At 42.5% G+C, this 62514-nt stretch overlaps 1 protein-coding gene across 1 annotated transcript; it reads right to left on the bottom strand.

The window, feature by feature from the left end:
* Positions 1-11401: 11401 nt before the first annotated feature.
* pla2g4ab (phospholipase A2, group IVAb (cytosolic, calcium-dependent)) lies at positions 11402-59310 on the bottom strand. Its single transcript, XM_014123555.3, has 18 exons — positions 58958-59310; positions 57283-57432; positions 53341-53422; positions 50002-50150; positions 49764-49880; positions 49335-49372; positions 38145-38289; positions 36629-36765; positions 35312-35534; positions 35106-35220; positions 32725-32862; positions 32516-32605; positions 24618-24683; positions 19507-19749; positions 18892-19076; positions 18507-18696; positions 12542-12699; positions 11402-11804 (listed from the first exon to the last, which is right to left on the bottom strand). Exons 2-18 carry the CDS (start codon positions 57313-57315, stop codon positions 11667-11669), a joined length of 2247 nt encoding a protein of 748 aa, XP_013979030.1. The 5' UTR covers positions 57316-57432; positions 58958-59310; the 3' UTR covers positions 11402-11666.
* Positions 59311-62514: the final 3204 nt, after the last annotated feature.

Here is a 62514-nt window from a genome sequence, read left to right on the forward strand (position 1 = left end):
CAGCAGGCTGTTAGCCAGCCTGCCAGCTTAGTGGAGTCTGCCACTAGCACAGTCAGTGTAGTCAGCTCAGCTATCCCCATTGAGACCGTGTCTGTGCCTCGATCTAGGTTGGGCAAAATTAAAGATGGCGGTGTTCGCTTTAGCAATCTCACTAGTATAAAGACCTCCTCCATCCCTGCCATTATTGAAAGAGATTGTGATACCTCACATCTCAAAATAGGACTACTTAATGTTAGATCCCTCACTTCAAAGGCAGTTATAGTCAATGAACTAATCACTGATCATAATCTTGATGTGATTGGCCTGACTGAAACATGGCTTAAGCCTGATGAATTTACTGTGTTAAATGAGGCCTCACCTCCTGGTTACACTAGTGACCATATCCCCCGCGTATCCCGCAAAGGCGGAGGTGTTGCTAACATTTATGATAGCAAATTTAAATTTACCCCCAAAAAAACAACAACGACGTTTTCGTCTTTTGAGCTTCTAGTCATGAAATCTATGCAGCCTACTCAATCACTTTTTATAGCTACTGTTTACAGGCCTCCTGGGCCATATGCAGCGTTCCTCATTGAGTTCCCTGAATTCCTATCGGACCTTGTAGTCATCGCAGATAATATTCTAATTTTTGGTGACTTTAATATTCACATGGAAAAGTCCACAGACCCACTCCAAAAGGCTTTCGGAGCCATCATCGACTCAGTGGGTTTTGTCCAACATGTCTCTGGACCTACTCACTGCCACAGTCATACTCTGGACCTAGTTTTGTCCCATGGAATAAATGTTGTGGATCTTAATGTTTTTCCTCATAATCCTGGACTATCGGACCACCATTTTATTACGTTCGCAATCGAAACAAATAATCTGCTCAGACCCCAACCAAGAAGCATTAAAAGTCGTGCTATAAATTCTCAGACAACCCAAAGATTCCTTGATGCCCTTCCAGACTCCCTCTGCCTACCCAAGGACGTCAGACAAAAATCAGTTAACCACCTAACCAAAGAACTCAATTTAACCTTGCGCAATACCCTAGATGCAGTTGCACCCCTAAAAACTAAAAACATTTGTCATAAGAAACTAGCTCCCTGGTATACAGAAAATACACGAGCTCTGAAGCAAGCTTCCAGAAAATTGGAACGGAAATGGCGCCACACCAAACTGGAAGTCTTCCGACTAGCTTGGAAAGACAGTACCGTGCAGTATCGAAGAGCCCTCACTGCTGCTCGATCATCCTATTTTTCCAACTTAATTGAGGAAAATAAGAACAATCTGAAATTTATTTTTGATACTGTCGCAAAGTTAACTAAAAAGCAGCATTCCCCAAGAGAGGATGGCTCTCACTTCAGCAGTGATGAATTCATGAACTTCTTTGAGGAAAAGATCATGATCATTAGAAAGCAAATTACAGACTCCTCTTTAAATCTGCGTATTCCTCCAAAGCTCCGTTGTCCTGAGTCTGCACAACCCTGCCAGGACCTAGGATCAAGGGAGACACTAAAGTGTTTTAGTACTATATCTCTTGACACAATGATACAAATAATTATGGCCTCTAAACCTTCAAGCTGCATACTGGACCCTATTCCAACTAAACTACTGAAAGAGCTGCTTTCTGTGCTTGGCCCTCCTATGTTGAACATAATAAACGGCTCTCTATCCACCGGATGTGTACCAAACTTACTAAAAGTGGCAGTAATAAAGCCTCTCTTGAAAAAGCCGAACCTTGACCCAGAAAATATAAAAAACTATCGGCCTATATCGAATCTTCCATTCCTCTCAAAAATGTTAGAAAAAGCTGTTGCGCAGCAACTCACTGCCTTCCTGAAGACAAACAATGTACACGAAACGCTTCAGTCTGGTTTTAGACCCCATCATAGCACTGAGACTGCACTTTTGAAGGTGGTAAATGACCTTTTAATGACGTCAGACCGAGGTTCTGCGTCTGTCCTCGTGCTCCTAGATCTTAGTGCTGCTTATGATACCATCGATCACCACATTCTTTTGGAGAGATTGGAAACCCAAATTGGTCTACATGGACAAGTTCTGGCCTGGTTTAGGTCTTATCTGTCGGAAAGATATCAGTTTGTCTCTGTGAATGGTTTGTCCTCTGACAAATCAACTGTACATTTCGGTGTTCCTCAAGGTTCCGTTTTAGGACCACTATTGTTTTCACTATATATTTTACCTCTTGGGGATGTCATTCGAAAACATAATGTTAAATTTCACTGCTATGCGGATGACACACAGCTGTACATTTCAATGAAACATGGTGAAGCCCCAAAATTGCCCTCGCTAGAAGCCTGTGTCTCAGACATAAGGAAATGGATGGTTGCAAAGCTTCTACTCTTAAACTCGGACAAAACAGAGATGCTTGTTCTAGGTCCCAAGAAACAAAGAGATCTTCTGTTGAATCTGACAATTAATCTGGATGGTTGTACAGTCGTCTCAAATAAAACTGTGAAGGACCTCGGCGTTACTCTGGACCCTGATCTCTCTTTTGAAGAACATATCAAGACTGTTTCAAGGACAGCTTTTTTCCATCTACGTAAAAATCAGAAACTTTCTGTCCAAAAATGACGCAGAAAAATTAATCCATGCCTTTGTTACTTCTAGGTTGGACTACTGCAATGCTCTACTTTCCGCCTACCCGGATAAAGCACTAAATAAACTTCAGTTAGTGCTAAATACGGCTGCTAGAATCCTGACTAGAACCAAAAAATGTGATCATATTACTCCAGTGCTAGCCTCCCTATACTGGCTTCCTGTTAAGGCAAGGGCTGATTTCAAGGTTTTACTGCTAACCTACAAAGCATTACATGGGCTTGCTCCTACCTATCTTTCCGATTTGGTCCTGCCGTACATACCTACACGTACGCTACGGTCACAAGACGCGGGCCTCCTAATTGTTCCTAGAATTTCTAAGCAAACAGCTGGAGGCAGGGATTTCTCCTATAGAGCTCCATTTTTATGGAATAGTCTGCCTACCCATGTGAGAGACGCAGACTCAGTCTCAACCTTTAAGTCTTTACTGAAGACACATCTCTTCAGTAGGTCCTATGATTAAGTGTAGTCTGGCCCAGGGGTGTGAAGGTGAACGGAAAGGCTGGAGCAACGAACCGCCCTTGCTGTCTCTGCCTGGCCGGTTTCCCCTCTTTCCACTGGGATTCTCTGCCTCTACCCCTATTACGGGGGCTGAGTCACTGGCTTACTGGTGTTCTTCCATGCTGTCCCTGGGAGGGGTGCGTCACTTGAGTGGGTTGAGTCACTGAAGTGGTCTTCCTGTCTGGGTTGGCGCCCCCCCTTGGGCTGTGCCGTGGCGGAGATCTTTGTGGGCTATACTCGGCCTTGTCCCGGGATGGTATGTTGGTGGTTGGAGATATCCCTCCAGTGGTGTGGAGGCTGTGCTTTGGCAAAGTGGGTGGGGTTATATCCTACCTGTTTGGCCCTGTCCGGGGGTTTCATCGGATGGGGCGACAGTGTCTCCTGACCCCTCCTGTCTCAGCCTCCAGTATTTATGCTGCAGTAGTTTATGTGTCGGGGGGCTAGGGTCAGTCTGTCACATCTGGAGTATTTCTCTTGTCTTTTCCGGTGTCCTGTGTGAATTTAAATATGCTCTCTCTAATTCTCTCTTTCTCTTTCTTTCTTTCTCTCTCTCGGAGGACCTGAGCCCTAGGACCATGCCTCAGGACTACCTGGCTTGATGACACCTTGCTGTCCCCAGTTCACCTGGCCGTGATGCTGCTCCAGTTCCAACTGTTCTGCCTGCAGCTATGGAACCCTGACCTGTTCACCGGACGTGCTACCTGTCCCAGACCTGTTGTCCCGACCTGCTGGAACCCTGACCTATTCACCAGACGTGCTACCAGTCCCAGACCTGCTGTCCCAGACCTGCTGGAACCCTGACCTGTTCACCAGCCGTGCTACCTGTCCCAGACCTGCTGTTTTCAACTCTCTAGAGACAGCAGGAGCGGTAGAGACACTCTCAAAGATCGGCTATGAAAAAGCCAACTGACACTTACTCTTGTGTTACTGACTTGTTGCACCCTCGACAACTACTATGATTATTATTATTTGACAATGCTGGTCATTTATGAACATTTGAACATCTAGGCCATGTGCTGTTATGATCTCCACCCGGCACAGCCAGAAGAGGACTGGCCACCCCTCATAGCCTGGTTCCTCTCTAGGTTTCTTCCTAGGTTTTGGCCTTTCTAGGGAGTTTTTCCTAGCCACCGTGCTTCTACACCTGCATTGCTTGCTGTTTGGGATTTTAGGCTGGGTTTCTGTACAGCACTTTGAGATATCAGCTGATGTAAGAAGGGCTATATAAATAAATTTGATTTGATTTGATTCAGACTAAACATGACTCACTCAGTTCCAGGTTGGATGGTGTTTTCAGGTTTCTGTTGTTTTCCAGAGAATTTGCTGTATAGCTTTGGAATAATAATCTTTGGTAGTTGTAAGCCTTCCAGGTGATTCCGTAATTCCGTTCAAAATCAGGTTGTAGGTTTTGAGTTTTGATTTGGAGTGAAGGTTATGTTGTAGAGGGTAGCATCCTGTATATGTCCCTGAACAAAATAATCCACGTTTATCTAACTCTAAATCTAGCTTTTTTTAAGAACATGCTGAAAAATGCAGGAGCTCATCTGCTCATGATCTTTCTCTCTCTCTCTCTCTACCTCTCTACCTGTCTCTCTCTTTTTTTAATCTACCTCTCTCTACCTCTACCTCTCTCTCTACCTCTGTTTAACTACCTGCGTATTTAACTCACCAGGTGGCACCAGAGCATAGGAAATAGATTAGTGAGGTAGTATCAAAAGCTGTATAGTAAAGGTTTATTAAAGAGTTAAACAGACCCAGTGTGTAAAGTACTTAAGTAAAAATACTTTAAAGTACTACTTAAGTCGTTTTTTGGGGTTTCTGTACTTTACTTTATTATTAATATTTTTGACAACTTTTACTTCACTACGTTCCTAAAGAAAATAATGTACTTTTTACTCCATACATTTTCCCTGACACTGTTTGTAAATTAATGTCAGAGTGTTATAGTGTACTGCTGGCTATCTGTAAAAAAAGAAAGAAAAGAAAGAAAATTGTGCTGTCTGGTTTGCATAATATAAGGAATTTGAAATTATTAATACTTTTACTTTTGATACTTAAGTACATTTTAGCAATTACATTTACTTTTGATACTTTAGTATATTTAAAACCAAATACTTTTACACTTTTGCTCAAATTATATTTTACTGGGCAACTTTCACTTTTACAAGTCATTTTCTATTAAGGTATCTTTACTTTTACTACAGTATGACTTTTGGGTTATTTGTCCCCCACTGAATAGGCCTTCATTGTAAATAATAATTTGTTCTTGATTGACCTGCCTGGTAAAATAAAAAAACGAATGTATGTGCAGTGCATCTACTGAAACATATGTTTGGTAATGAGACCATGTATTTCTAAACCACTGTAGTGTTTTCTTTTAGATCAAATTAACTACTATCATATGTTCACTTTAATGGATTAGAGTTGAATACAAGATACATGTACTTCCTCCATTGATAGAGAGCATGGTTTACTTCAGGAAGCTGAGAATCTAAACAGATTACATAGTACAGCTGTTCACTGTGTGACTCACCACACTCACTACTCGTAAAAGGCTATGGTGGAAGTATTTACTTTACTGAACATGCTGTGCTGGTCACGGGTGGTAACTGCCTGCAAGTCGACCATGGTGGTCCCCCATATAGGATAACAGAGCAACTCCGTGCAGCATACACTCCATGATGTCAAGACAGCGTCAGATGATGAAAGTGCTATTTTTTGTTTTGCAGGAAATAGAGACAAAGTTTCCCATTACCAGCTGGTTTTTATCTTTGTCATCATGAACCCCACAGATGGTCTTTGTTAAAAGAACATATTCCCAAAAATTGCACATGAAAAATATTCCTGACTCATAATAAACTTCACTTACTGGTAGAGCCTGGATATCAAAATACTACACCCTTGGTGTGGCACTCATGAGAATGGACACACCCTAATATTAGTGGGAATTAAGAGTAACATTTCTAATGGGCCGTGTCTAGATTGTTGGCCTTTTATCTCTTGTTGAAGATAAAAGACAACACAAACATTATTTCCCACTGGGTCAGACATGATGGACCTCACCACTGGGTCAGACATGATGGACCTCACCACTGGGTCAGACATGATGGACCTCACCACTGGGTCAAACATGATGGACCTCACCACTGGGTCAAACATGATGGACCTCACCACTGGGTCAGACATGATGGACCTCACCACTGGGTCAAACATGATGGACCTCACCACTGGGTCAAACATGATGGACCTCACCACTGGGTCAGACATGATGGACCTCACCACTGGGTCAGACATGATGGACCTCACCACTGGGTCAGACATGATGGACCTCACCACTGGGTCAGACATGATGGACCTCACCACTGTATCTGACGGGCCGCCAAGTCCCGGTCTGTGCCAGCTGTGTGAGAAAGGACTGCTCACTGTGTTGGGTGTTTGACTGTGTTGGGTGTGTGACTGTGTTGGGTGTGTGACTGTGTTGGGTGTGTGAGTGTGACTGTGTTGGGTGTGTGTGTGTGACTGTGTTGGGTGTGTGTGTGTGTGACTGTGTTGGAGTGTGTGGTGGAAGAAAATGGAATCTGACAAACTGGTCTAGAATAGTACTGTGTGGTGTAGGAGAAAGTGTGAGTATAATAGAGACAGGACGGACCTGACTGACCTGATATGTACCACACACAGTCTGACTGACCTGATATGTACCACACAGTCTGACTGACCTGATATGTACCACAGTCTGACTGACCTGATATGTACCACACACAGTCTGACTGACCTGATATGTACCACACACAGTCTGACTGACCTGACATGTACCACACACATTCTGACTGACCTGATATGTACCACACACAGTCTGACTGACCTGACATGTACCACAGAGTCTGACTGACCTGATATGTACCACACACAGTCTGACTGACCTGATATGTACCACACAGTCTGACTGACCTGATATGTACCACACACAGTCTGACTGACCTGATATGTACCATACAGTCTGACTGACCTGACATGTACCACACAGTCTGACTGACCTGACATGTACCACACAGTCTGACTGACCTGATATGTACCACACACAGTCTGACTGACCTGATATGTACCACACACTGTCTGACTGACCTGACATGTACCACACAGTCTGACTGACCTGATATGTACCACACACAGTCTGACTGACCTGATATGTACCATACAGTCTGACTGACCTGACATGTACCACACACAGTCTGACTGACCTCATATGTACCACACAGTCTGACTGACCTGATATGTACCACACAGTCTGACTGACCTGACATGTACCACACAGAGTCTGACTGACCTGACATGTACCACACACAGTCTGACTGACCTGACATGTACCACACAGTCTGACTGACCTGATATGTACCACACACAGTCTGACTGACCTGATATGTACCACACAGTCTGACTGACCTGATATGTACCACACACAGTCTGACTGACCTGATATGTACCATACAGTCTGACTGACCTGACATGTACCACACAGTCTGTCTGACCTGACATGTACCACACAGTCTGACTGACCTGATATGTACCACACACAGTCTGACTGACCTGACATGTACCACACACAGTCTGACTGACCTGATATGTACCACACAGTCTGACTGACCTGATATGTACCACACAGTCTGACTGACCTGACATGTACCACACACAGTCTGACTGACTGACCTGACATGTACCACACAGTCTGACTGACCTGATATGTACCACACACAGTCTGACTGACCTGATATGTACCACACAGTCTGACTGACCTGATATGTACCACACAGTCTGACTGACCTGATATGTACCATACAGTCTGACTGACCTGACATGTACCACACAGTCTGACTGACCTGATATGTACCACACACAGTCTGACTGACCTGATATGTACCACACACAGTCTGACTGACCTGACATGTACCACACAGTCTGACTGACCTGATATGTACCACACACAGTCTGACTGACCTGATATGTACCATACAGTCTGACTGACCTGATATATACCATACAGTCTGACTGACCTGACATGTACCACACACAGTCTGACTGACCTGATATGTACCACACAGTCTGACTGACCTGATATGTACCACACAGTCTGACTGACCTGACATGTACCACACACAGTCTGACTGACCTGATATGTATCACACAGTCTGACTGACCTGATATGTACCATACAGTCTGACTGACCTGATATGTACCATACAGTCTGACTGACCTGACATGTACCACACACAGTCTGACTGACCTGATATGTACCACACAGTCTGACTGACCTGATATGTACCACACAGTCTGACTGACCTGACATGTACCACACACAGTCTGACTGACCTGATATGTATCACACAGTCTGACTGACCTGATATGTACCACACACTGTCTGTCTGACCTGATATATACCACACAGTCTGACTGACCTGATATATACCACACAGTCTGACTGACCTGACATGTACCACACACAGTCTGACTGACCTGATATATACCACACGCAGGTTGATGCCTGCAAGTGTGCAGAGGTTATTGTAAATCTAACATAGGTTATTGTATATATTTATTTCATAGTAAATCTAAAATAGGTTATTGTATATATTTATTTCATAGTAAATCTAACATAGGTTATTGTATATATTTATTTCATAGTAAATCTAACATACGTTATAGTAAATTGTTCTCCACAATGATACTCGTTCTATAGTTGATACACAGTACACTGTATGATGGTAGAGGCCTGTGTGTGTCTGGTTGCGTGCGTTCCTCCAGAGCAGCCCTGTCTTGGTTACTGGGGTGCACCACAGCCTGTCTGTCTGTGTGCGGTGAGAATGACTCAGCACATCAAGAAGAAAACATGCAGGCACATACATGACCCTTACGTGTGGTGTGTTAGAATAACATAATAACACGCCAATATGAAAATCATTCTCACCTCACATACATTAAGAAAGACAGGCAGACAGCACTCTAGGGCGACAAGGCTTTTGAGTGTAGCCTTCAAAGGCCTTGAAGGTTTCTGAATGGCTGTCTGTGTGTCTGCCAGGCATGGCTGTGCTGTGCAGCTAGGCTACAGTAAGCGGAGCACGTTAAAGTCAATCCAGAGGGCGTTAGGCGAGTGGTTTTCATGCCAGAGAGGAGGCACCCTCAGACGTGCACCGCAGCAAACTATCCTAAGCACATAATTAGTACTCTCACATGATGGGAATATTACTTTTGCATGATGATTTAATTGGAAAATGTAATGATTTACTGTGCGATGTGCTTCAACAGGTCTCTAACCAGCCTGTGGGTGGCTACGGTTATGTTCTGTAGCTGGAGGAAGATTCTGCTAAGAAACTGCCTGGGCTTCATTTTATGAAGGTTTCAGGTGGATTATTTTACTGTGGCCACATTGTCCTTGTTGTGATGGGGTTTCCCATAGTAGCAGACCTATGAAAAAGACACAGCCAGATCTAGGTCATTTCCTTTCATAAGCCTAAAATATGTTTTCCAGTCCAGTGAAAGTTACAGTGTGTGTGTGTGTTAAACCTCTGATTTCCGGGATCTACATGGTCGTGAATTCAAGCATCAAGTTGCCATTTTTATAGTGGAAACGTTGCATGACATGAATAGTGTTAGCAAGTACTTGTACAACCTGGATTTCTTTCCCTTTTCCTAGTCACAATAACATGTATAGTGGGTGTTGGACTACTGAGAAAGAAGAAAACGGGGGACTTTTATTCAATTACATGTACGTTGTACATAAACATGGTGTATGTTATTGGTTAAAATAATAAAAATGACATAGTAAGAAAAGCAGAAGTGTATGACTACACTACTTGGATATTCTCAGTTTGAAATCCTTTTAACACTTTATTTCCCATAATTGTAAAAATTGCAAAAAAACAAAAAAATAAGACTGTAGTCCATATTAACTGTAGTCCAAGACAGCTTTACATGAAAAAAAAGACAAATATTTCCTACTCTCCATGTACTCATTCTACCTAAGAGAATAAAATCCATTAAATAAAAAGATGCCACACAGGTGTCCTGAAAAGATCAAGCGGTATGACTGTCATTGCTTGTGCGACGTTGCACAAAGTTCAGTATGAAATGCAATTCAGTATGAAAATAGCCAACAACAATATGACAATCTCTGGGAGACTTAAAGCAGTGGAGGCTGCTGAGGGGAGGACGGCTCATAATAATGGCAAGAACAGAGCGAATGGAATGGCATCAAACACCTGGAAACCAAGATTTCTTGGAAACCATGTGTTTGATGTATTTGATACCATTCCACTCCAGTCATTACCACGAGCCTGTCCTCCCCAATTAAGATGCCACCAACCTCCTGTGACCTAAAAGTAATAAACAATAAGGTTAAAGGGTCAAAGAATGCAGAAATATTAATTTGCACAAAAGAAAATACACAGTAAAAACACACAAAAAACAAGTTGCCAGCTAGAAGTAACTGAAGTTTGGGCTACTGTGATAAAAGATTTCGAAAATCACCTGTTTTACATAACATTGTTATAAAAACTAGGCTTAAATGTGAGCTCAGGCAGACCATGGTCAGCAGACAGTGTTTTCTGTTCTGTGTAAAATTCCACAGCACACTGGATACCCCTTGACCCCTGCAAGTGTAGGTGTAGTATGTCAGACAGTTCTCTTCAGACGCTGCTGCAGGTGTAGGTGTAGTGTTTGAAATTCCATTGTGTGCCGACAAGAGCCGTGAAGCCATCACACCACACCCTCTCCAGGGTTACACCCCACCCCTCTCACCCCACCTCAGCACAGACACACCAGACCATATCTGCGGGGAAGAGTATGGGAGGATGGTGGGGGTGAGGAGGGATCACGGTGGGAGGAAATTACTCTGCCCCCAAAAAAACTTGGTCTGAGTATATAAGGGGAAGCCTGAAATAACACAGTCAGGAAAATAAACACACTCTAACGTGAGAGAGGACTATAAAGGAGGCAGACAGAAAGGCCGTTTCTATGGTGTTGAGTGTTGTTTGTTGTTGGAGCCACTCCCTGCGTTGAATAAACATAATTGAGATGTTTGAGGAATCCAGACAGTTGCACTTGGCGGTGTTTTAGTAGTTGGCATCGAACAGAACCTGATGGTTTAAGGACGCCTCTTCTTCTATGGTTTCCATGGTTTCCTATGAGATCACTTGTTTAGATCAGTAAGAACTGTTTACAACTATACTGTAGGAAAACCCTCTACATTAAAAACACATAATACATACATGAGTAGCACTTGTAAAAATGGAAAGTCAATTAAGGAGCCTAGAGTTTAGTTTACTGCTATTTTAACATCTCTTCAGACTTTATATCACTCAACTTTAGGGTCCATAACAAGTCTTTGTCATGTTGTTCAGTGATATCCACCACTGGTTTCCATGTTTTACACCAAACCCTCTTCATTCACATTAAATGGACAAAACAAACCAACAAAGTTTCCCTAATGAAAATGTAAAAATATTGGAAAATCTCCACTCTCCAATGGCACAGTTTCGTCTGATAGCTTGACCTTGCTCTTCCCAGCATTCCGGCTCTCACTTCAGGGGTTTCTCCCGCGTCTCCCGCTTCAGGAACATTTTGTTTTGGATCTCATTGAGTGAGAGGGACACGGAGCAGCGGGATGGATTCTCCTTCCTGTACATGATGCTCTCCTTAATGGCCTCTTTTATCACCTGGTCAAGAGAGATGTGGAATGGATAAAACACTCTGTATTAACCTACACAAGTGGTTAGTCAAATGACCGTTAACAAGAAATCATAATTAATTTAAATGTGGTTAGAGGTTAGATAAAAAACAATCAGCATAGGCCTACACAGATGTTTGAAGTTCCATGTCCGGGGGACCCCTAGTTACTGACAGATAATTGAGCAAACATTGATGTTTCTGGAATGTTTTACATACATTACATCTGCCTGGCTGAACTGACATTTACATTGTTGCAATGTTGTTTTACATACATTAGTTCTGGCTAACCAAACTGACCTCTTTGTTGAGGGTGGTTTGAGCAGGAATCAGGAGCAGGAATCAGTATCTACCTACATACAGTACTTCTGTCATATCGAGAAACCCCTTTAGTCATTGGCATATTAGTTCTGACCGACTGAACTGACCTTTTGATTCGTGGGATCTTTTTAGACAGCCACACAAAGTGCATAAGAGCCAGAACAACTGAATGTCAATTTGACCTTGATGTTGTAAAACACACCAACACCATAACACACCAACCCCAGAGAAAACTAGTATGGCTCCAGCATTCAAATTGACCTTGATGTTTGAACATTCCATATCGACATACCCGTTTTTAGAGCTCCTAATTTATCTAACTCTTCCAATGACTGTCTGACCTTCTAACATATTTAGAAATGGAGGTACAGTAGCCAGTGGTGAGGCAGTTGAAGGCTGAACGTACCTCGATGTTGTTGAGCGTGTTGAACTCCATGAGGTCGTGGAGCTGTGTGAAGGCCTGGTTGGAGTACTGGAAGTTAAACGTGGAGTACGGCGTCTCAGGGTCGTCGAAGATGTCAAAGTCAGCCATCTCCTTCTCCTTTTCTGTCTCACGAGGAACTCCTTCAAACACACAGCAACAGGATGATATGTACTTCAGAAAGTATCAACACCCCTTGACTTTTTCCACATTGTGTTGTGTTACAGCCTGAATTTAAAATGGATTAAATTGAGATGTTGTGTCACTGGCCTACACACAATACCCCATAATGTCAACGTGGAATTAGACATTTTTACAAATTAATAAAAATGTAGAGCTGAAATGTCTTTAGTCAATAAGTATTCAACCTCTTTGTTATGGCAAGCCTAAATAAGTTAAGGAGTAAAAATGTGCTTAAAAAGTCATGGACTCACAGATAAGTGTTTTTAACATTATTTTTTTAGGACTACCTCATCTTTGTACTCCACACATAAAATTATCTGTAAGGTCCCTCAGTCGAGCAGTGAATTTCAAACACATGTTCAACCACAAAGACCAGGATGGTTTTTCCAATGCCTCCCAAAGAAGGGTACCTATTGGTAGATGGGTAAAAAAAAGGAGACTTCAAAATCCCTTTGAGCATGGTAAAGTTATTAATCACACTTTGGATGGTGTATCAATACATCCAGTCACTACAAATATACAGGAGTCCTTCATAACTCAGTTGGCAGAGAGGAAGGAAACCACTCAGGATTTCACCATGAGGCCAATGGTGACTTTAAAACAGTTATAGAGTTTAATGGCTGTGACAAGAGAGAACTGGGGATGGATCAACAACATTGTAGTTACTCTCCAATAATAACCTGAATGACAGAGTGAAATGAAGAAAGCCTGTGAATACTTTCTGAAGGCACTATATGTCCTTCAGGATGATAGTGACTATGACTAACTAATAATTGGCCATATACCATTCTTTCCTTGTGTGACAGTGATAGCTAATACTAGCCTATATCATATGACTCATTGAGAACTATGGATGTTTCAGCCCAAGCTCCAGGGTGATGGTGAGCTGTCAACCCGTTTTAACAAACGATGGCTAGTCATTTTATTTACATGGCAATTTCTCCTCCACTCGGGGCAATACGAGTGCCTGTTAACATCTTATCTCTTAAACCGTGAGTTATGGCTCTGAATGTCATGGGTTCAATAGAACATCCCTAAAAGATGCACAAAAAACAATATAAGATTCAGAATGGTTGACTCTTTCCTTTTAACAACTCGGAATGAACGCCTTAACTTAACCCTTGAGGTTAGCTTCGATTTCACTGTTGAGTTAGAGCTGGGACGATAAACTGCAAATGATTGACACCGACCATACCGATCACTTATCGCAGGAATTTTGCTGATATCGTTCATTGTGATAAGTAGTCTGTACATGAGAAATGTGAAGTTTGAAATGAAATAAGTTTGCTAATACGGGTGATTGTTAATTGGACAATTGATGGCTACAACCATAGTACTTTACAACCATAGTCCGACGGGCCCCGACATTATACATCGAGTCAGGGCCGGGTATGGCCTGTTTTTCCATCAATAACTAGGGTACGGGCAAGGCTCGGGTATCAGTAAATCGATTACTAACATTTTTAAGCTGAGCCATTTGCTTGTGCTCTGCTGCGCAACACAGCCATATCTGACTGAGATCGAAGATCATAACATGGTGTCAGAAGTGCTTCTATCTCAAATATATTTCACAGAAAATAATAATGTTCCTCGAGTTTTGTCAGAGTTTAGTGGTAAAAAGTAGCTAACCACTAACTGCTTTCTCATGTCTCATCATTGAGCAGAGCAGCCCAAGTGGAGCCGTTGCTTTGGATACTCACAGACGCAGAGCCACCATGAGCAGAGCGCATGCAGAGTGAGCAGCGCACAGGGAGCGGGTGACAGACAGAGAGGAGCAGCTAATGGATTTACTAACAGAGGAAGTTATTTCTGATTTTGGGTTTCGGGCAGGGTCTGGCAGAAGCAATCGGGCATGGGTAGGGCTTAACATTCATGCCCATGCAGGGCTCTAACTGAGGACGTGGACTAGACAAAATGGCCACACACTACGTAATCTGTTGCCTGCAGGTACAGCAACTATTTCCGTCTGCCTTACGAGGTTGGGTTGGGTTGTTAAAACATGTCTTCTCATGTATTTCCTAATTCCATGAATGAATGATCACTAAATGATGACACACTTGTCACTGACTCTACAGGGAAATACCAGACCAGTGATATGGCCTACTCTCTCTCCTACACAACACAAATACAGCAGAGGATATATACATGTGAGTGTCCCTCGTTCGTGAGGCCCTAAAACACTATAATTCAGTGTGTGAGCTGAGGAGAGAGGCCTGGCCAATGTCTATGTGTGTCCCTGTCTTCCTATGGCCGATGATGTATACCCTGTTTACACACACTTCGCTCCCAGCATAGCAAGAGATTCCCACCATAGCACCTGGTCACAGATCTTCTCCTTATGAGTCACCCCACCAGGCAGCTTTTAAGATACCAATCCCACACACAACCCTCTTTTCTAGCATAAACCTTCAACTTCCTTAGGAGCATATTCCCTATGGGCAAACACAGTCAGTAAGGAGCGTACTCTTATGTATGGAATACACTACCGTTCAAAAGTTTGGAGTCACCTAGAAATGTCCTTGTTTTTGAAAGAAAAGCACATTTTTTTTGTCCATTAAAATAACATCAAATTGATCAGAAATACAGTGTAGACATTGTTAATGTTGTAAATAACTATTGTAGCTAGGACTTATTTTGAATGGAATATCTACATAGGCGTACAGAGGCCCATTATCAGCAACCATCACTCCTGTGTTCCAATGGAATGTTGTGTTAGCTAATCCAAGTTTATCATTTTAAAAGGCTAATTGATCATTGGAAAACCCTTTTGCAATTATGTTAGCACAGCTGAAAACTGTTGTTCTGATTAAAGAAGCAATAAAACTGGCCTTCTTTAGACTAGTTGAGTATCTTGAGCATCAGCATTTGTGGGTTTGATTACAAGGTGAGAAATTGCCAAGAAACTGAAGATCTCGTACAGCGCTGCGTACTACTCCCTTCACAGAACAGAGAAAACTGTCTCTAACCAGTATAGAAAGAGGAGTGGGAGGCCCCGGTGCACAACTGAGCAAGAGGACAAGTACATTAGAGTGTCTAGTTTGAGAAACAGGCGCCTCACATGTCCTCAACTGGCAGCTTCATTAAATAGTACCCGCAAAACACCAGTCTCAATGTCAACAGTGAAGAGGCGACTCCGGGATGCTGGCTTCTAGGCAGAGTTCCTCTGTCCAGTGTCTGTGTTCTTTTGCCCATCTTAATCTTTTCTTTTTAATGGCCAGTCTGAGATATGGCTTTTTCTTTGCAACTCTGCCTAGAAAGCCAGCATCCCGCAGTCGCCTCTTCACTTTGCACACATTTCTAAAAACCTGTTTTTGCTTTGTCATTATGGGGTATTGTCTGTAGATTGATGAGTAAAAAAATTATTTAATCCATTTCAGAATAAGGCAAAACGTAACAAAAATGTTGAAAAAGTCAAGGGGTCTGAATACTTTCCGAATGCACTGTATTATGTTATTTTATGGCTGGTTAGGACACCTACATGAGTGTCAAAAGTTTATTTTTGTTTGAAAGTTTGTTTCTTAAGTCCTTTGTTGTTGTTGTAATGAATTATGTATATTGTGATTTTTTTTCTTCATAATGTATTTAACATTATGTTAAATATCTAGCAGAAAATACACTTCATGACACTGTCATGAAGCATTATGACTATCCTGTGTCATGTTACTTGGACTAAGTAAATACACTTTATGACATTGTCAAGAAGCATTATGACCATCATAATCATATAAGTCAGATAGGCCTAGTCCTGAAATCTTTTTCTGCATTTATCCTAGTCATCAGCAACAGAACATTAAATAAAGGTTAAAAAAACAGTATGCTAGGGCTGTCCCTGATAAATTGTTTCCATATACAGACACATCCTATGTATTTTTATCAAATCAACTATATGCACTGAGCTTGTCTGATGCTTTAAGAAAATTGTTTGATTAAATAATTAAGACACACAAATGACTAGAGGATTGCAGTTGACTAGCATATCATTACCACATCAATAAACTGGTTATATACTCGATAAACTGGTTATAAACTCAGGGGCTACCGAGTGGCGCAGTGGTCTAAGGCACTACGTCACTACAGACACCCTGGTTCGAATCCAGGCTGTATCACAACCGGCTGCGATTGGGAGTCCCATAGGGCGGCGCACAATTGGCCCAGCATCGTCCGGGTTTGGCCGGGGTAGGACGTCATTGTAAATAATAATTTTTTCTTAAGTGACTTGCCTAGTTAAATAAAGGTTAAATAGAAAAATCAACTCACAACGTAACACATTACATAAAAATGGATGCACACGACGTGACAAATAAACTTGAAACGGGGGAACGTTTACTGGTTGCACAGGAGGTAAAGGGGAAGTCAGATGTGTGGAATACATTTGACTAGTTGTGGAAAATACTGGAGATCAAGAAAAATAAGGTAAGGAGCAAGCGCTTCGTACATATTATGTGTGCCAAACAGCTGCTGTTAGATTACAACAATTTTTCTGACCGTTTGGAACAACGTAAACAACACTAAATAAATTGTAAGCATACTACAGAGTCTGTTGTAACATTTTTTTTTGTTTTTTGTAAAGCCTCTATTACATCAAAGTCAAAAACAGTCGCATTCATTCGTTAATGAAATTTCCCGAAATGGAACAGTTTAGGCCTATTTATTGTTTATGGTAATTATTATTTTATTTTAAAACTAAAATGCTTGATTGCATTTCACGTCATGAATAACTTGTATGCTGTGTGATGACATGAACAAATAAATGATTGATTGATACAGTAGCCTATATAAGTATTGAAATATAGGCCTACGTAAGTTACGTTATTAAGACTAAAGAGGATGCTCTCTTTGGCCTACAGCTCAATGGTGGTTCAACAAGACTGCTATACTAACCTTACTAATGATAATGACATTACTTATTATTATAATGATGATCATAATAATAGTAATAATAACAATAAGAAGGAGATCAAGGAAAAAGGATGGTTATTATTATTATTATAAATTATAATTTGGAACAGTGTAAACAACATTAAATACATTATAAATAATACCAGAGGCTGGTCTAACAAAACAAGTGTAAAGCCTTTATTACAGCATAGCAAAGATTAAAAACAGCAAGAGGATTGCTGCTCACGGAATCATTAGACCACCAACCAAACAGTAAAACAGGCAACAGAAGCAGGATGTGTCTTATTTATGTAGATATGGATGATTTATAAAGCCAGGCACATTTAACGGTTAGGCTATTGGTTATAGACCTAATTAAGTTGGGGTTTCCTCTCTCCTCACTTTTCTTAGATAATTAAGGCAAGGATTGTTTTCTCATCTCCTAACTCCACTGCTGCCTCCGCCACATTGTTCTCAACACCAATATGCTGTTTAACTTTACCATTATGCACATAGCAACAAGCGCCAATTCAACAGCGCACTGATGTGTTTCAGAACCGTGGATAGCGACCATTTGTTATAAAAACTGTATTTGTATTGCACCATTGTACATAATATAAGTCTAAGACTGATGGACTGTGCCATCCCCACGGCCTCCACAATGGATCAGTCCACTCAACCAGGCACGTATCAGACAGGTGTCTTATACACCATGATTTTCTTTTTCTTTTTTTTTCTTGTATACCAGACTACTGCTCGACTAAAGAAATCTAATATATTTCCCATACACAACCTGTACAGACATGCATATGGTATACACAAGAGTTGTGGACTCGAATAACAGTGACTTGGTCCTACCTCAGTTATACAGTACACATACAGTACTTACCAGGGGCTTTGAACGTCCTGAAGTTGATGTTGACCAGGACAAAATGGATGACAGTGGGGCAGTTCCTTTCCCCCTTTTTTGGCTTGAAGACGTAGCACTCTTTCAGGCCCTCGCGGTCAAACACTTTAGGGTCGATCTTAGGGAACGGCAGTTTGTTCATCCGGGCCCACTTCTCAGCCAGCAGAAGCTCCTATATACCAAACACAAGTCAAAAAGCTAGCCTCTTGATTACTATTGCATAGTTCAATTATTAAAACTTTTATCTTAACACCTTAATAATTACACAGAAATTGCTCACAAAAAAATTATCAATGATAAAATGAAATAAACACAAAGATTTTAAAACCAGGAAGTACTGGCAGGTAGCGCTTGTCATCACAATGACCTTGAAGGGCGGGCTGGAGTCGCTGGGGCGAGCTGAGAAGTCAAAGGAGATGATGAGGTCGACGCCACGCTGCGGCCGCAGGATGAGGGGGTACGGGAGGTTATAGGTCAAACCACTGTCTACTATATGGATCTTCTTACTCTTCACGTCCAGGGGCTCGTAGATATCAGCAAACTCATCGGGGTCTGAGAACGTTATGGAATACGATGCAGAATAAATACAGAACGTGTTAAGGTAGAAATGTTGTGTGGATGGGTATGTGGAGGTGTGGGTGTGTGTGTGTGTGTATGGTCATACTATAGCGGTTTCCATTTGTACACAGTCTGGCATTTAGTAACGTTATTGTGCTGTAACTGTACTGTAATTGAGGCAGTTTTATTATGCACTCAGACTTAAATAAAATCACCACCATAACCTTTCAATAACTCCACCGTAAGTCTATTGAATAGTACACAGCTCCAACAAGAGCTCTATTGCCAAATTCTACTGGATCTAGAATCTGCTTTATTTAGACTGTAACAACAGTCATAGACCTGTCAAACAGGTATATCTGGAATATAGAATCTAGAATGTGTTACATCTAGAACTCCTGGATCACCAGATTTGACATCTGACCTGTGACAGCGTCCACCTCATCCTCGACGGAGGCGCAGGAGTTCTGGTACATGAAGTCTCCGAAGGTGGAGAAGGGCATGTTGGTGTTGAGGTTGAGGCCCAGCATGAAGTTATGGACCTTCCCCGCCCGCCCCTCCCGTGTGTTGAACAGTGAGGAGTCGCTGAAGAGGGAGGTGATCATTCGCTGGACCCAGCTGTTCTGGGCGGTGCGGTGGTACTCATCATCCGGGTTCTCACTGCCTCCTGGAAAGGAGAGATATTGAAATCAGAAAAGATGCAAGGGAGAGAGAAGGGGACAATGTTGATAAAGAGAGGCACATGGGATGTACTTGTAAGCTTACAGGATAATTGGTAGCTAGAGGTGCTTGATAGTCCTTGATCTGAAGTGCACACCTGTAGATCTTGACTTTTCTCCCTGGCACTTACAGTTGAAGTCGGAAGTTTACATACACTTAGGTTGGAGTCATTAAAACTATTTTTTCAACCACTCCACAAATGTCTTGTTAACAAACTATAGTTTTGGCAAGTTGGTTAGAACATCTACTGTGTGCATGACACAAGTAATTTTTCCAACAATTGTTCACAGACAGATTATTTCACTTATAATTCACTGTATCACAATTCCAGTGGGTCAGAAGTTTACATACACTAAGTTGACTGTGCCTGATGTCATGGCTTTAGAAGCTTCTGATAGAATAATTGACATCATTTGAGTCAATTGGAGATGTACCTGTGGATGTATTTCAAGGTCTACCTTCAAACTCAGTGACTCTGCGTGACATCATGGGAAAATCAGCCAAGACCTCAGAAAAAAAATTGGAGGCCTCCACAAGTCTGGTTCATCCTTGGGATTTCCAAACGCCTGAAGGTACCACATTCATCTGTACAAACAATAGTACGAAAGTATAAACATGGGACCACGCAGCCGTCATACCGCTCAGGAAGGAGACGCGCTCTGTCTCCTAGAGATGAATGTACTTTTGTGCGAAAAGTGCAAATCAATCCCAGAACAACAGCAAAGGACCTTGTGAAGATACTGGAGGAAACAGGTACAAATGTATCTATATCCACAGTAAAACGAGTCCTATGTCAACATAACCTGAAAGGCCCCTCAGCATGGAAGATGCCACTGCTCCAAAACGGCCATAAAAACGCCAGACTACGGTTTGCAACTGCACATGGGGACAAAGATCGTACTTTTGGAGAAATGTCCTCTGGTCTGATGAAACAAAAATAGAACTGTTTGGCCATAATGACCATCATTATGTTTGGAGGAAATTGGGGGAGGCTTGCAAGCCAAAGAACACCACCCCAACCGTGAACCACGGGGTGGCAGCATCATTTTGTGGGGGTGCTTTGCTGCAGGAGGGACTGGTGCACTTCACAAAATAGATGGTATCATGAGGGAAGAAAATTATGTGGATATATTGAAGCAACATCTCAAGACATCAGTCACGAAGTTAAAGCTTGGTCGCAAATGGGTCTTCCAAATGGACAATGACCCCAAGCATACTTCCAAAGTTGTGGCAAAATGGCTTAAGGAGAACAAAGTGAAGGTATTGGAGTGGCCATCACAAAGCCCTGACCTCAATCCCATAGAAACTTTGTGGGCAGAACTGAAAAAGCGTGTGCGAGCAAGGCGGCCTACCAACCTGACTCAGTTACACCAGCTCTGTCAGGAGGAATGGGCCAAAATTCACCCAACTTATTGTGGGAAGCTTGTGGAAGGCTACCCGAAACGTTTGACCCAAGTTAAACTATTTAAAGGTAATGCTACCAAATACTAATTGAGTGTATCTAAACTTCTGACCCACTGGGAATGTGATGAAAGAAATAAAAGCTGAAATAAATCATTCTCTCTGCTATTATTCTGACATTTCACATTGTTAAAATAAAGTGGTGATCCTAACTGACCTAAGACAGGGAATTTTTACTAGGATTAAATGTCAGGAATTGTTTAAAACTGAGTTTAAATGTACTTGGCTAAGGTGTACAGTGAGGGAAAAAAGTATTTGATCCCCTGCTGATTTTGTACATTTGCCCACTGACAAAGAAATGAGCAGTCTATAATTTTAATGGTAGGTTTATTTGAACAGTGAGAGACAGAATAACAACAAAAAAATCCAGAAAAATGCATGTCAAAAATGTTATAAATTGATTTGCATTTTAATGAGGGAAATAAGTATTTGACCCCCTCTCAATCAGAAAGATTTCTGGCTCCCAGGTGTCTTTTATACAGGTAACGAGCTGAGATTAGGAGCACACTCTTAAAGGGAGTGCTCCTAATCTCAGCTTGTTACCTGTATAAAAGACACCTGTCCACAGAAGCAATCAATCAATCAGATTCCAAACTCTCCACCATGACCAAGACCAAAGAGCTCTCCAAGGATGTCAGGGACAAGATTGTAGACCTACACAAGGCTGGAATGGGCTCCAAGACCATCGCCAAGCAGCTTGGTGAGAAGGTGACAACAGTTTGTGCGATTATTCGCAAATGGAAGAAACACAAAAGAACTGTCAATCTCCCTCGGCCTGGGGCTCCATGCAAGATCTCACCTTGTGGAGTTGCAATGATCATGACAACGGTGAGGAATCAGCCCAGAACTACACGGGAGGATCTTGTCAATGATCTCAAGGCAGCTGGGACCATAGTCACCAAGAAAACAATTGGTAACACACTACGCCGTGAAGGACTGAAATCCTGCAGCGCCCGCAAGGTCCCCCTGCCCAAGAAAGCACATATACATGCCCGTCTGAAGTTTGCCAATGAATATCTGAATGATTCAGAGGACAACTGGGTGAAAGTGTTGTGGTCAGATGAGACCAAAATGGAGCTCTTTGGCAGCAAGGAGGAGGAATGCTGCCTATGACCCCAAGAACATAATCCCCACCGTCAAACATGGAGGTGGAAACATTATGCTTTGGGGGTGTTTTTCTGCTAAGGGGACAGGACAACTTCACCGCATCAAAGGGACGATGGACGAGGCCATGTACCGTCAAATCTTGGGTGAGAACCTTCTTCCCTCAGCCAGGGCATTGAAAATGGGTCGTGGATGGGTATTCCAGCATGACAATGACCCAAAACACACGGCCAAGGCAACAAAGGAGTGGCTCAAGAAGAAGCACATTAAGGTCCTGGAGTGGCCTAGCCAGTCTCCAGACCTTAATCCCATAGAAAATCTGTGGAGGGAGCTGAAGGTTCGAGTTGCCAAACGTCAGCCTCGAAACCTTAATGACTTGGAGAAGATCTGCAAAGAGGAGTGGGACAAAATCCCTCCTGAGATGTGTGCAAACCTGGTGGCCAACTACAAGAAACGTCTGACCTCTGTGATTGCCAACAAGGGTTTTGCCACCAAGTACTAAGTCATGTTTTGCAGAGGGGTCAAATACTTATTTCCCTCATTAAAATGCAAATAAATGTCTAACATTTTTTACATGTGTTTTTCTGGATTTTTGTTGTTGTTATTCTGTCTCTCACTGTTCAAATAAGCCTACCATTAAAATTATAGACTGATAATTTCTGTCAGTGGGCAAACGTACAAAATCAGCATGGGATCAAATACTTTTTTCCTCACTGTATGTAAACTTCCGACTTCAACTGTAATTGATCAATCAATCAGTCCACACACCTGAATACCCAGGTATAATACTATCACATACAGTATATACTGTAAAGTAGGTATATTCAGTCTGATAGTACAAGGACTGGAGTTGTGACTGGAGATGTGCACCTTTGCCCTTTTTACTTACACATGACCAAGCACCTTCCTTCTCTATCATCTCTCTCTCTCTCCCTATAATCTCTCTCTATCATCTCTCTCTCTATATATAATCTCTCTCTATCATCTCTCTCTATATATAATCTCTCTCTATCATCTCTCTCTCATCTCTCTTTCTAATCTCTCTCTATCATCTCTCTATCTCTCTCTCCACAACACTAACACCTGCCACCTAAAAACAGAGATTGATCACCTCAGAGGCTAGCCACCCACACATTCTTGACCCACAACAGGTTTAACAGAGACAAAAAAATCCTCAGAGCCATTATCTACCAACCACACCCACATTAAAAAATACTACAGTTAACTATAGAATACTACAGTACTTACTATAGAATTCTATAGTAAACTGTAGTATAATGTAGAATACTATACTACACTGTAGTATCCTTCAAACATGTAGTACTTGAAATGTTGTATAAAATGTGTAGTATACTGTAGAATACTATAGTACATTCTACAGTATTATCCACAAAAAAAGCACTCAGGTAAATACTACAGTAATGTCCGCAAAAACACTAGACTTTTTGAACAATATTAAATACTACAGTATTTCATTTGAATACACCAGCCCATTCCCCTCCCCCATCACAATTTGTGCCAGACCATATATTGTGTTCCCTACAGGTTGTAGAAAAGAGCAGAATCTCTGAACTATCTGTTCAGACCCCAGTCCTAACTCCCTACAGGTTGTAGAAAATGTGCTCTTCTAGTATTTCTCCAGTAGGTTTCATGAAGGAGAAATAATCCACTTCTATGTCAAAGATAAAACAAAAACACTACATTAAATACTATATTACAATCTGCAAAAACACTACATTAATTACTATATTATATACTACAGTTTTATTTTACTACAGTATTTATACTATAGTTAACTGTAAATACTACATTATACAACAGTAACTAGTACAGTATTCACTATAGTATTTATACCATAGTAAGTATACTATAGTATTTTTACATGTTGGCACAGAGACAGCCACGCTAGCTACATCTGCAAAGAACAACCACTGACAGCTAGTTGAACCTGATGCAACACGGTTGGTTTAATTGCCAGGGGGTGAAATTAAGTCTGATGCACTCACCTCAACTTATGTTCCAGCATGATGCATAAATACATAAGAATGTGTTATAATTAAATAAAGGAAAGAGACGTAACGTATGAAAAATGCAGCGTCGGGGCGGTGACTTCCCAGAAGCAGTTTAAATATGTCAAAACAGAAGCTGATGCATTGCAGAGATTTGTTTCAACCATTAGACCATACACTTCTTCAGGATTCTGTTTATTTCCTATGAATCGTTATGCTTCATGGGTATTGTAGTCCTCACCTTTCCGAGGCTCCTCGTCATTGTCCATACTCTCCTCCCCCACGATGTGTTGAGGTTTTATCTGTTCTGTGGGAAGAGACAAGGACATCTTCCTCAATCACACTTTCACTGACATCCAAGTCTTCAGTCACCATCTCAAAAACGTAGAGCTTATCATGGCCTAACCGGTGTCACTTATATTAGGCTGTCCAATTAGCTTTCAATTGTTTAGGCCCTACCTTTTTATAAACTAATGGCTTACATAACAAACACAATAAAACAATCTGCGTATAACATAAATCAGTCTGTTCTTGGAATGTGTGTAGGAGTATATGTGTAGTCACTGCACTTGCAAGCTGGTATGTACTGTATTGTTGTGTAGGTGTGGGTGTTGGTGAATTACCGGTATGTGTGTGTGTGTTGGTGAATTACCGGTGTGTGTGTATTGGTGTGTTAAAAGGTAAAATCAAACCTCAACAGCCCATTAACCAAACATCTTCATAAGCCTTTATAAATAGTGACAGGAAGCTGAACATAATCTTTGTTTCCATTGAAGGGAATCACACCCTCATCTGAGAAACCCCAGGAGAAAGTTATTTTGGGAACCGATTGACGGGTGTGATGTGAGTTGGCATCAGGTACAGCTGTCACTCGCGTGTCACATAAAGCTGCGTAATAGGAAACAGACTACAATGGGAGGTGCAGTTGGCCTGCGTTGTGCAGAGCAGACACGACACATCGGAATGGGGACTGTGGGCTAACACATCAAATTGGAACTAAGCCTTTGAGATTAGCACAATAAGTGCCTCCAGGTATCAGTCACTGGGACAATGCTGTATGAGCTGCACTGTAAGTAGATACTAGAAAGATGTACGCAGGGCTCTTAATTAAAAATGTTCAATGGTAGCAGTAGTGCTCCCAACTTTAAAAAGTTAGGTGCACCAGAAAATATAACCTATATGAATTCTAGGTACTTCTGAAGCATACACTACATTACCACAAGTATGTGGACACCTGCTCATCGAACATCTCATTCCAAAATCATGGGAATTAATATGGCGTTTGTCCCCCCGTTGCTGCTATAACAGAATCAACTCATCTGGGAAGGATTTCCAACTAGGCAAATCAGTTAAAAAAAAATTCTTATTTACAATGATGGCCTACCCCGGCCCAAGCCCTAATGACGCTGGGCCAATTGTGCACCGCCCTATGGGACTCCCAATCACGGCCTGGAGTTGAACCAGGGTCTGTAGAGAAACCTCTAGCACTGAGATGCAGTGCCTTAGCCCACTGCGCCACTCGGGAGCCCTATGAACATAAACAGGGCTCTAACTCCTCTAGCTCCACAATGAGATGCAGGTCAGGCAGCAGGTGGATAGCCAGCCTGCCAGCTTAGTGGAGTCTGCCACTTGCACAGTCAGTGTAGTCAGCTCAGCTATCCCCATTGAGACCGTGTCCGTGCCTCAATCTAGATTGGGCAAAACTAAACATGGCGGTGTTCGCCTTAGCAATCTCACTGGAATAAAGACGTCCTCCATTCCTGTTATTATTGAAAGAGATTGTGATACCTCACATCTCAAAATAGGACTACTTAGTGTTTGATCCCTCACTTCCAAGGCAGTTATAGTCAATGAACTAATCACTGATCATAATCTTGATGTGATTGGCCTGACTGAAACATGGCTTAAGCAAGATGAATTTACTGTGTTAAATGAGACCTCTCCTGGTTACACTAGTGACCATATCCCCAGCATCCCGCAAAGGCGGAGATGTTACTAACATTTACGATGGCAAATTTCAATTTACCAAATCAAAATGACTGCGTTTTCATCTTTTGAGCTTCTAGTCATGAAATCTATGCAGCCTACACAATCACTTTTTATAGCTACTGTTTACAGGCCTCCTGATCTGTACATAGCGTTCCTCACTGAGTTCCCTGAATTACTATCGGACCTTGTAGTCATGGCAGATAATATATATATTTTTTTGGTGACTTTAATATTCACATGGAAAAGTCCACAGACCCACTCCAAAAGGCTTTCGGAGCCATCATCAACTCAGTGGGTTTTGTCCAACATGTCTCCGGACCTACTCACTGCCACAGTCATACTCTGGACCTAGTTTTGTCCCATGGAATAAATATTGTGGATCTTAATATTTTTCCTTATAATCCTGGACTATCAGAACACCATTTTATTACATTTTCAATTGCAACAAATAATGCCTCCGAAGTAGGAGTTGGGGCAGTGTTATCCCAGTGCACCGGACCCCTCCAAATCTGCGGCTCTGCGCTTTCTACTCCAAGCAGCTGAGCCCCGCCTAGAGGAACTACGATGTAGGGGACCAGGAACTCTTGGCGGTCAAGAAGGCTCTGAAGGCATGGAGGCACTGGCTGGAGGGTTCCAAACACCCTTTCCTGGTGTGTACGCACCACCGCAAACTGGAGTACATCAGGGCAGCGAAGAGGCTAAACCCGAGACAGGCCAGGTGGGCTCTATTTTTTGCCAGGTTCCAATTCACAATTTCCTATAGGCCAGGCTTGAAGAATGTGAAGGCGGACACCCTGTCCCGCCTCTATGACGCAGAAGAGAGGCAGGGAGAGGAGACCCCCATCATCCCTCTATTCCGCATCATCGCGCCAGTGGTGTGGGACGTGGACATACGGTAGGCCCTGCGTACGGAACCCGCACTTGCACAGTGTCCGGAGAATCATGCCTACGTGCCCACAGGTGTACTGGACCGCTTCCTTTCCTGGGCGCACACGGCGCCTGTGCCAGTTCATCCTGGGATTGGCCGTACCATCGCCTGCCTAACAGAGAAGTACTGGTGGCCCACCTTGGCTAGGGACATTCAGATTTATGTCTCTTCCTGCTCCATCTGTGCTCAGTCAAAGACACCCAGACACCTCCCTTATGGTAAGCTCCTTCCCTGGCCGGTTCCACAACAACCATGGTCTCACCTCTCGGTGGACTTTGTCACTGACCTTCCCCCCTCCCAGGGGAACACCACCATTCTCGTCGTTGTGGACCGGTTTTCCAAAGCTTGTCGCCTCCTTCCTCTGCCTGGGCTTCCGTCGGCCATGCAAACCGTGTTGGCACTCGTCTTCCGGCACTACAGGATCCCGGAGGATATTGTGTCAGACTGTGGCCTACAGTTCACCTCACGTGTATGGAAGGCATTCATGGAACACCTGTGGGTCCCGGTCAGTCTCAAGCTAATGGGCAGGTGGAGGAACCTGCCTACCTCCCTGATCAGGAGGTAGGCAGGTTCTTGAGGTGTTACTGTCAGGATCGGCCAGGGTATGGGTGGATGTTCTACCTTGGGCGGAGTACACGCAGTTCATCTTGATGGTTGTACAGTCGTCTCAAATAAAACTGTGAAGGACCTCGGTGTTACTCTGGACCCTGATCTCTCTATTTACAAACATATCAAGACTATTTCAAGGACAGCTTTTTTTCCATCTAAGTCAAATTGCAAAAATCTGAAACTTTCTGTCCAAAAATGATGCAGAAAAGTTAATCCATGCTTTTGTCACTTCTAGATTAGACTACTGCAATGCTCTACTTTCCGGTGATGGGTTCAGATTTCTAAACGTTAAATAATATTAATCATTAGTTATGCTAGAGACATGAGGGGTGCCATAGTCGAGGGTAAATGCCAGGAGTTAATGGTTATCTGTAGGAAGGTCATGGTGGGTGCAATTAAGCTTGGTATGTGCTGAGTGCAGGAAAAACGATTGCATGTGGCAGTATTGATCAATCAAAAATATCAAATGTATTTATAAAGCCCTTTTTACATCAGCTGATGTCACAAAGTGCTCTACAGAAACCCAGCCTAAAACCCCAAACAGCAAGCAATGCATATGTAGAAGCACGGTGGCTAGGAAAAACTCCATAGAAAGGCCGGAACCTAGGAAGAAACCTAGAGAGGAACCAGGCTATGAGGGGTGGCCAGTCCTCTTCTGGTTGTGCCGAGTGGAGATTATAACAGAACTTGGCCAAGATGTTCATAGATGACCAGCAGGGTCAGATAATAATAATCACAGCGGTTGTAGAGGGTGCAACAGGTCAGCACCTCCGAAGTAAATGTCAGTTGGCTTTTCATAGCCGAGCATTCAGAGTATCTCCTTATCTCTGATAAGGGGAGAGAACCGTGGATAAGGGGGTCGAGGTCATATCAGGTCACGTTAAGGGAAGTGGAACCATTTATTGCCCGTATCACTTAGTTTCCTGACTTGCAATAAAGATACAATGTTTAGCGAGAAGGAGAAGACTCCACCCAAAGTGGGATACATTTACCACCACTATTGTAAACATGCTTTTGTCGATTCCGCTGTTCGATCCTTTGGGAAGAATACACTTGGTTTAAGCTTTCATAGTGTTCATCGAGTTCTTTGATAATTAGAACCTAACACCGACTACCCGGATAAAGCACTAAATACACTTCAGTTAGTGCTAAACACGACTGCTAGAATCTTGACTAGAACCCAAAAATGTGATCATATTGCTCCAGTGCTAGCCCCTCTACACTGGCTTCCTGTTAAGGCTAAGGCTGATTTCCAGGTTTTACTGCTAACCTACCTATCTCTCCGATGTGGTCCTGCCGTACATACCTACACATACGCTACGGTCAGAAGACGCAGGCCTCCTTATTGTCCCTAGAATTTCTAAGCAAACAGCTGGAGTCAGGGCTTTCTCCTATAGAGCTACATTTTTATGGAATGGTCTACCTATCCATGTGAGAGACACATACTCGGTCTCGACCTTTAAGTCTTTATTGAAGACTCATCACTTCAGTAGGTCCTATGATTAAGTGTAGTCTGGCCCAGGGGTGTGAAGGTGAACGGAAAGGCACTGGAGCGACGAATCGCTCTTGCTGTCTCTGCCTGGCCTATTCCCCTCTCTCTAACCCTATTACGGGGGCTGAGTCACTGGCTTACTGGTGCTCTTCCATGCCAACCCTAGGAGGGGGGTGTCACTTGAGTAGGTTGAGTCACTGGCGTGATCTTCCTGTCCGGGTTGGCGCCCCCCCTGGGTTCGTGATGTGGGGGAGATCTTCGTGGGCTATACTCAGCCTTGTCTCAGGGTAGTAAGTTGGTGGTTTGAAGAAATCCCTCTAGTGGTGTGGGGTCTGTGCTTTGGCAAAGTGGGTGGGGTTATATCCTGCCTGGTTGGCTCTGTCCGGGGGTATATTCGGACGGGGCCACGGGGCCCCTCCCGTCTCAGCCTCCAGTATTTATACTGCAATAGTTTATGTGTCGGGAGCTAGGGTCAGTCTGTTATATCTGGAGTATTTGTTCTGTCTTATCCGGTGTCCTGTGTGAATTTAAGTATGCTCCCTCTAATTCTCTCTCTCTCCCTCCCATACCGGAGGACCTAGGCCCTGGGACCTTGCCTCAGGAATACCTGGCCTGATGACTCCTTGCTGTCCCCAGTCCCCCAGGTCGTGCTGCTGCTCCAGTTTCAATTGTTCTGCCTGCGGCTATGGAACCCTGACCTGTTCACCAGACGTGCTACCTTGTCCCGGACCTGCTGTTTTCGACTCTCTCTCTCTACCGCACCTGCTGTCTCTAACTCTGAACGCTCGGCTATGAAAAGCCAACTGACATTTACTCCCGAGGTGCTGACCTGTTGCACACTCTACAACCACTGTGATTATTATTATTATTTGACCCTGCTGGTCATCTATGAACGTTTGAACATCTTGGACATGTACTGTTGTAATCTCAACCCGGCACTGCCAGAAGAGGACTGGCCACCCCTCAGAGCCTGGTTTCTTCCTAGGTTCCTGGCTTTCTAGGGAGTTTTTCCTAGCCACCGTGCTTCTACATATGCATTGCTTGCTGTTTGGGGTTTTAGGCTGGGTTTCTGTATAGCACTTTGTGACATAGGCTGATGTGAAAAGGGCTTTATAAATACATTTGATTGATTGATTGATTGATTGTATGCTGTAGTGTTAAGATCTCCCTTCAATGGAACTAAGGGGCCTAGCCCAAACCATGAACAACAGCCCCAGATGATTATTCCTCCTCCATCAAACTTTACAGTTTGCACTATGCATTGGGGCAGGTAGCTTTTTCCTGGCATCCGCAAAACCCAGATTAGTCCGTCGGACTGCCAGATGGTGAAGCGTGATTCATCATTCCATAGAACGTTTTTCCACTGCTCCAGAGTCCAATGGCGCGAGCTTTACACCACTCCAACTGACACATTTGGTGATATAGGCTTGTGCGCAGCTGCTCGGCCATGGAAACCCATTTCATGAAGCTCCTGATGAACAGTTCATGCGCTGACGTTGCTTCCAGAGGAAGTTTGACTTGGTAGTGAGTGTTGCAACCGACGACAGACGATTTTTACGCGTAACGCACTTGAGAGCTTGGTGGTCCCGTTCTGTGAGCTTGTGTGACCTACCACTTCACGGTTGAGCTGTTTTTGCTCCTAGACGTTTCTACTTCACAATAACAGCACTTACAGTTGACTGGTGCAGCTGTAGCAGGGCAGAAATTTGACAAACTGACTTGTTGGAAAGGTGGAATCCTATGATGGTGCCACGTTGAAAGTCAATGAGCTCTTCAGAAAGGCCATTCCACTGTCAATGTTTGTGTATGGAGATTGCAAGGCTGTGTGCTCGATTTTATACATCTGTCAGCGAAGGGTGTGGCTGAAATAGCCGAATCCACTAATTTGAAGGGGTGTCCACATACAGTACTGTTGTATAGTGTATGTTGTGCCCAAGAAACTAATACAGTATGTAACCATGTAAATACATGTGTTTATTATAAAAAGTGTTGATACAAATACCTGTCATTGAAATTAAAATGTTATTTGTGGAATGTTATGTTTCTACATCATGTAAAAGCACTATTTTCCTATTGAGATGCATTACATTGAATCTTTTTAAGAGCGTCAAGTGCACGTCATCTGTCATTCATTAATTGCTATGATCCTGTACCTTTCTTTCTGTGCCTCCAAATGTTAGGATATGCAGGTAAAGTTACCAGGTTGTTAGCTAGCTAGCCAATGAGGTAACATGACCGAACAAAGTGTAAACGACATCGATGCGCAAGTAGTTTTATAGAACGGCCCACGACATGATTTATGAATGTAAAATGAGGCTAATAAAAACATTAAAAGGTAGGCCTATTGATAAAACAGATCCACTTGCCGTTCGTAAGAAGATCGCATAGCAGCATGTTGCCAAATATATTTATTTTTCTTTTATTATATATGCCTAAATTATAATCATATTAAACGACAAGTCTCTCCTTTTCTGACGTGACTGGTTTATTAGGCTGTAGGTAGGATTCACTTTTAAATTGTTCGATAGACAATCAATCTTGCAGAATGCACGACCAGTGTTTGGCACACACTATAGGCTATAGTCACTACAAAAGATTGAAACATTCTGCCCACATCTCTACAGAAATGTGATCAAATTTGCTGCCCTTGTGCTTTCTTAGAAACTGTCATGGCCCAGTTCAAACATCTCCAAATCATACAGAAAATGAGGGCGTTCTTGTTATTATAAAAGGTGAATGGAGGGTGTTTTTCAGGCGGGATTGTAACACTTGTTTACCAGAGCAGAAATATAGTATGGCTCTGATTTATCAATGAAACATCTTTACGTATATATGTTGCATGCGACAGTTTGATAATTCCCAATCATTTGTTACACACTCAAATCCTAGAATCTCCAAGTACGCCAGAATGAGGCCCCATGTGGCATTAATTCATTGTATTGGTCGCACTTTAGAGATTGGTCACACTTACAGCCCTGGGTATACGTGCTGTATTACTGTGGAGGAGACCAGGATTTGGTACTATATCTACACGGGATGCATGACTTCATTGGGGTCAGGGTTCAGACAAGAGGTTGGGGTTAGGATTGGAGTTAAAAGGGAAGTGTGTGTGGTTTCTTACCAAGCTCTTCCTCCATGGTGCTCCCCCCGACTGTGTCTTTCACCCCCAGAACTCTGTTGAAGAGAATGGAGAAGGCACTGCCCCACACCCCTAGAGAGAGAAGCCACATCAATATAATGTAATGAATCATGAATATCGTGTTTGACAGCTTATCTTGAGTAAGTGCCATGAGGAAGTGCCAGGGATATTCTGTGTGAGTGTTTTCCTACCCATAAGGAAATGTAGTGGGTTCTCCTCATACCGCTTCACAGCGGTTCCCATGAAGAATTTGCTTCCAAAAAGGTCAGGGGTCATGAACGTTCCGTACTTTGCCATTCCAATCTCATATGGGCTGAACTCCACCCAGTCTGTGAAAAAAACAACAGCATCCATGAATCAAAATCCAAACAGTGTATGTATGTCACTAACTAACGCTTTCATTAGGAGAGCACACGGTAAGTACAATGTCATTGGGAAAATGTGTACGCCCTTTCACAAATCTGCAGTAAATATGCATTTATATGTGTATGTGATGGAAAGAGGGCAATCCAGGTTTACAGTAACAGTACAAGTCCAGGTAGACCCTACATGACTACTTTAGTGACACATCAACATGCACACATACTTTAGTAATGTTTACATACGGATTTACTCATCTCATATGTATATACTGTATTCTATTCTACTGTGTGTTAGTCAATGCCACTCTGACATTGCCCGTCCTAATATTTATATATTTCTTAATTCCATTATTTTACTTTTAGATTTGTGTATTGTTGTGAATTGTTAGATATTACTGCACTGTTGGAGCTAGGAACACAAGCATTTCACTACTCGCCACTATAACATCTACTAAATATGTGTATGCGACCAATACAATTTGATTTGATTTGACATATATTTACTATTAGGCACAACACAACACACTGTTTCATACATTACATGTTTGAGTACCTCAGAACAACAATCACCTTTCAGCCTATTCTTGGAAGTGGAGTAAGGAGGATAAGGTTACCACTGTGTCAGCTGGCATTATTTTAGCCTTTCTCTAGAATGGGTGTGAAGGTATTTCCTTGTCACACCAGTGTTAAAAGATGGGGGATTTACAGATAAAACGAGTACCTGACTAACTGAAGCAAAATTCTATTCCAGTTCATCTGCAAAATTGTCACACCCTGATCTGTTTCACCTGTCTTGTGCTTGTCTCCACCACCCACTAGGTGTCTCCCATTTATCTCCTGTATATTTATACCTGAATTTTCTGTTTGTCTGTTGCCAGTTTGTCTTGTCCCTTCAAGTCCTACCAGCGAGTTCCCGTGTTTCCTGTATTCTAGTTTTTGTTTTCTAGTCTTCCCAGTTCTGACCTTTCTGCCTGTCCTTATCCTGAACTTGCCTGCCGTCCTGCACCTGCCTGACTCTGATTTGGATTTTGACCCTTTGCCTGCCTTGACCTACCGATTGCCTGCCCCATGTTCTGTAATAAACTCTGAGACTCGTACTATCCGCCTCCTGTGTCTGCATCTGGGTCTTAGCGTCCTGAAAATAATACACTACAGGCCAAGTTATGGGTCACAGTTCCCAAAAGTCAAGCTGCCATTGAAATTAAGAATTTGTTCTTAACTGACTTGCCTAGTTAACTAAAGATTAAATAAAAATATGCACAGCCTAGGAACAGGCACAGTAGATGTATGAAACATTAATGGAGGACTATTCAATGCTGTCTAATATCTGAAAGCCCCATTTGGATATCAGCCCACCATGACACATCAGTTGGTGGTAAACCAGAGACATTCATTGAGAGAGTTGGGCCAGTTTTTAGAACAGACGCCATGTTAGCTCCTTTCTCCTCCAACTGTTGGTGATGGAACAATAGGACAGAACCTCCGACAGTTCCCTCTGAAATGAACCTGCTGTCAACAAGCAGAACAACTTATTTAATTGATTATAATGTGTATCCAAGTCTGTACGGTGTTGTGGTGTCAACAATTGCATATCTGCTTACACTGGACATCTTCATTGGTTTAGAAAACTTTTCGAAATAAACAGCGCAATGCGGAAGCGTCAATTATCACTTTGCAATGGCTACGGAGGAGAAAGTGGAGCTATCGGAACGTTCAGACAGAAACCACATTGGCCCAACTCTCTCTCTATATATATATATATATGACTGTGGTAAATTAGTGATGCTACAAGGAAATGTAGTGTACGGAAATTTGAATGTGGGAGATAGGATCTCTGGTGACATATTATGCAAAACTGAATACACATACTCATTCTACTAGAGCCCACACACACACACACACACACACACACACACACACACACACACACACACACACACACACACACACACACACACACACACACACACACACACACACACACACACACACACACACACACACACACACACAGCCCAAATAGGCTCATTCAGAACTTGGACCATCCATTCAAACTACGTGACCAGCACTGCGAACACACAACCACACTACGTGCATGAACTCCTCACAGAAATGCTACGCTTTGTTGAACAACTGAGGGGAGCCTTGGAGCCACACTGGGCTTGTGATCTACTGTAATACACACACATAACGCATACACACTCACTGACCTGCAAACATGAGCTCGGATACGTCCGGTTTGACGTGCAGACAGGTGAACAGAGGAAGGGGACACTGGGCCTCGTTTACCTTCTCATGCAACTCACTCAGCTTTGTGTCCATTCTCTGATGAAAACAGAGAAACACTTTTGGAGTCAGGGCCTCTTGAAGACGGAGAGAGAGAAACAATGAAAACAGATGTCTGCGGTCCTCTCACCGCAGGAATGAGTGTCTCTCCGATGAGCATGCCGAAGATGTCTGTGAAGGTGACGGGCTGTCCGTTGGCCTTCTTGCTCCACAGAGCCTGGATGTAGTTGGTGATGTGCTGGGGCAGCAGCAGTCTTAGAGGGTTACTGCTCACACTCTTCATCAGCTCTGCATTGATCTCCTTAGGCCCCTTAGAGGGGAACTCTGGGTGGGAGAACAGGGTTGACATGTACCTGGGAGGGGAGGGAGGGAGGGAGGGAGGGAGATAGTGAGGGAGAGATAGAAGGAGGGAGAGATAGAGGGGGGAGAGGTAGAGGGAGGGAAAGATAGAGGGAGGGAGCGATAGAGGGAGAGAGAGAGAGCGAGAGAGAGGGAGGGAGAGAGAGATGAGGGAGAGAGAGATAGAGGGAGGGAGGGAGAGATAGAGGGAGGGAGAGGTAGAGGGAAGGAGGGAAAGAGAGGGAGGGAGCGATAGAGGGAGAGAGAGAGAGAAGGAGGGAGCGATAGAGGGAGAGAGAGGGTGCGAGAGAGAGGGAGGGAGAGAGAGAGAGATGAGGGAGAGAGAGAGAGAGGGAGAGAGAGATAGAGGGAGGGAGAGATAGAGGGAGGGAGAGGTAGAGGGAGGGAGAGGTAGAGGAGGAAGAGGGAGGGAGAGAGATGGAAAGAAAGAGAGAGGGAGAGAGAGATAGAGAGAGGGAGAGATAGCGGGAGGGAGAGGTAGAGGGAGGGAGAGGAAGAGGGAGTGAGAGGTAGAGGAGATAGAGGGAGGGATAGGTAGAGGGAGGGAGAGGTAGAGGAGGAAGAGGGAGAGGAGGAAGAGGGAGGGAGAGAGTGAGTGAAGGTGGGAGGGAGGGAGGGAGATAGGGGGAGGGAGACAGAGGGAGGGAGACAGAGGGAGGGAGATAGAGGGAGGGAGAAAGATAGTGATGCAGAAAAACAAACATGGAGATCACTACATAAAAACACTGGGAAAACATTGATGCAGAGGTAGATACTGTAGGAGGAGAAAAGTGGGAGGGAGATGTTTTCTTTATTTTATCTTAGCAAGTCAGTTAAGAACAAATTCTTATTTTCAATGATGGCCTAGGAACAGTGGGTTAACTGCCTTGTTCAGGGGCAGAACAACAGACTTTTACCTTGTTAGCTCGGGGATTCGATCTTACAACCTTTCGGTTATTAGTCCAATTCTCTAACCACTAGGTTACCTGCCCGCCCCATGGAGGAGTGGAGAGGAGTGAAAGGGAGGGAGGAGTGGGAGGGAGGAGAGGAATGGGAGGGAGGGTTTGTGGAAGAGAGCATGGTATAAACAGATGAAAAGATGACTGACCAGGTGGATCCAGAGAGGCCAGCGATATAGGTGGCACAGTCCAGGACCCCAGACTCATACAGGGCCTTCATCACCCCAGAGAACCCCACCATGGCCCTGAAGCCTCCCCCTGAACCCACTATGGCTATCACCGGCACCTGCACAGACAGACACATGCAGGAAGAGATAGGAATGGATTATACAAAAAAATGTATACCCTGTCATAACATGACTCCTTGAGATTCATAGCAGAACTGTCAGAAACCCCTACTTCCTTATGTTATTTCCCTCATTCTGTCTACAGTAGATGATTGTTATTGTATCACTCTACCTCCATGTACTGCATTTTCTGGGCATCTTTCCAACTCTGCACTGGCTTCTCTGAACTAGAGCCACAGTCATATCCGTAGACAATTCCAACAAATATTCAGACAATTCCAACAAATATTCAGACCACGCTGACACAACAACTGCACAGGATTCATCATAGTGTGTGTGAGACAGTGTATTGACTGATTGAGTCTGTAATACACCACAGCATGTGTTTTAAAGGCAGTGTATGGTGTGTGTGAGACAGTGTGAGTTGTTGGCCTATGCCCTCTCACCCTGGCTGTGCCCCTACCCAGTCATGTGAAATCCATCAATTAGGGCCTAATTAATTCATTTCAATTGACTGATTTACGAACTGTAACACAGTAACATTTTTGAAATTGCTGCATGTTGCATTTATATTTTTGTTCAGTATAAATAGTTTTAGACGTTCCGGAGCCTGGAGTGTTTTTTTTTACTTTGTTTTTTCACTCAAACCTCCCACAGGCCACATTGAATGGCCTCCCCTGTTCTAGACAGTAGTATTTACTAGCCCCAGTGGGAATGCAGTGTGGCAGCTCAGCAGCTCTGCAGCAGTACTGTTATTTGGTGGGTTATTATCTCATCATGGCTGGTAGCTTCCGGACCATGTGAGGACACAGGCAGGCAGGAAGGGCCTACAGTAGCTGGCCAGAGGTGAGGGTACACACTACAACCAGGAACACAAGGCCAAAACCAGTCACAGAAACACAGCCCAGTCCAACCAGGGGAGGAATGCAGAACTCAGAAGCTGAACAGGCCCTGAGAGCTCTCGGTCTAAGAGGAAGTTAGCAACGACAAAGTGATCACATGTTGGAATACTAATAGGTCTAAATGTGTGAATGTGGTGCATGTGTATATACAGCATGTAAAAAAGGGTGTTGTTTGCTAATATCAGCTCTTGTCTACAAACTTGACTACTATGCTAAGCAATGCTGCAGGGTAAGCCCACTTTCTATGGCAATATATGTTTTATTTAGCCCATGTCTATTATATTGCCATGCCGTTTTGGAGTGGTTACCATTCTATGACGCATTAAACCTGCAATGCACCCTAATAAATGAGGTATTACATGTCAAACACTGCATTTGAATCTAAGACCAACATTCTAAATTATTTTTTAAAAATGACTGTGGCTGGACATAGGCCGCTCTTGGAGCCTGGGCCCACAGTACTCGGGCATGCCCACCTCCTGAGGGGTGCTGGGGAGGAAGCGAGGCTTCTCCATGTCTAGCAGCTTCTTGATGCCCAACGTCACCTTCTCTCTGCGGGCCTGTCTGAACAGTTTCTCCTTGTCACACAGGGCCAGGCTGAACCGCAGGTCCAAGTTAGTACTGTAGACAAAGACACACAACAGATAAAACAATGACAGAGATATTTCACTGGATGTATAAATATAAAAATTGCGTTGTTAAGGAGTGCAAAGGTGAATTGAGTTATTGCACATACGCATTTCACAGAGTGGGCTTTCCCTAATGGAAATATGGAGATGTTGGGGCGGCAGGTAGCCTAGTGGTTAGAGTGTTGGGCTAGTAACCGAAAGGTTGCTAGATTGAATCCCTGAGCTGACAAGGTACAAATCTGTTGCTCTTCCCCCAAACAAGGCAGTTAACCCACTGTTCCTATGCCATCATTGTAAATAAGAATTTGTTCTTAACTGACTTGCCTAGTTATTATGTAAAGATGTATGATAGAACGGGCCAATAGGATCTAAGTAGCTCATGCTTGGCTCTGCCCACCTTGCTTGTTCTGCCCACTATGACTCATCTGTTCCCATTGGAAATGACAGGCTGTGGTCTATCTTGGTTTGGTTATAAAAAAATATTTGCTATAACCCTGCATATTGGTATCATAAGCAAGACATGTTTATCAAATAAATATTCTTGAAGAATCATATCTGACAAATGGAATAATCTATTATCAATTTCGATTGTTGTTCAAATATCACAAGTACAAAAGATTATTCCTTTTTTTCTCAAAGTAAGAAAAGCTATTCAAGAATTGACTAAATGTATATTTCAAAAAATGCATTCAACAATTTACTGGATTAAAAAATGTTTAATATAGTGATATCTGATCATTCTCTGATATCATGTTTAATTACACCAATAGAAAATTCACTTAGCAACAGAGTTTGGAGAATGAACAGAGCTCATCTTCTGGACCTGAAATGTTATAATATGTAATTGAAAAAATAAAAACCTTTACCATTACAAATGTTGACATAGAGGACAGAGAAGAGCTGACCTCTGATATAATTTGTAATGCCTTTAAGGCGTACATTAGGGGAATGATAATCTCATACTCGGCAAAAGTTAAATATGATTTAGAAATTGAAATTAAAGTTTTACATCTTCCTAAGTCTGAGGGTGGTTTTAACCTTCCTGAGTCTGAGGGTGGTTTTAACCTTCCTGAGTCTGAGGGTGGTTTTAACCTTCCTGAGTCTGAGTGTAGTTTTAACCTTCCTGAGTCTGAGGGTGGTTTTAACCTTCCTGAGTCTGAGGGTGGTTTTAACCTTCCTGAGTCTGAGGGTGGATTTTAACCTTCCTGAGTCTGAGGGTGGTTTTAACCTTCCAGACTTGGAATTGTATCAACTTGCTACTCAGGGCTTTTACTTGCGACATATAGTTAAATGCACTAGAGAGGAACAATGGGAACATATTGAAGATGCTCATGCTCATCCCCAGAATATTTTGATGTATCTATTTTCAAAGGATAGAGCTAAGAACATGAACAACTTCATAGTTAAGAACACTATACAAATATGGAAGAAAATGAAAGATATTCTACAAGAACCAATATTACTTCCTAAAAACACAACCTTATGGAAAAATACTTGGATAGCTTTCAGAATTCACTAATAAATTGGTCCACATGGAAAACTAAATGCATAGAAAACATAAATTACTTGGTAACAGGAAATGCATTTATTTACATGACAGAATTAAAAAGTAATTTCTGACTGACCAACATAGGTTGTTTCAAATACATGCAACTTAAAGTTACATATCACAAAATGTACATTTGAAATCTTTTGGACATCAGAGCAACCTTGAGGGAATCTTATTTTGAGTCAGAAAATGACATTCATATGATTGGGAAGAGAACATATCCAACTGACAATCTCTTAGAAAAAACATAAACTATTCGAACCAAGACTTAAAAATAACTGATGTTGGAACAAGAAGGAGGGAAAGTTGGAGCATAACTAATGAAATGACAGTTAATGAAAATGTACGCTTAATCCAGCATAAACTAATGTATAGAATGTATTATACAAGTGATACAATTCACAAATTCTACAGCACAACGGCAGCGTAGTGTCTTAAGTGTAACTCTAACAATGACTCAATTATCAATGCTTTCTCGGAATGCTATAAAGTCCGGAAGTTGTGGGAGGAGCGAGAAAGTTGACTGTCAAATCAAATCAATCGTTATTTGTCACATGCACCAAAACCAAGGTGTAGACCTTACCATGACATTCTTACAAGCCCTTAACCAACAATGCAGTTCAAGAAAGAGTTAAGAAAGTATTTACCAAATAAACTAAAGTAAATAAAATTATAAAAAAAGTAACACAATAAAATAACAATAACGAGGTAATTTTGTACATGTAGGTAGGGGTAAAGTGACTACGCATAGATAATAAACAGCGAGTCACAGCAGTGTAAAAACAAATGGAGGGGGGGTATCAATGTAAAAAGTCTGGGTGGCATTTGATTAATTGTTCAGCAGTCTTATGGCTTGGGGGTAGAAGCTGTTAAGGAGCCTTTTGGTCCTAGACTTGGTGCTCCGCTTTGCCCCAGTGATGTACTGGGCTACACGCACTACCCTATGTAGCACCTTACGGTCAGATGCTGAGCAGTTGCTATACCAGGAGGTGATGCAACCGGTCAGGATGCCCTCGATGGTGCAGCTGTAGGGCTGGGCGATATGGCCACAATATCATATCAACCGGTCAGGATGCCCTCGATGGTGCAGCTGTAGGGCTGGGCAATATGGCCAAAATATCATATCAACCGGTCAGGATGCCCTCGATGGTGCAGCTGTAGGGATGGGCGATATGGCCAAAATATCATATAAACCGATCAGGATGCCCTCGATGGTGCAGCTGTAGGGCTGGGCGATATGGAATGAAAAATATCATATCATGGCATTTTTATTTTTATTTTGACGGTATGACGGTGTTTTATGTTTTTGATTAATAAAAGTTCAAAATTTGCTTTGTGAATAGTGTGTGACCCTAGGTTGGCAACACATATATTATACATTATTTCAATGGGTCTTTCTCCATTCGGATTGTTTTACACAGTTCAATTCAAAATAATTTTCTGCATTTCCATCAATTTCTGCATTTCCTGCACTCCTTTGAGCTCATTTCCACACTGCCACGATATGGGCAAAAATACTAGGCCTTATTTTTAACCAAATGTTGCAATTGCGATTTAGATCAAAACACTTGGGTGAACTTTTGGATACCGGTATATAGTAAAATACGGTATACCGCCCAGCCCTATGCAGCTGTAGAACTTTTTCCGAATCTGGGGACCCATGTCAAATCTTTTCAGTCTCCTGAGGGGGTTGTCGTGCCCTCTTCACGACTCTCTTGGTGTGTTTGGACCATGTTAGTTTGTTGGTGATGTGGACACCAAGGAACTTGAAACTCTCAACCCGCTACACTAGAGCCCCGTCGATGTTAATGGGGGCCTGTTCAGCCCACCTTTTACTGTAGTCCACGATGAGCTCCTTTGTCTTGCTCACATTGAGGGAGAAGTTGTTGTCCTGGCACTCTCTGACCTCCTCCCTATAGGCTGTCTCATCGTTGTCGGTGATCAGGCCTACCACTGTTGTGTCGTCAGCAAACTTAATTATAGTGCTGGTGACGTGTTTGGCCATGCGGTCGTGGGTGAACAGGGAGTACAGGAGGGGACTAAGCACGCACCCCTGAGGGGCCCCAGTGTTGAGGATCAGCGTGGCAGATGTGTTGTTGCTTACCCTTACCACCTGGGTGCGGCCCGTCATGAAGTACAGGATCCAGTTGCAGAGGGAGGTATTTAATGCCAGGGTCCTTAGCTTAGTGATGAGCTTTGTGGGCACTAAGGTGTTGAACGCTGAGCTGTAGTCAATGCACAGTATTCTCACATAGGTGTTCCTTTTGTCCAGGTGGGAAAGGGCAGTGTGGAGTGCGATTGAGATTGCATCATCTGTGGATCTGTTGTGGCAGTATGTAAATTGGAGTGGGTCTAGGGTATCCGGGATGATGCTGTTGATTTGAGCCATGACCAGCCTTTCAAAGCACTTCATGGCTAATCATTTAGGCAGGTTACCTTCGCTTCCTTTGGGCACAGGGACTATGGTGGTCTGCTTGAAACATGTAGGTATTAGAGACTTGGTCAGGGAGTGGTTGAAAATGTCAGTGAAGACACTTGTCAGTTGGTCCGCGCATGCTTTGAGTACACGTCCTGGTAATACGTCTGATCCCGCGGCCTTGTGAATGTTGACCTGTTTAAAGGTCTTGCTCACATCGGCTACCGAGAGCGTTATCACACAGTTGTTCGGAACAGCTGGTGCTCTCATGCATGCTTCAGTGCTGCTTGCCTCGAAGCGAGCATAAAAGGCATTTAGCTCGTCTGGTAGGCTCGCATCACTGGGCAGCTTGCGGCTGGGTTTCCCTTTGTAGTCGGTAATAGTTTTGAAGCCCTTCCACATCCGACGATCGTCAGAGCCTGTGTAGTAGGAATCAATCTTAATCCTGTATTGACGCTTTGCCTGTTTAATGGTTTGTCTGAGAGCGTTGTGGGATTTCTTGTAAGCGTCCGGACTAGTGTCCTGCACATTGTAAGAGGCAGCTCTAGCCTTTAGCTCGATGGGGATGTTTCCTGCAGGTAGAAATGAGGTAAAACGGATTTAAGTTTGCCTGCATTAAAGTCCCTGGCCACTTGGAGCGCCGCTTCTGGATGAGCATTTTCTTGTTTGCTTATGGCCTTTTACAGCTCGTTGAGTGCGGTCTTAGTGGCAGTATCGATTTGTGGTGGTAAATAGATGGCTAGGAATAATATAGATGAGAACTCTCTTGGTCGATAGTGTGGCCTACAGCTTATCATAAGGTACTCTACTTCAGGCGAGCAATACCTTGAAAGTTCTTTAATATTAGACTTTGCGCACCAGCTGGTATTGACAAATAGACACACATCCCTGCCCCTCGTCTTACCAGACATAGCTTCTTTGTCCTGCCGATGCATGGAAAATCCTGCCAGCTCTATATTATCCGACTCGTGAAACATAAGATATTACAGATTTTATGTCCCGTTGGTAGGATAGTCCTGATCGTAGATCATCCATTTTGTTTTCCAATGATTGCACGTTCGCCAATAGTTCGGATGGTAGTGGAGGTTTACTCACTCGCCTACAAATTCTCAGAAGGCAGCCAGACCTCTGACCCTTTTTTCTCTTTCTTTTCTTCACACAAATGATGGGGATTTGGGCCTGTTCCCGAGAAAGCAGTATATCCTTCGCGTTGGACTCGTTGAAGAAAAATCATCAAATTCAAGGTGAGTAATCGCTGTTCTGATATCCAGGCAGGTGTTTAGAAGAGTGGTTTGGCGGGTCATGTTTCAGAGGACGCATGACACAACCTTCGCCTCCTGAGCCCGATAGGGAGTTGCAGCAATTAGACAATATCGACATTTGGGAGAAAAAGGGGGTAAAATACAAAACAAAATACAAAAAAAAAATGGGGTCAGAGATTTTCAGATGTGTGCTGTTGAGTGAAATGCAGTAAGATTAGTTTAGGAGACCTACAGTAATAACCATAAACAAAAGCGCACAAAACATATTCACAGTTGAAACAATGACTGGTAAATGATCCAAGACCAGATCAGTTAACCCCAACCATTGTGACAATGAGTTGTCATAATGCTGCATCAAATGTACATGATCTTAGGGACATTGGCAAACACAATGTAAGTAATTTAATATATGTACCCCTAATTGCACCAAATACATCTGTTTATCCTACAGCTATTGTAAGCAGTAATCATGAGCCTATAAACCAGAGTTACACTGTTGGCAATGAGGCGGTGTGCAATAGTAGGAAGACCACTTTATACAGCTCACCCTGCAGATCCAATGTAAATAACATGAGTAAGTCTGCATCTGATAAGCTTCCCAGTAAAGCATTAAAAACAATCAAGCAACCCAGAAAAGTGCTTAAAAATATCCCATATTAACATATGTAGCCTAAGAAACAAGGTCCATGAAGTCAATAACTTGCGTGTAACAGATGACATTCGTATTCTGACTATCTCTGAAACTCATTTAGATAATACCTTTGAGGATACAGTGGTAGCAATACATGGTTATAACATCAACCGAAAAGACAGAAATGCCAACAGAGGCGGTGTTGAGGTCTATATTCAGAACCACATTCCTGTAAAGTTTAGAGACAATCTAATGTCAAATACTGTTGAAGTAATATGGCTACAGGTTAATCTGCCTCACCTAAAGCCCATTCTTGTGGGAAGCTGCTATAGACCACCAAGTGCTAACAATCAGTATCTGGATAATATGTGTGAAATGCTTGATAATGTAGGTGATATCAACAGAGAAGTATATTTTCTGGGTGATTTAAATATTGACTGGCTATCATCAAGCTGCCCAAACTGTAACCAGTGCCTGCAACCTGGATCAGGTTGTCAATCAACATACCAGGGTAGTTACAAACAGCACAGGAATTAAATTATCAACATGTATTGATCACATCTTTACTAACGCTGCAGATATTTGCTTTAAAGCAGTATCCAAATCCATAGGATGCAGTGATCACAATATAATAGCCATATCTAGGAAAACCAAAGTTCCAAAGGCTGGTCCTAATATTGTGTATAAGAGGACATATAATACGTTTTCAAATCAAATCAAATCAAAGTTTATTTGCCACGTGCGCCGAATACAACAGGTGTAGACCTTACAGTGAAATGCTTACTTACAGGCTCTAACCAATGGTGCGGAAAAAAAGTATGTGTGTGTGTGTGTGTGTGTGTGTGTTTAAGTAAAGAAATAAAACAACAGTAAAAAGACATTTGTAAAAAGAGTAGCAAGGCAATATACAGACACCTGTTAGTCAGGCTTATTGAGGTAGTATGTACATGTAGATATCGTTAAAGTGACTATGCATATATGATGAACAGAGAGAAGCAGAAGCGTAAAAAGAGGGGTTGGCGGGTGGTGGGACACAATGCAGATAGCCCGGTTAGCCAATGTGCGGGAGCACTGGTTGGTCGGGCCAATTTAGGTAGTATGTACATGAATGTATAGTTAAGGTGACTATGCATATAAGATAAACAGAGAGTAGCAGCAGCGTAAAAGAGGGGTGGGGGGTGGCACACAATGCAAATAGTCTGGGTAACCATTTGGTTATCTATTCAGGAGTCTTATGGCTTGGGGGTAAAAACTGTTGAGAAGCCTTTTTGTCCTAGACTTGGCACTCCGGTACCGCTTGCCATGCAGTAGTAGAGAGAACAGTCTATGACTGGGGTGGCTGTGGTATGAGAATTTTTAGGACCTTCCTCTGACACCGCCTGGTGTAGAGGTCCTGGATGGCAGGCAGCTTTGCCCCAGTGATGTACGGGGCTGTACGCACTACCCTCTGAAGTGCCTTGCGGTCGGAGGCCGAGCAATTGTCGTACCAGGCAGTGATGCAACCAGTCAGGATGCTCTCGATGTTGCAGCTGTAGAACCTTTTGAGGATATCAGGACCCCTGCCAAATCTTTTTAGTTTCCTGGGGGGGAATAGGCTTTGACGTGCCCTCTTCACGACTGTCTGGGTGTGTTTGGACCATTCTAGTTTGTTGTTGATGTGGACACCAAGGAACTTGAAGCACTCAACCTGCTCCACTACAGCCCCGTCGATGAGAATGGGGATGTGCTCGGTGCTCCTTTTCCTGTAGTCACACAATCATCTCCTTAGTCTTGGTTACATTGAGGGATAAGTTGTTATTCTGGCACCACCCGGCCAGGTCTCTGACCTCCTCCCTGTAGGCTGTCTCGTCATTGTCGGTGATCAGGCCTACCACTGTTGTGTCATCAGCAAACTTAATGATGGTGTTGTGGTGTGTAATGACGAGCAACCAGACGCTGCACTTGACGCATTTATGAAACTACTTATTCCCGTTACTAATAAGCCTGTACCCATTAAGAAAATAACTGTAAAAACTGTTAAATCCCCTTGGATTGATGAGGAATTGAAAAAATGTATGGTTGAGAGGGACGAGGCATCAGGTATGGCAATTAAGTCTGGCAGGCCAACTGATTGGCAAATGTACTGAAAATTAAGAAATCATGTCACTAAACTAAATAAAAATAAACTACACTATGAAACAAAGATAAATTATATAAAGAATGACAGTAAAAAGCCTTTGGGGCACCTGATATGAAATTTTGTGGAAAAAAGACAACTCGGCTCCTTCATTCATTGAATGAGATGGCTCATTCATCACAAAGCCCACTGATATTGCCAACTACTTTGATGACTTTTTAATGGTGAGATAAGCAAACTTAGGGATGACATGCCAGCAACACACGCTTACACTACACATCAAAGTATATCTGACCAAATTATGAAAGACAAGAATTGTACTTTTGAATTCCGTAAAGTCAGTGTGGAAGAGGTGAAATAAGTATTGTTGTCTATCAACAATGACAAGCCACCGGGGTCTGCCAATCTGGATGGAAAATTAGGATAATAGCAGACGATATTGCCACTCCTATTTGCCACATCTTCAATTTAAGTCTACTAGAAAGTGTGTGCCCTCAGGCCTGGAGGGAAGCAAAAGTCATTCCACTACCCAAGAATAGTAAAGCCCCCTTTAGGCTCAAATAGCCGACCAATCAGCCTGTTACCAACCCTTAGTACATTTCTGGGAAAAAATGGTGTTTGACCAGATACAACACTATTTCACAGTAAACAAATTGACAACAGAATTTCAGCATGCTTATAGGGAAGGTCACTCAACAAGCACTTGCACAAGTGCTTGGCTGAGAGAAATTGATGATACAATGATTGTGGGGGCTGTATTGTTAGACTTCAGTGCAGCTTTTTACATTATCCATCATAGTCTGCTGCTGGAAAAACATATGTGTTATGACTTTACACCCCCTGCTATAATGTGGATAAACAGATACTTGTCTAACAGATCACAGAGTGTGTTCTTTAATGGAAGCCTCTCAAATATAATCCAGATAAAATCAGGAATTCCCCAGGGTAGCTGTTTAGGCCCCTTGCTTGTTAAAATGTTTACTAACAACATGACACTGACTTTGAATAAAGCCAGAGTGTCTATGTATGCGGATGACTCAACACTATACACGTCAGCTACTACAGCGACTGAAATGACAGCAACACTCAACAAAGAGCTGCACTTAGTTTCAGAGTGGGTGGCAAGGAATAAGTTAGCCCTAAATAGTTCTAAAACTAAAAGCATTGTATTTGGATCAAAACACTCACTAAACGTTAAACCTCAACTAAATCTTGTAATAAATAATGAGGAAATTGAAATGACTAAACTGCTTGGAGTAACCCTAGATTGTAAACTGTCATGGTCAAAACTATTGATGCAGTAATAGCTAAGATGGGGAGAAGTTTGTCTATAATAAAGCGATGCTCCGCCTTCTTAACAACACTATCAACAAGGCAGGTCCTACAGGCCCTAGTTTTGTCGCACCTTGACTACTGTTCAGTCGTGTGGTCAGGTGCCACAAAAAAGGACTTAGGAAAATTGTAATTGTTTCAGAACAGGACAGCACGGCTGGCCCTTGGATGTACACAGAGAGCTAATATTAATAATATGCATGTCAATCTCTCCTGGCTGAAAGTGGAAGAGAGGTTGACTTCATCACTACTTTTATTTATGAGAGGTATTGACATGCTGAATGCACTGAGCTGTCTGTCTAAACTACAGGCACACAGCTCAGACACCCATGCATACCCCACAAGACATGCCACAAGAGGTCTCTTCACAGTCCCCAAGTCCAGAACAGACTATGGGAGTCACAAAGTACTACATAGAGCCATGACTACATGGAACTCTAATCCACATCAAGTAACTGACACAAGCAGTAAAATTTGATTTAAAAAACACCTTATGGAACAGCGGGGACTGTGAAGCAACACAAACATTGGCACAGACACACGCACGCACGCCACACACACACACACACACACACACACACACACACACACACACACACACACACACACACACACACACACACACACACACACACACACACACACACACACACACACACACACACACACACACACGGATTTAGTACTGTAGATATGTGGTAGTGGTGGAGTAGGGGCCTGAGGGCACACAGTGTGTTGTGAAATCTGTGAATGTGTTGTAATGTTTTTAGAATTGTATAAACTGCCTTAATTTTGCTGGACCCCAGGAAGAGTAGCTGCTGCTTTGGCAGCATCCATAATTAATACAAATACAGTTGTGTAATTACATATCAACAACAGCTTTAAAACATCAAATATTTTCCCATATGGAAACAGACATGTAGTAGACCTCTTGGTCAGCCATGGTGATTGATTTTATGTACTGTAGGTTTCTATGTACGCATGACTGTAAGTCACTTTGAATAAAAGCCTCGCTCCAAGATGGTCTGGTCTGAGACAGACCTCCTGAGACAAACCCAGCCAAGACCTCTGATGTCCTACCTCCAAAACATGCCAAACTTATCCTCCCCTTCATCTGAAGCAACAGCCCTTTGTGATGCAACAGTACAGTAAATCCAAGCCATGTGTTTACTGAAAACAGTTACAGTCTTTAAAAGTAGAAAGAAATGTACTTATCATTCTGGTGTGGGTTAAATAGCTTGATGTGAATTCCTGTGTTTTGTTTAACCTGAGTATAAAGTATTGTTCCACCCAGTGCTACAGTTTGAAGGGTTATTATCTGGCTGTGTGCTTATTTTTTTACATGGAGAGAGAGCGAGATGCCAATAAAGCAATTTGACTTTGAGAGAGGCCTTCAGGTGAACCAGAGAAGCCACAGTGTTTAAGATAGCATCTGTAAACCAGACAGGCTTCCTGACAGACAGACAGACAGACAGACAGACAGACAGACAGACAGACAGACAGACAGACAGACAGACAGACAGACAGACAGACAGACAGACAGACAGACAGACAGACAGACAGACAGACACGAGGAGAGGAGAGGAGAGGAGAGGAGGAGAGGAGAGGAGAGGAGAGGAGAGGAGAGGAGAGGAGAGGAGAGGAGAGGAGAGGAGAGGAGAGGAGAGGAGAGGAGAGGAGAGGAGAGGAGAGGAGAGGAGAGGAGAGGAGAATTAATGAAAGTGTACCTACCAGACCTCCAGGGCCATCTCTAAGTACACATTGGTTGCCTGTAAAAACAACACAAAGACGCTGTGGTTATTGTTGAAGAGAAAACATTGATTAATATGTCAACTGCAAAACACCCTGGGATAGAATACAACATCCACAAGCAGAGGGAGGAGGGATGAGAGGAGGAGGGTGATGAGAGGAGAGAAGGGGGAGAGATGCAGGTGGGTAGGCTACAGTAAGGAAGAGAGGGGGGAGTGAATAGATAGAGGGAAACAAAGAAAAAAGAGGGATATTCAGGAAGAGAAAAAAGATGAGAAGAGAGGAAAAACTCTCATAGATAAGTCATCACTCAACAGACAACTACAGTCTGGTGAGAGTGAATGTATTTCAGACACACTTTCTGCTGTAGGTTAATGTAGTTACTACAGACATAAAATATAGAGAACTTACTTTGCCGATAAGAAAAGGCACCGTCTCCGTCTGACCAGTTTTCAACATTTTAGAGATGTTGTACGACGCAGTCCCAAGTTTCTCATCCATCACGTAATTGGCATCCATTAATGTTATCTGATTGAGTAGTAAAGCACCAACAAACAAGCTTCAGGTAACCATTGTACTGTAGTGGACTGGGCCTGACATAAAATGAGTTACATTTGACTGTTTTGATTTTACTAGACTTTTTGTTCACCTCTAGAAAGTTCTCCTGGTTTGGGTCTAGTATGAAGTCAAAGGTTTCGTTCCATTCAGGGTTGATGTCGTTGTCTATGTGGCGCGTTCGTTTCCTGCTCTCGGGGGAAGTTGGGATGAACAGCTCCACATAGGGGTCAGGAGTGTCCACTGCAGACAGAAACACACAAATGTATGTGTTACATACAGTTCATGAGAAATGGACTACAGGAAACGGAGGGCCAAGCACGCCCCCATCCACATAGACAGGGCTGTAGCGGACAGGTCGAGAGCTTCAAGTTCGTCAGTGTCCACATCACTAAGGAATTGTCATGGTCCACACACACAAACACAGTCATGAAGAGGGCACGACAATGCTTCTTCCCCCTCAGGACCAGAAAAGATTTGGCATGGACCCTCAGATCCTCAAAAAGTTCTACAGCTGCACCTTGAGAGCCTCTTGACTGGCTGCATCACCCCTTGGTATGGCAACTGCTTGGCATCTGACTGCAAGGCACTACAGGGGGTAGTGCGTATGGCCCAGTACAGCACTGGGGCCAAACTCCCTGCTATCCAGGACCTCTATACCAGGTGGTGTCAGAGGAAGGGCCTAAAAATTGTCAAAGACTCCAGCCACCCAAGTCATAGACTGTTCTCTCTGCTACCACACAGTAAGCGGTACCAATGTACCAAGTCTGGAGCCAACAGGGCCCTGACACACTTCTAAGACTGCTAAACAGTTAGTTAAATAGTTTATTAATAGCTACCCGGACTATCTACATTGACCCGTTTTGCACTAACTCTTTTGACTCATCACATACACTGCTGCTACTGTCCTGTTGCCGAGTCACTTTATCTCTACCTATATTTACACATCTACCTCAATTACCTCGTACCCCTGCACATCAACTCAGTACTGGTACCCCATATGTATTTATTTTTTATTTACCCTTTATTTAACTCAGCAAGTCAGTTAAGAACACACACTTATTTACAATGATGGCCTATCCCGGCCAAACCCGGACGACACTGGGCCAATTTTGCACCGCCCTATGGGACTCCCAATCACGGCCGAATGCGATACAGCCTAGATTTGATCCAGGGACTGTAGTGGCACCTCTTGCACTGAGATGCAGTGCCTCAGACCGCTGTGCCACTCGTGAGCAACGGTCTATAGGCAATAGAGGTCGACTGATTATGATTTTTCAACGCCGATACCGATACCGATTATTGGAGGCCCAAAAAACCCGCTACCGATTAATCGGCCGATATTTTCATTTTACATGTATTTGTAATAATGACAATTACAATAATACTGAATGAACACTTATTTTAACTTAATATAATACATAAATAAAATCAATTTAGCCTCAAATAAATAATGAAACATGTTCAATTTGGTTTAAATAATGCAAAAACAAAGTGTTGGAGAAGAAAGTAAAAGTGCAATATGTGCCATGTAAGAAAGCTAACGTTTAAGTTCCTTGCTCAGAACATGGGAACATATGAAAGCTGGTGGTTCCTTTTAACATGAGTCTTCAATATTCCCAGGTAAGAAGTTTTAGGTTGTAGTTATTATAGGAATTATAGGACTATTTCTCTCTATACGATTTGTATTTCATATACCTTTGACTATTGGATGTTCTTATAGGCACTTAGTATTGCCAGTGTAACAGTATAGCTTCCGTCCCTCTCCTCGCTCCTACCTGGGCTCGAACTAGGAACACATCGACAACAGCCACCCTGCAGAGCAAGGGGAACAACTGCTCCAAGTCTCAGAGCGAGTGACGTTTGAAATGCTATTAGCGCGCACCCCGCTAACTAGCTAGCCATTTCACATCGGTTACACAGCCTAATCTTGGGAGTTGATAGGCTTGAAGTCATAAACAGCGCAATGCATTGCGAAGAGCTGCTGGCAAAATGCACGAAAGTGCTGTTTGAATGAATGCTTACGAGCGTGCTGGTGCCTACCACCGCTCAGTCAGACTGCTCTATCAAATCATAGACTTAATTATAATATAATAAACACACAGAAATATGAGCCTTAGGTCATTAATATGGTCGAATCCAGAAACTATCATCTCGAAAACAAAACGTTTTTTCTTTCAGTGAAATACGGAACCGGTCCGTATTTTATCAAACGGGTGGCATCCCTAAGTTTAAATATTCCTGTTACATTACACAACCTTCAATGGTATGTCATAATTACGTAAAATCCTGGCAAATTAGTTCGCAACGAGCCAGGCGGCCCAAACTGTTGCATATAACCTGACTCTGCATGCAATGAACGCAAGAGCAGTGACACAATTTCATGTTAGCAGGCAATATTAACTAAATATGCAGGTTTAAAAATATATACTTGTGTATTGATTTTAAAGAAAGGCATTGATGTTTATGGTTAGGTACATTGGTGCTTTTTTCGCAAATGCGCTTGTTAAATCATCACCCATTTGTTGAAGTAGGCTGTGATTCAATGAGAAATTAACAGGCACCGCATCGATAATATGCAACGCAGGAAACACTAGATAAACTAGTAATATCATCAACCATGTGTAGTTAACTAGTGATTATGTTAAGATTGATAGTTTTTTATAAGATAAGTTTAATGCTAGCTAGCAACTTACCTTGGCTTCTTGGTGCCCTCGCGTAACAGGTAGTCAGCCTGCCATGCAGGCTCCTCGTGAAGTGCAATGTAAGGCAGGTGGTTAGAGCGTTGGACTAGTAACCAGAAGGTTGCAAAAACGAATCCCCGAATCCCCCCTGAACAAGGCAGTTAACCCCCGTTCCTAGGCCGTCATTGAAAATAAGAATGTGTTCTTAATCTGACTTGCCTAGTTAAATAAAGGTGTAAAAAAAAAAGAAAATAGAACATCGGCAAATCAGTGGCCAAAAATACCAATTACCGATTGTTATAAAAACTTGAAATCGGCACTAATTAATCGGCCATTCCGATTAATCGGTCGACCTCTAATAGGCAAGTTATCATTACTCATTACGTATTTATTCCTTGTATAGTTATTTTTCTCTGCATTGTTGGGAAGAGCCCATAAGTAAGCATTTCAGTGACAGTTTACACCTGTTGTTTAGCAAGCAAGTGACAAAAAACCTTACATTTGATTGATTTGATTTACATACAAGTTAATTGAGTGTTAGAAACATACATATCAACAAATAGATGACACTATAGTGTTATGACTTTAATAATATCGCTATTACTTGGCGGCCTTCCATTTCACGACACATTAATTCTTAGTTTTTACAGAAATGACAACTCCCTGTGGTGTGTTTTTATGTTGGAGAATTTGTGATTGTTAACGTGTGAACTAGGAGCATGTAGAATAACAAGTGTTGCCAGACTCACACAGGTCACCCAGTGCTCCCTTGGTGACATTCTCAGCTCGTGCCACCGTCACTCTGAACTTGTGAGAGAACTGCTGCTCCACCTGCACAGAAACACAACACATCACATAACAGACAGTCTGTGAGCCAGGACACACTCCTCACACAAACACAAATCTATCACACTTGAACTCCAACATAGAACTACTTAGGTACAGTGAGTACAATTTCAACTGTGATTTGTGTCCAAACCTGGGCTGAAGATGATAACCTGTGTCTCGTGAGTCCTATCCTTCTCTTACTGTTTTTATTTCACCTTTATTTCACCTTTATTTAACCAGGTAGGCCAGTTAAGAACAAGTTGTCATTTACAACTGCGACCTGGCTAAGATAAAGCATAGCAGTGCGACAAAAACAACAACATAGAGTTACACATAAACAACGTACAGTCAAAAACACAAAATAAAAGAAAAATAGAAAGATCTATGTACAGTGTGAGCAAATGTAGAAGAGTAGGGAGGTAAGGCAATAAATTGGCCATAGAGGCGAAAATAATTACAATTTAGCATTAACACTGGAGTAATATATGTGCAGATGATTATGTGCAAGTAGAGATACTGGGGTGCAAAAGAGCAAGAGGGTAAGTAATAATATGGGGATGAGGTATTCGGGTGTGCTATTTACAGATTGGCTGTGTACAGGTACTGTGAAAGACGATCAGATCCCATACTCTTACTATGGGGCAGACAACTGTAGTTTTGTTGCTTTCTTGTTGTTTTAGGTCATTTGTAAACAGAAGGTCTGATGATGTAATTTTGTCTAATCACCATTCCCCTGGAAGTGAATCTGCAGATCTGCTAGTCTCCACTACAGCATAACAGTGATGAGTGAGGCTTTGCAGCAGGCATAGACTTTCAATAGGAACTGAGCAGCCAATGGGGCTACAGTGGAATATCTCCATGTCCAGACAACAGGGTACATTTGCAGTGGGGTAATATTTGATATGTGTATATTATATTTACCTCACATGCGACCAGTGATAAGAATAAGACTATGCAATTAGCCTATTAAAATGTTTACCTGACTCCTTAAAGATAATTAAAATATGCAAGAGACTATTCCCCCTCAGGAGACAGAAAAGATTTGGCATGGGACCCCAGATCCTCCAAAAGTTCTACAGCTGCACCATGGAGAGCATCCTGACTGGTTGCATCACTGCATGGTATGGCAACTGCTTGGCATCCGACCATAAGGTGCTACAGAGGGTAGTGCGTACAGCCCAGTACATCACTGCCATCCAGGACCTCTATACTAGGCGGTGTCAGAGAAAGGCCCCAAAAAATTGTCAAACACTCCAGCCACCCCAGTCATAGACTGTTCTCTCTGCTGCGGTACGGCAAGCCTAGGTCCAAAAGGCTCCTTAACTGCTTCTAGCCATAAGACTAATGAACAATTAATCAAATGGCTACCCGGACCAATTGCATTTTTTAACGCTGCTGCTACTCGCTGACCCCATGTACATATGACCTCAATTACCTCGACTAAATTGTACCCCACACATTGACTCTGTACCGGTACCCCCGTATATAGCCTCGTTGTTATTATATTGTGTCACTTTTTTTAACTTTAGTTTATTTAGTAAATATTTTCTTGACTCTTGTTTATCTTAAACCTGCATTGTTGGTTAAGGGCTTGTAAGTAAGCGTTTCACAGTAAGGTCTACCTGTTTTATTCGGCACATGTGACAAATTACATTTTATTTGAATTAGTTGAGTTACAGTAATAGGCAACCAAGAAATGTCTGAGAATGTAATTCTAAATAGTATATTTAATTACTTTGTCAAATGAAGGATACATTATACAAGGAATAAACTTAAGTTACAAATCATTAACAAGCATTGCAAGACATTATTCTAAGCATGATCAGAGAGGGAGAATGAGAGAGAAGTCATGGCCTGAAAGGCCATGCCCCAAGAGACCCTGGGGTGGAGAGAGGTCATGACCTGAAAGGCCATGCCCCAAGAGACCCTGGGGTGGAGAGAGAAGTCATGACCTGAAAGGCCATGCCCCAAGAGACCCTGGGGTGGAGAGAGGTCATGGCCTGAAAGGTCATGCCCCAAGAGTCCCTGGGGTGGAGAGAGAAGTCATGACCTGAAAGGCCATGCCCCAAGAGTCCCTGGGGTGGAGAGAGAAGTCATGACCTGAAAGGCCATGCCCCAAGAGTCCCTGGGGTGGAGAGAGAAGTCATGACCTGAAAGGCCATGCCCCAAGAGTCCCTGGGGTGGAGAGAGGTCATGGCCTGAAAGGTCATGCCCAAGAGACCCTGGGGTGGAGAGAGAAGTCCTGGCCTGAAAGGTCATGCCCCAAGAGACCCTGGGGTGGAGAGAGAAGTCATGACCTGAAAGGTCATGCCCCAAGAGACCCTGGGGTGGAGAGAGAAGTCATGACCTGAAAGGCCATGCCCCAAGAGACCCTGGGGTGGAGAGAGAAGTCATGACCTGAAAGGCCATGCCCCAAGAGACCCTGGGGTGGAGAGAGAAATCCTGGCCTGAAAGGCCATGCCCCAAGAGACCCTGGGGTGGAGAGAAGTCATGACCTGAAAGGCCATGCCCCAAGAGACCCTGGGGTGGAGAGAGAAATAAACAGTATAGGTATCTAACCAGTGCAGGTCAGGAACAAAAAAGAGAAAGAGGCTAATAATCTAAGACCCTTTATAACATCTGATCATGTGTAGATAAAGAATCTGAGTTGTTGACCAATACCATGTTGAGTTAACTGTTGAGTTAACTTCCAATCAGATGTCAAAGCTACAAGACGTAAAGACAACTGAACCTCTGCTACCCAGAGGTGTGACAAGATGGGGTTGGTGAGATAACACATAGAATGTTGAATTCCAAAGACAACAGAAAGGAAATCCTTGCATACAGTTGATCTGAGTCACTTCGGGGGCTAGGCCACCCTACACCTTCTTTATCCTATCATGATGAACACTAGGCCTACCCCTAGCCCTGACAGCTGTACTGAGAAGACAGCTGTAATGAGAAGAGAGCTGTAGTGAGAAGAGAGCTGTAGTGAGAAGACAGCTGTAGTGAGAAGAGAGCTGTAGTGAGAAGACAGCTGTAGTGAGAAGAGAGCTGTAGTGAGAACACAGATGTAGTATGAAGATAGCTGTAGTGAGCTGTACTGAGAAGACAGCTGTAGTGAGAAGACAGCTGTAGTGAGAAGAGATCTGTAAAGAGAAGCCAGCTGTAGTGAGAAGCCAGCTGTAGTGAGAGCACAGCTGTAGTGAGAAGAGAGAGAGCTGTAGTGAGAAGAGACAGCTGTAGTGAGAGCAGAGCTGTAGTGAGAAGAGACAGAGCTGTAGTGAGAAGAGACAGAGCTGTAGTGAGAAGAGCGAGAGCTGTAGTGAGAAGACAGCTGTAGTGAGAAGACAGCTGTAGTGTTTTTTATTTTATTTAACTAGGCAAGTCAATTGAGAACAAATTCTTATTTACAATGACGGCCTACACCGGCCAAACCCAGACAACGCTGGGCCAATTGTGCGCCGCCCTATGGGACTCACAATCATGGCCGGTTGTGATACAGTCTGGATTCGAACCAGGGTGTCTGTAGTGACGCCTCAAGCTCTGAGATGCAGTGCCTTAGACCGCTGCACCACTCAGGAACAAGTGAGAAGAGAATTGTAGTGAGAACAGAGCTGCCCACTAATCTAATGTTGATAGATTGAGACCGAACAAATATAAGGTTTTCTACTGAAGTAATACTGCTTTATCAGAAACACTATGTGGCCAAAGATAGTCTTATCGAGAGTAGTAGGTTCCTTCTTATTACTGGAACACATGACTCACTGGCCTTAAGGTGAAGTTGTAAGAAGCTGTTTGTTACACTACCAAAATACCAAGTAAATGTATGCAAAACATGCAGTATAGTAAATACCTAAGAATTTGAATGTAACCGGACTTACGATAATGTACTGGTAGGGGTCTATGGAAGACATGGTTGGCTGGTGGGAGAGTTGGTGTCAGCTACTGTAGGAGGAGAGTCTCTGTCCAGTCTCCAAATGTGTCCTTGAACTTATGAAGATCCTCCAGGAACACTGAGTAGAATCTACAGACTGGGGACACACAGAGCATCATAATGTAAGGGATGGTGTGGAAAGACAGATATGACATATGGTAACTTGTGGCAGAGTTAGTGAAACAATAGCTTTGCTTGACAGTTGTATACTGTCCTAGTCCAATGACACATTGCTGGTGAGTGAAACTGTTTGAAACAGTGATGATGTAAAATACTAATAACTTGAAATAACTGGTTATCAGCTACTGAAATAACTGGTTATCAGCTACTGTAGTGAGTGTAGGACCAGGGAGAGGGGATGTACTGAAGCCACAAGACTGAGATAGGCCTGTGTGTGTGTGTGTGTGTGTGCGTGCGTGCGTGTGCGTGTGTGTGTGTGTGTGTGAGAGAGATAGAGGCCTATGTGACTCAGCGAAGTGAGAGATGCTACCACAGCCTAATAATTTGTGTGTGTGTGTGTGCGTGTGCGTGTGTGTGTGTATTACAATAGACCACAAGCCCAGTGTGGCTCCAAGGCTCCCCTCAGTTGTTCAACAAAGCGTAGCATTTCTGTGAGGAGTTCATGCACGTAGTGTGGTTGTGTGTTCGCAGTGCTGGTCACGTAGTTTGAATTGATGGTCCAAGTTCTGAATGAGCCTATTTGGGCTGTGACGTGGTGACCTGCATGTGTTCCACATTTCTAAACGATCCATCCACAAAGCAATAAGAGCTGAATGGATTGGACTGGAACACAGACCGCTTGGCCTGACCACTGAGTGGGCTTTTGGTTGTTTTGGTACAAGAAAGCTGTGCCAATGTGCTTAAATATCTGGTCTCATCATTAAATTAGTATTCAATTACAATAATGGTTATTCATTCAAAAGTCAATTCAATGACTGAATTGTGATGTTCCTAAACGCAAGGCCATGGACTTAGGCATACCTGTAATCAACAGGCTTAATTGCCATGTTGTAACACTTGTGTTATTACTATGCAATAAGGTATCCTCTGTTCATAGACAATGGCTGGACCCACTGACTGCATCAAATTAATGTAATAACAAAAGCAAAGGGAAAATAATAACATTTTACATGGCAAGACACAGCAATGAAAACAAATTATGCACCAATCCATATAATTCTTAATAACCTACATTTGCCAAATATCTTCAGTGGGATTGATACATTGATGATGATTTTCATAATGTCTTTCAAATGAGAGTTCAACATGTGAAAGTGTTTAAAAACGTTTTAAAACTAAAATGTCTTACTTGCTGATTTAGGCTAGTCTATTCTTGTAGAAGTTAACACAATCATTTGAAAATTAGAATAATATATTTCCAATTCTGATCGAATAATAATCGAATTATATAGTGGTCTAATAAGACAATTTACTGCCGTTGACTTGCCGTTTACGGAAAGACCAAGTTAATGCACTGACTCGACACACCACCGCGCACAGCAAGCTTGAACAGCGCGGTGTCCAAAGTTAAATAGGCTACACCAACATACAGAACAGGCTTTACGTGTTTGTATTGTAACAAAGATGCAACACTGAGGAATGCCAGTTACTTGTCCACCTACCTTGAGAACAATATCAGCTCATAAATCCTAGGAAATATGTCATCCACGCCTGAAGTATGGCTCCACTGTACACCGTATACGATGAGCCGGAGGAGGTGCTAAACACCGCCTCTCGAAAAACGTACACACCTCGTAGCGGAACTCAACTTTAAGCTTTGGTAATTTAAGAAGTCTGAATTTGTGGGGAGCCTAATCGAAAACTGAAATTTGGCGCATGGGTTGTATCAGAGACATTGTTCGCTACTTATCTGACCTCAAAGGCTGCCCATGAGAGTCGAAAGATTTGCAGAAAATCCCTGAGAGAAGTATGATGCAACCTGCGGATGTTTCCATTTTTTCTACTGAGCCATTTACTTTATCTTCGTATTCTTATCTTTTATTATTGTTGCATTGTGCAAAAGGAACCTGCAAGTAAGCATTTAGTTGGACGGTGTATACCATGTGTATCCCGTACATACGACTAAAAACATTTGAAATGTGAAATTTTGGTATGCGACGTATGTACGCAATCATTTCTACAAGTACAACCCCCCTTCCAGCTTGGTTCTGCCAGCAGCACAAACGATGTCGTAATTTATATGGTAATAGAAAACCTTCAGATTAAAAGTCCGCATTTCAAAACATTGCATTGTCGATGACTCATACAAAGTATATTACATTTTAGTCAATGTCTTTTTTTATTGTGCTTATAAGTAAATGCAAGAAGGAATTAATGAAAACAATGTAAAATATTTATGAAAAATATGGTTACATTTTGTATAAGAACGATATTAATCAAATACAATGTTGACTGGTATGTTCACAATATTGGGTTGTAAAATAACTATTCTTTAAACTGAGGTAAAAGTGGGCTTGACAATAGTCTACTCAGTAGTGTCTCTTCTAACTACTGCCAATTCATTTATTCTGTTCTGCATGCAGCTATGGAACCTTGACCTGTTTAACATGACATGCTACCTTGCCCAGGACCTGCTATTTCGACTCAATTCAGTTTCAATTCAATTTAAGGGCTTTATTGGCATGGGAAACATATGTTAACATTGCCAAAGCAAGTGAACTAGATAATAAAGAAAAGTGAAATTAACAATAAAAATTAACAGAAAAGACTAAACTCACAAATGTTCCAAAATAATAAAGACTTTACCAATGTCATATTATGTGCAAATAGTTAAAGTACAAAAGGGAAAATAAATAAAAATAAATATGGGTTGTATTTACAATGGTGTTTGTTCTTCACTGGTTGCCCTTTTCTTGTGGCAACAGGTCACAAAACTTGCTGCTGTGATGTATTGTTGTATTTCGCCCAGTAGATATGGGAGTTTATCAAAATTGGGTTTGTTTTCAAAATCTTTGTGTATCTGTATAATCTGAGGGAAATATGTGTCTCTAATATGGTCATACATTGTGCAGGAGGTTAGGAAGTGCAGCTCAGTTTCCACCTCATTTTGTGGGCAGTGTGCACATAGCCTGTCTTCTCTTGATAGCCAGGTCTGCCTTTTATCAGTAGCGAATGCTCACTGAGTCTGTACATAGTCAAAGCTTTCCTTAAGTTTGGGTCAGTCACAGTGGTCAGGTATTCTGCCACTGTGTCCTCTCTGTTTAGGGCCAAATAGCATTCTAGTTTGCGCTGTTTTTTGTTAATTCTTTCCAATGTGTTAAGGAATTATCTTTTTGTTTTCTCATGAATTGGTTGGGTCTAATTGTGTTGCTGTCCTGGGGCTCTGTGGGGTCTGTTTGTGTTTGTGAACAGAGCCTCTTCTCCAGGTTCATATCTTTGTAGGTGATGGTTTTGTTATAGAAGGTTTGGGAATCGCTTCCTTTTAGGTGGTTGTGGAATTTAACAGCTCTTTTATGGATTTTGATAATTAGCGGGTATTGGCCTGCATACATTATTTGGGGTTTTACGTTGTACACTGATTATATGTTTTGCAGAATTCTGCATGCAGAATAGCCAACAACAAAAAAACTCACCGAATTCCAAAACGAACAAAAACGTCCCAAACTGACATTATAATATATACACGAACTCTACCAAACTGTTTTGGCTGGGAAGCCCGCCTTAAGGAGTCACCAGCACTCCGTGTTAAATCAATTGCCCAGCACAAGAGACCAGATTTAAATTCTACAGATTCTTTTGAGTAATTCCAACAACATATATTAATGTGTAATTAAAAGTGTATTTCTGCAAATATACACAATAGCTTTCAACATACCCGTATTTGTGTATTCTTTCAAGAGAACTGCTGGTATAAATAATTAAATATTAAAAATAAAAGTACCTGAAATGATGCATAATTTTTTCAATAGTGGTTGCACCACAGCGTTGGTTTTGCCATCATCATTTCCTGCTGCTAAGAGAACGGTAATACAGTTTCGGTATGCTCTCTCTGATACCAACCCACTCTTGTATGATCACTGCAAGTAAAGTATCTCCACGCGAGGTCGCGCAAAGACTGGTTGTTTACTGGTTATTTGCTAGTTGATCTTGTGATGTTGTTGTGATGTAGATGTTGGCTGGTGGTCTGCCAAAAATATTTAGAGATTAGGCCTACAAAGTGTTTCCCCCCAAGCACCCATACCAAGATTTACTTGAAAAGTCTGACAATATGAGGAGCCTATAAAATAAATGTGGACATTATTCGTTGACAAACAAAATTATTAGAATTGAGATTCAGACATTGAAAGTAAGATTAAATTAGCAACATAATACATAAAACAATGAAATAACATTAATTTGGCGGAATTCAGCAGTCACATTACTGTAATATATATATTTATTCTGTAACCTCAATAACAAAAAATGTGTGGAAATCAATAGGAAATCAATTAAATCAAATAGTCCTTTATTATCATTCCATATAGGGGAGAGTAAGATAAGTTGAGCTATTTAAAAAAAAAATTCAGCATTACTTTGCCAAGGGAAATATAGTATTCTTTCTAACAAATATATCTATATATATTTCAGGATGTTGTGTATCCCTGGAAATCATCAGAATGAATGTAAACATTACAGTGGTCTGTTGGCACATCGCACCCCGGGTATAAAGTATTAGTCATTTTTAATAACCCTCTTAACATAGGCCAGGCCTTGTTGTTCCCTCATATCCCAGCGATATTGCCTTGCATGATGCTTGGGATGAAAACATTTCAATTGGCTCAACCTTTGGCTCAGTTTACCCCAAGGTCATTGGCTCAACCTTCCCTAAGGCAAACATTTTGACTATATTAGCCCACACAGCTACAAGGATGAGCTTTCATGCTAGCTTTAGGACCTCATATATAGAGACCCCAACTGATGTATAGAACAATCTTAAAATGATCTGTTTTGGTTTAGAAACAAGCATCAAGAAACCTCTAACACAATAAATTAATTTGACTTGGTGAAAATCTGTTTTTTGGACCTAACTTGCTTACAACTTTTTCTACGTGGTTTCTTCCTTCACATAATATATGAAATGATAACCTTTTCCAACACATTTGGTCAAATTATTAATTTGGGGTATGGTTTCCTATAAACAAGGTTAGCTTAATTTACTTTGTCTCTATTTACCCCACTC

The sequence above is a fragment of the Salmo salar genome, chromosome 10 (genome assembly GCF_965601325.2).
Source record: "Salmo salar chromosome 10, fSalSal1, whole genome shotgun sequence".
NCBI classification, from domain to species: Eukaryota; Metazoa; Chordata; class Actinopteri; order Salmoniformes; family Salmonidae; genus Salmo; species Salmo salar.

Bases quoted from the DNA above. Each gene is read 5' to 3' on its own strand.
- pla2g4ab (XM_014123555.3), bottom strand. From the start codon at position 57,315: ATGTCTTCCATAGACCCCTACCAGTACATTATC. The intron at 32,863-35,105 runs GTCAGTGAGTGT...TTTTTTTCACAG, and splicing joins ATCCGAGCTCATGTTTGCAG to ACTGGGTGGAGTTCAGCCCA. The intron at 18,697-18,891 runs GTCATTGTGATG...TTTGGTATATAG, and splicing joins ACTCCAGCCCGCCCTTCAAG to GAGCTTCTGCTGGCTGAGAA.